The 72,089-nt window shown below is 45.0% G+C and overlaps 1 protein-coding gene across 1 annotated transcript; it reads right to left on the bottom strand.

The window, feature by feature from the left end:
• Positions 1-35,173: 35,173 nt before the first annotated feature.
• On the bottom strand, positions 35,174-61,901 carry cxxc4 (CXXC finger 4). The gene is made up of 3 exons (XM_070974023.1): positions 61,525-61,901; positions 58,583-59,521; positions 35,174-36,314 (listed from the first exon to the last, which is right to left on the bottom strand). Exons 2-3 carry the CDS (start codon positions 59,405-59,407, stop codon positions 36,270-36,272), a joined length of 870 nt encoding a protein of 289 aa, XP_070830124.1. The 5' UTR covers positions 59,408-59,521; positions 61,525-61,901; the 3' UTR covers positions 35,174-36,269.
• Between the last annotated feature and the right edge of the window lie 10,188 nt (positions 61,902-72,089).

Below are 72,089 nucleotides of genomic sequence, written 5' to 3'. Positions count from 1 at the left end.
ACCACCGGCCGCTGACCGAAGACCACAAACCTGCCCCATTATCACCGCATCATCAGCCCCTGTAGAGAAAAATTAATCCCACCAGTGACCTTAATTTTTCAAAGCTTTATCGTGTATATATATTCAAACTGGAGACAAATGGCAGCACAGATTGGTCACAGGAAGACAGCGCTCATTTGTCCCTCTGGTTTCAGTGTTTGCCTCTTCCTAATGCCACTCATTCAGAAACCTCCTCATCTCTTCACTCCTCGCTCGACCTGATGACTCTGAGCACCCATATGATGAGAATAATTACTATTCCCTCTCTGACATCTCCATCTTTCCTCAGCTCGGGCGTTACCTCGTCCTGGTGGAGCCACTTGATGCCAATCGTGAGGGTGGAAACGCAGCTCTGTCGCCTGTCATTTGGAGCGTGGCGGAGGTTTGATTCATTCATTGGTTTGTGAGTCCCGTGTTGAACCTGGACTCTTTGGATGGAGGTGTGAAGGTACAGCTTGGTTAGTGGTTGAAATCAGGAGAGTGAGAGGCCAAGCAGATGGAGAGAGGAGTGCAGTACTGTGAAGACTGTGAGAAAGGGACTGAAAGGACCGAAGAAGGAGATGAATGAAATTTAAAGCTCCTCCTGCTTACAGAGGGGAGGCCCCAAAGTACTCTTTACGACCATGATACCTCCCTCATACACACACACACACACACACACACACACATGCTCAAACACACGATGCCCTCCTCCCTCATGCTGCTCATCTTGATAATTACCTCCCCCAGGTACTGGTACACAGGGATACACCACACACGTGCTGCCACCGGGGGCACTGCGCCAGGGACAGCAGACGGCAGCCATTCAGGGGGCAGTGAGGAGAAAAAGAGGTGGAGGAGTGATTGTGTGTGTGTGGGTGTGTGTGTGGGTGTGTGGGGGGGTTTGGTGGGTTTATGGTGGTTCAGGAAAACATCGGGGGGAATCGGCCGCTGAAAGACAGGCGTCATGGCAGGCGTACAGTCTCCTAATTACAGCGAGGTCTCCCACCACCATTAGGAGCTGTCAGTAACATGAGGGGACGCAACCAGCCGCTGAAGAACAGGAGCCCACCACAATCCACCGCAGACTGTGTGTGTGTGCATGTGTGTGTGTGTGTGTGGGTAAGCCTTTGCACGTGGGTTTGGCTTTGACCTGAGCTGACTTTTTTCTTTCGCTTGATTCAATGTTTAAACGCAGCAGGAAACGTATTTGCATGTGCAGACTGACAAGATTCTGTCATTAAGATTAAACCTCATGAAGACGCACTGCAGTGTGAGGTTTAAGCACTGCGGTTAACGAGCATGTTCATCTGGTTTTGCAGGTTTGTATATTCTGGTTAGTGCTTGGAAGCTTATTTTTTCATTATCACCCAAAGAGATGCACATCTAAACCTGTGAAAACAGCCAAGTAACCCAACCAAGTAAACCTCACTTACTTACTTAAAATACAGTTAAACTTGAACTCATATTAAGTGAAAATACTATCTTGGTCACTGGTGTCTAATTCCTGATCACTCCGTTCCCCCTGTGAGCATTCGTTGGGTATAACATCGTAAAACAGACGTGATCGTCAGTCTGGTGGGAAATCCGACACATTAGACGACACGCTTGCCTGCTCAGTCACTGGCAAAGATCCGACATCGACAGCGTTCAGTCTCCTGTTTAAAAATATGGAATATTATGTTTTACATCTTTTATTAAACCCTTAGACTGTGATATTGTTGCTGGAAGAGAAATGAAATTGTATTTTCCTGTGAAAAAAGGCAGATATTATTCTTTGTGTGGACGATGTGACGAGTAGTTGCGTAGCAGTTTGCAGCATTACTACAAAATTTACCATTACTGTCACGAACAGGCCCCCGGTTCAAACACGGCTCTCTCGTCTGGTACTGAGGTCAGCGTCCGTGTCGTGTCTGTCTGCATATGGTCCCCATGTGCCTGGCCTGTACTTGACTGGATGAGGGCTGTGGGTCTTTGTCCCCTCTGATGTTCTGTCACAGCTGGGATGAGGTGAAGTTCATCAGTGTGGCAACGCGCCAAGTGAGTTTCTAGGTCTGGTGCTACCGAAGCTGAGCATCTGCACCCGTGCATCTGTTCACCGAGTCCACAGACAAGCCCTGCAGAGGGAGCTGAGCGCAGAGCTGCAAGTCAGAGTGAGAAAAGACAACCTGAAACTTGGACACTGGAAAAACATACTTTCATTATGCAACACTGGACTGTACAGATCAATAAACTTTGCTGTTTTCAGTCAGCGCTGTCAGTGGAAACAGTGCGGTCACTTCAGTTATTGATCATCGAATAGAGCTTCCATTAACTTAAAGGGTAATTCTGGTATTTTTAAACCTGTCTTTTGCATATTTTGGGCGCTAAATGACTAAGAGGAACAAAACGTTTTGTCTCCTTAGCTGGCACCCGTGAATGTGGCAGCAGTGACAACAAAATCTTTCAAAATAAGTTCACTTAAAGTGACGACGATTGTTTCTCTAGCTGTCTCTGACGACATGATGGCAGAAGAAGACATACGTCCAAACTTACTGCAAATGTGAACACGGTGCCATTTAAACTATCCAGGTTTCTGCATACAAAGATGTAATCACATGTGCAGTAACGTTGGTTGCAGAGAGGGATACATGAAATACATTAACAGTCTGATATGTCGACTTGTAGGCGACCCTGTACAGCTTGCTCTTCTTCGAACGCGATTGGCTGAATGACTCCTGTATTACCACCGCCACTGTGAAGCAAACGGTATCAAAACAAATAACAAGCAAACGACAAGCAGCTATGCTCCAGATGCAGGCGAGCAGTGGAGGGTAGATGCGGGGACTCTTTGCATATTCATAGAGACGTCTGTGCTAAATAGCTGGTAAATGCTTGTTTCCCTCCACTATCGTTATGCGATTATTAGGAGTTGGTTCATCAAGACTGCAGTAGGTGGCGCCAATTCTGCAGTTGGAAAACCATCGTACCATCGCAGAATGCTGATCGAATGTCAAACAGGTTTAAAAAAAGCATAAAACACGATGGAAATATGACATTTCTGTTTGTTTCATGTGTGAATGTGAGGAAGATTTCATCAGATCTGTGTGGAGCGAGACATTTTAATCTGTGGTTAGCAGCTTCTTCTTCTTCTTCTTCTTCTTCTGGAGCAGAAACAGCTTAAAAAGGTGTTCCTGTCTCCCGTTAACCGCATTAACTTCTTTTAGAAAAAGCCAAAAAAAACCCCACATTCAAGCTTACGTTTCTTTTTTGAGGACATTTGTTTGAATTTTGCAGTTTCCATCAACCTTTAATACGAACCTTCAACGCGCTCATGAAACCATGTTTATGAAGCCAATTAAAGGCATGAGGCGATTTCCTACAGAAAACCTGATGTAATTCTTTTTAGAGGTTTGATCAATGACAGGAGCGTAGCTTTAAGCATAATGTGGGCCCTGGGTATGTTCCTAGTGCTGAAGGTTTACTGTCCAAACGACATAAGTTCGTCAACTGTCCACCAGCGAACGCGCAGCTGAACCCAGCAGAAACAGGCCCAGGCTCTGGGGAATGTCAAAAGGCATTCTGGAAAACGTAGGATATCATTAACCATAATAGACATAGATGAGGTGGGTTGTTGGTACAAGGAAATAAACATAAAATAACTGCTGGGATGCACTGCACATCACTGATTGATTACATACAGCAGGGAGAGAGAGAGTGTGTGTGGGTGGAATTTAATGAAAGAGCAGGAAAGCACATTGAGACAGGTGTGTGTGTTTGTAGGTGTTTGTGTGTTTAATAGGAAGAGGCTTTTATATGTGCCAATACACCTGCACATTCGGGCTATATTCTGTTCCTTTAACTCTTCTGCTTTCATAAAAAGAAAGTGCTGAAGAAACCAAGCTGAACACAGACGGCTCTCTGCGGATCTCCGGCACAGTGTGGCAGCAGGTATTAGACATCCGCTCTACGTCACACTGTGTTGTCTACCAGCCCATTGCAGCTGCTGTGGTGATAGCACGCCGCACCCCCGCACGCACACACACACACACACACACACACACACACACACACACACACACACACACACACACACACACACACACACACACACTCACAGATCTCTCTGTGCCTGTCCCTTGTGCCTTCCCCTTTAAAGAGACACACGGGTGGCTGCGCTCCACTTGACATGTGGGCCTGTATTCTCACCTTAGAGACGGAGGATGGGCATGGTTGCACGCTTTGATGGCTTAATTACCGCTGTGGAAACAGGAGTGGCTCGAGGAAGAGGGGGAGCGAGGCAGAGGGGGTTATGTGCAAGTGTTAGCAGCACTGATAAGCTTGTGAGGATCGTTAGCGTCGGGCTAAAATGGCACAGAGGTCCCAGAAGGTATCTTAAATGTATGTGCTTTGGGCAAAGGGAGCTCTGAGGCGTGTTTAGGCTCGTTGAATAAGGACGCATTTCTGACGGCTCGTGATCATATCAGAACTGTTCCCTGCTGAGATATTGTATTGATTTCTAATAAGATGATGCCTCCTGTAATTTTATCCGTTCTCTTACCCAGTGCACAACCACAGAGACCCATGAAAGCTTAAAGGATACAGCAAGATCCTATATTTTTCTTATTGTCAGAAAATCCAATGAAAAGACTAAAACCAACAGTGAAGGTTTAGTAACAAGCATTTTCTGTGTGACCGAAGTGTCCTGAGGCTGATTCCTCTGAGCCAAAGACCTCCAACGCTGTCCAAAAATGGTTAAAAACACCTTTAAACTGCACGACATTTTCTTTAGTTTGATGAAAGCGGACACTGGAGATTATTCTTAGTCACACACAGTGTCCTGCTGCTCTTAATACTCCCCAGAATACCGAATGTGTATTAATCTGCCGCTGAAAATAGTCCCCAATAAATGCATTATTCACTACTGTTTGAGTAACATTTGCTAAAAACCACAGTTCCCAGATATTTTAGCTGTTCCCAGCCTTTTTTTAAAAAAATGAAACCAAATACAAGTGACTCATTTTTTACATTTCATCTTCAGGAGTTAGTGCCAGAAACAATTAAGTCAAAATATTTGAACGTTAGCCAGTTGAAGAGATAATTTACATGTGAAGTCAGAGCGAGAGCAAAGATCCACACGTACATTAAGACACGGACCAAAACAGTAAAACTGGCGTCCCAGATGTTTGTTCTCATCTGGGCTTTTAAATCATTGTGCGAATGCATTAGACCTTTTTTAATGAGCATCACATGATTTGAATGACTATCACGTCTCCCTGATGTGACTGTAGAGTATGGCCCTCATGTCATATAAGGCAGGCTACGTTCTAAACACAATGATGGTAAACAGATATTAAATATTGATTCTGTTCACTTTTGATTTTTAAGGTTTATTCTTACTTTTATTTCAGTATTTACAAATATGGTGACTTACAAATATATGTTACTTAACTAAGATATTTGGAGTACTGGAGAAAAATTCCAGTAGAATTTTTTAGCATTAAAAAATATATTTTATACACAAAATTATGATCAGTGAGCATTTAGAAGTCAACAAATCTTAAAAACAAACACAAAGCAAAAGTGCACGCAGATCGTTTCTATCCACTGTACACACAACAAGTAAGGCCAAGAATGTGTCAGCGTGGCGATATTGAAGTCCAGTGGTAAAAAATGATAATGGTGCTCACACTTGCCATAAAGCATGGCAGCACCCGGGTTGCATGGCAGGGGAGTGGACCATTTATCTTGGGTAAGAGGAGCTGTGTGCTCCGAGGCCCATCTGTCTCGGGATGGGGGTAGGGGGTAGTGGGGTCGAGCTCGGTTTAATTGAAGATTATCTGCTTAATTACTCAAGCACAGCCAGCGTTAAACAGCCATGGATTAAGAAAGTGTCAGTGAGGCAGACCGTGGGGTCCGGCGCCGTGCTCAATTAACAGGAGGGCCCAGATACGGCTCTACCCTCCTCACCCATCGCTGCGCTGGAGCTGGAACTGCATGCTAAGAGACGGCCATGAAGATGATAAACACGCGGCCGAATAACTGTAAAGCACACAGAGAGTCAAAGGGCAGGCGTCGCCTCTGGATCGACCTGTGCTCCACGAGCTCCTGTGACTGCGTTCAAGCAGCTCAGTATTCCCATGAATTACGGCCATATTGGATGATTCTGTGCCAAATTCAGGGTCAATGTGGTGCAAAGTCTTTCGTATGGGAGACCAGAGTTCAATGGAAAGCTGTTGTATTACTTCAAATTAGCCGGCAGACGTGCTAATCGTCCACGTTTTCAGCATTGTAGCTCCAATGAGTGTGTACGCGTAGGTGACATGTTGGTTTCTGCACTTTGACCTTTGACCTGACCAACAAGGATCTTCCATTTCCTGTCCACAGCCTGCAATAGCCTGTGCTGCAAGAAAACGCCTTCGTTTGTGTAAAGATCGGGACAAATGGAACCGACTGTGCCAGTAATTTACAGCCAAAGCAAGAAATTTGGTGCAAATAAGGATATTGTACAAGGCTTGAAATGCTAAATAGAGTAATTTGCCTAAATATAACGATATATAGCCAAACAAGAATATAGACTAAATATAAACATAGGTGGCCTTTTTTTAAATGGCCTTTTGTTGGGGAACGCCCAGACATACTGTTAGAAAGACATGGAAAATATACATTTCTGTGGTGTTGTAATGATTTTTATTGAAGTAGGACTACGTCATGACGTCATGCTGCGGTCCCATGGCGTTTTCCAGCCAACAAGGCCCAAAACAACACCAACAAAAACAAATGAAAATTCAGTATCAGTGAAACAAGAAAAGGCATAAAAAGAGCCGAACATAAAGATCAGAAAATAAATAAAATAGAGCACGATAAAACAGCTTCCACAACATCTTTGTTTTAATGATTTTTTGAAAGAAAATCAGCTTTTCATCAGTCATCTGCTGGATGAAGACGCGGCTCCACCTCATGACCAGCGTTCACCTGATGTGACCAAAAGTAGTTTATGCTGGTTTCCACAGAGGAGGTGTGGGGTTCATTTCCAAATGATGTTTCCTGTGACGAACACAACGTCACCATCGCTCACTCACATCAGCGCAGACAGAACGATGAGCTTATCGTGTATTCTCCTGTTCGGTTTAGGTTCTCCTCTTCCTCCCGTCTTCCCCTTCTGACCACACAGCAGCATGATATTGATGAAGGCAGATGTCAAGAGCTGACCGCCCCCCTCTGTGCAGGCCAGATATCCCTCTTGGTAGATAGGTTATTTATATCAAGCACCTTGATGTTTGAAGGTTTAGCTTGACCTAAAAAAAAATCCATTCCCTCATCCGCAGCCTCTGCCACTCAGGTTTATCTGGCTACCGTCGGCTGTTGTTGTGTGTGTGCACGTGCGCTGTTACGTGCATGCCGACAGGTTCTTTTGTCTGCTGACTCCCCCCGCAGTGAGTTGAAGTAGGGGTCACGTGACATCGCGGTCTACACACCCTCCTCCTCCTCCTCCTCCTCCTCCTGCGTGGCCCCGCTCTTCATCTCCTCCATCTCTCCGTCATCCTTCTTAATCCCTTCATCCCTCCTCTTCCTCTCGTTTCAGAGATGCTTCCGCCCCGTACGTGCGTCCGTCGTGGCAGGGCTGCACACAGATGGTGGGGATCCTCGGCCCGTCAACGAGACAAACAAAGCTTCTCAGAGTGAGAGTGATCGCTGCTAAATGAGCAGCCTTTGACACGAAGGTCTCCACGAGACGGCTTGTTTTTATCAAAGCTGTCGAGTCTTTCAAACGACACGTTATTTACATGTTTTAATTATATGCTTTACGGCGTTCATTAGGACGAACACAAATGATGAATAAGCATATAAACAAGTTTGCTTCCCGCAGCTTTCGTCTGTCAGTCCGTATCCACAGTGACCAGCGCAGAGCCAGGACTTCAGGAGTGACATTTAGAGGTGAGTCATCCTCTCTTCAACTTAATTAACAGCCTCACCTGCACAACGACGTCTTCTGTCTGTCCTTCAGTCCTCCATCTATGACACTGAAGCAGCACGACGCGTGACAAAAAGCAGAAACACATTACTTTGCTGCAGTAACATGTAGAGTAATAGATTACAGTATAAAGTCCATTACAGTGTCCTCATTGGCAGTAATTTGAGGGTCCTCTTGTTCGCTGTCTCACCAGGTGTTAGAAGGAGGGTTAATGTCCGTCTGGTCTGTTTTCAGTGGAGAGTCTGGTCTGAGGTTATCTTGACACAGGAGCTGGAGGAGTGAGGAGGAGGAGAAACAAAAGTTCCAAAATGGTCTTACTCACATGGCGTGTGCTCTACAGTTGGCTCGTTCACGTCAGTAATTTTTTCACCTGTGCAGGTCTAACAGACCAACAGATGTCCTCCTCCACAACACAACCTCACAGCAGGTTGTGAAATAGCCACGGAGTTTAATCTATTCGTGTGCACGGACACAAATTTTCCATTTTTCGTGATTCTCGGCACAAATTTGCAACTAATGCATTTAAATAGGACGTGTCTTCTGAGTCCGCTCCTTCGGTCTCGTTGTAAAGAAGCAGAACATGAAGTGACGTTTCTGATTTGTAAAAGCACATCAGAGTTTGCTCTTTATCCAGCTTGTCTTCCGTTGGTGTTCTTTAGCTGTACATTTGCAGTATTTGTACTCCCTAAGCTACCTCGTGCCAAAACAAAAGAGGAGCTGTTGAACCTCGGACGATAAAAGGGGACGCAGCCGAACGTTTCTGTCTCAGTTAGACTTTAAAGACCACGTCGACAATCACTGACGCTCCTCTCACTCTGCCTCCTTTGTTACCTCTGCGAGGTAATCTTATGGAGTATCTGCCGCCTCCTTTTGTTTCACTGTGTAAATGAATGATGTCATAACTGCATTTCCTCTAAATTGCTTAAATGAGGAAACACACAGGTGGAAAGAAGACAAAAGCATCTTTAGTGGTATTGTCTCTAAGCTTGGATGCAGCATGAGATAGAGCTCAAAGGAAGCTCTGTTACTTTTACTAATGTAGGTATTGCAGGCTGCGTCGGTCTGTCAGCGCAAAACATTTAGAGGGGGAATATATGAGAGCAATGGAGGGAAAAAATGGAAAAGTTTCATGGGACTTTGTAGAGGATCAGATTTAATAAATCTCACTAAATCCATATTTTCTGCATAAGGAGAAGGAAGGGTGTGGCAGTGTAATCTGACCCCTGGGCTAAGGTGCCACTGCATCAAAAGTGAGCGGGGAAGAATTTAATGAACGGACTAACTTTCCTCCACTCACACGCCTCCTTTTCCAGCCTCTAGAAGCAAATATAAACCTCTCCTGCATTAGGAGCGTGGAGACGTGCGGCGAGGATTTACTGTAATTGATGGTCTTTACAGTACGGTACACAATCTAATGCACTATGTTCCAATATAAACTCTATTATCTCGTGGAAAAAAGGCTCCACCGAACATAATGCATGCAGTACACGCAGGAATTACATACAGAACTATCAAACAAAGCCACTGAATTTAAATACAGAGAAGCCAGATAGTACACATGCCGGTGTGGATAAAGGACAGGAAGTTGGAGGTATTTAGTGTTTTTATTTCCTCTGAGCTCAAACCTTTGCTGCTAAAGCGCACCACAAACTCACAGTGTTGGCATTTCTTTCCAAAACCGCACTTTAATCAATATCTGATGTAACGCCCTTATTGGAAGAACCACATCGTTTGTCAGTGCGGTCACACAAGGCTCACACAGAACGGCCGCTCTCTGGTCCACAGTTAAAGCTTGCTTAGGTTTCGGCTAAAACCCGCCTGGTTAAGTTGAGGAAATGAATGTGGTGAAAAGGAACTAACGCTGACAGGAACAGGAAACAAGCGGAGGTCTCCTGCGTCCACGCCACGCTTTGATGACCCGTCTATCCTCCCCGAACACCTCCTTACGGGGTTTTGCTGTGCTAACAACATCACGCTACTTCTGCCTTTGCTCCTGAGAGACATACAGTAGTTCAGTTTGCCAGTTTAGATCATACGGAGAGGCAAAGTGAAACCGGAACTTCTGGGTTCTGTTGAAGAAGTAAGAAAGTCCCACTGACAGTGAGAATAACTCAGAATACAGCCTCAAACAGAGCCTTATACCATGTGGCTTATTTCATATGTTCAGACAAGAACAGCAGCTTTTTAAAATCTAATCTTGTTATCTATTTAAACATACAACCAGGAGATATTAACTGGTTATGAAACAGCCTGATGCTTCTACATGACCTACAGCAGCAAACAAAAGCAGCACTGGGAAAACCGCCGATTTCCACATATTAATTATTCTTAATGCCAGTCACTGCGTCTGATTCACCGAGCAATCAGATGAAACTTTCTACAGCAAACAGACCTAAGGAGCCTCGCTTTAATTTTCCCAGCCAAGTTTCACAGTGAGAAATACGTTAGCCAGTTTAAAGCGGGAGGAGATTTTTATTCTGACAGTACATTTTGTGATACTGGGACAAGGTCATCAATGAGAAAAAGGAAACTGACAAATAAAAATGAATGAATGAAATGGACAGCGAAGGTGAAAACACTCAAAGCTGATCCTGAGGTAGCCTTCGTCCCCCGTTACTTGGCCTTGTTGGACTATCATTATATTAGTTATTAATCTTACACAAATAGACACATTATCTCATCGCTGGTCAAAGAATCAAAATAGTATTCAAAATGCACATACCAGCGTGACATGAGGTGGTAGAAACATTACCGCTTTTGTCCACAGGGGTCGCCAAATCAGCACAAGTCTCAGCTTTTACCTTTAACAAACACCATTTCCTGTGAACGCTTGACGTCCGCTGGCAAAGTGTCACGGCTCGACGAAAGAGGCGAGTACACGAGTGAGAGCAGCAGCACAGACAGGACTGAACGCTGGGGACCTTTTGAGACGGCTGAGATTACATGTAATAAATTGGGAAAATGACTTTAGAGGAGGGCGGCACGGTGGAGCAGCAGTGCGTGTGCCTCACAGCAGGAAGGTCGCCGGTTCGATCCCCGGGTCGGGCAAGGCCTTTCTGTGTGAAGTTTGCATGTTCTTCCCGTGCATGCGTGGGTTCTCTCCGGGCACTCCGGCTTCCTCCCACAGACCAAAAACATGCTCATTAGGTGAATTGGTGTCCTTAGGTGTGAGTGTGAGCGTGAATGGTTGTTTGTTTGTATATGTTGCCCTGTGATCGGCTGGCGACCGGCTCAGGGCGTACCCCGCCTCCCACCCGTTGACAGCTGGGATAGGCTCCAGCCCCCCGCGACCCCGGAAAGGGATAGTTGGGTATTGACAATGGACGGATGGACTTTAGAGGAGAGCTTTGGTGAATTTCACAGATGAAACAAAGTGACTGTTAAAAATCACAAAGCTCTCAGTTTCTTATAGCAAGAGCTGCTGGATTCATGTCTGAGCTTCATTTTCTCAGAGAGACCGACGAAAGAAAAGCTGAATGAGAGATCGCATTGAGTTGCAGAAGCTGAACATGACGTCATGACTTCAGCTCGTACTCCTTTGAGGATAGGCTGTGATGCTTTGCTCTCCATATGTGCAATGGGCACCATAACAGCGTCCCAGAATAACAGTCTATACGTGCTCTGCAGCAAACTCTGACACGTTGTTCTCTCCCTATATTTGACATAAGAATAACAAGCTTTACCGCTGCAAAAATACACATAAACCTGTGTCCATGTGTTGATGCGTGAAGTGTCCTGAACAGTGTTGGCAGGTCTGCAGGTTTATGTTCACCTGCAGCACATTTCAGATTTTCTCTGGAGTTATTACCATCAGTGAGCTGCAGAGGCCCAAACTCCAGCACACATTCATGTTCCCAGTGCAGGATAGGAGGATTATTCTGTTCTCCATGGGTGCTGGTGGGAGAAGGTGAGAGATAGAGACAGTGGGAGAAAGAATGGAGCGCTGGGGAGGGAGAGAGAGTTTGGAGGAGGTGCAGCGGGAGGCAGGCAGGTGAAGATTCGGTTCAGCCTGAGTGCTTCGCTCATGCAGCGGAAACGCTGAGGAGGTCAGTCAGCAGCCACCCCACCCCCCTCTGCACATCCTTCATCCCTGCCTGTCATTCAGCCTCCCCTCCTCTCCTCCTCTCTCCTCTCCTCCTCGCCGCCTTATCTGTGCCAGTATTTCCTTTCCTCTCGAGCCACGTGCCATTTTGACAAACAGATTTATTGGTTACGTCATATTTCTTCCCTGTTTTAATCAAATGCCGGGGCGGCGGGGCTGACTCGTGCTCAGATTAATATCGCCATTGATCAGATTGGATGGAGGTGTCCTCGCACCCGCACTGTGCACCTCCCCTGCTCACCACCCCACCCCCCAGCACTCCCTCACTCTCTCATTGCTGGGAAAAGGCTTTACACTCTGAGGATTCCAGTAATGCACCTTTCCCCCGTGTGCCTGATTGGAGTCACCAATGCACGCTTCATATTACACGTGTGTGTGAAAGTGTTTGCGAGCTCGCCCGCGGGTGCTTCACCTCTTCGGGTGCTTCACCTCTTCTGGTGCTTCACCTCCTCGTCTTTGTTCACGAACGCTTCGTCCTGATTTGTGTCTCGCTGCTGCTTTTTGAAGTGTTGCATGTTGAAGCTCCTGCAGATGTGCAGCTGTGTTGGCGTCTGAACTTGGAGAATTTACGGTCATCTGCAGAGCCGTGTTTGTGCGAAGCAAGAGAAAGCGGCTGATAGCCAGACTCAGGTAGAGAGAGCATGAAGCTATAGAGGAGGAGGAGGAGGAGGAGGAGGAGGAGGAGGAGGAGGAGGAGGAGAGCAGGTGCAGCAGCGAGCCGGTGACAATGCCGCACGAGGAAGTCATTTTAACAAACACGCCGTGGCGGCCAGGGCCGGTGGCAGCCATCAGCGCTGCTCCTACCCCCGCCAGCCGCCCCCCCACACACACAGACACAGACACAGACACAGACACACACACACACACACACACACACACACACACACACACACACACACACACACCATCATTACCACCACTCTGACAGTGCTTTCAGCCACCCTGCCCCAGCGCCGTCGTCTCCCAGGCCTGCCAGTCACTGCCCACCCGTCTCCCCCACGTTGATCATGCGTGACATGGGGGTCAGCGGCGAGCAGCAGCGAGGCAAAGAGCCCTCCCCCTCCCCTCCATCGCCACCCCCCGGGGTGTGACCAGGCCGGCGGTCCGCCGCACGCGCGAGGAAATTACCACACATCTTTTGTTGCTAAGTGCACGGGTGAGCGATGAACAGGAGCGGCCTTTGGCAGACGCTAACTGCAGGGGTGTAGAAAGAGGTGTGCGTGGGGGGGTTGGGGGGGAGGAAAAATGTAGAGAGAGAGAGAAAAAGGAAGAGGGAGAGAGCGCTGGGAGCAAAGTGGCGGCTGGTGGTGAAAGGATAGGAGGAGGGGGGATGGGGCGGATGGGGTGATGAGGAGGATGGAGGGAGGAGGTGGAGGAGCGCGGGGAGCCGCAGCCTTCTGATTAAGGGCGAAAGACTGCCGGCTGAGGTGGTGGGGGCGGAGGAGGTGGAGGAGGGGGAGGAGGGATGCCGAGAACAGAGTGAGTGAGAAAGGGAGAGAGACAGGGAGAGGAGATAGAGAGAAAGAGAGAAAGGAGACGGAGAGGTGTGGGGGAGGGGCGGGAGGGACGATTTAACGAAGCTCAAAGCCTCCGCCGCCTCTGAAAGGCGAAGAGGAGGCAGACATGGAGGAGATCGGGCCGGGCGCAGGCTGCTGTTAACAGCCTGTTAGTTCTGCCCTTCCTCCTCTTCCTCTCCTGCGTCTTTGTTTGTGATTTGGTGTTTAGAAAAATGCGGATTACGCCGAGCTTTTGAAAGAAACTTTGAAAATCTGCTTTCAGAAATACTTGTGGGCCGCTGGTTTCCGTGAAGCCGTCGTGGCTCTAGAACTTGTTGATTATCCAGTTTTCAGCCCACACTAAAAAAAAAAACAAAAACAAAAACAAAACTCTGATCAGCTCAGTTTGATCTGTTCAGGCCCAAAAAGTGAAAAACAAATCGACCTGTTTCCAGAACAAATGAACTTGTTTTGATAATTTTCTGCTGATCTGCCTTTTTTGGTACTTTTAACACAGATTTATTTTTTCCACTTGTTAATAAACTTAAAGGTTTTAATGAGAACAGACAAATTAGCTCAACATGATGGAGATTTTTCATACAGCCATTATAATGATTATTATTCTTTTTTGGGGGATGTCACAAAACTATTAAAAGTAAAAGTAAAAAAACAACACAAGCTCAATGCTCAGTGTGAAAGAAGAGAAACCAGATGAGGATGTTCTGAATAATCAAGGTGCAACCTTTAAATGAGAGCAACACATTCATGCTGAACTTAGAACAAGTGCCATTTAGCATTATTGAGGAGAGGATAAAAACCCCACGAACACTGGATGAGAGAGAGAGGGGGGCAGAGAGAGGGAGGGGGGAGGGAGATAGAGAGAGAGAGAGAGGGAGGGAGAGAGAGAGGGGGAGAGAGGGGGAAGAGAGAGAGAGAGGGGGAGAGGGAGAGAGAGAGAGGGGGGAGAGAGAGGGAGGGGAGGGGAAACAGAGAGGGGGAGAGGAGGAGAGAGAGAGACACAGGGGGAGAGGGGGGAGGGGGAGAGGGAGAGGGAGGCGGAGAGGGAGAGAAAGAGGACGGGGGAAGAGGCTAGAGTGATAGAGAGGGGGGAGAGGGAGAGAGAGAGGGAGAGAGAGAGGGAGAGGGAAAGGGAGGCAGAGGGAGAGAAAGAGGAGGGAGAGAGAGAGAGAAAGGGAGAGAGAGGGACAGAGGCAGAGAGAGAGAGAGAGAGCACCTGTGTCATTGTTATGCCTGTTGCCTGGTAACAACATTCTTCACTGTGCATGCATGAAGAAAACCTTCGTCTTTGAAAAAAAAAAAAGAGTAAAGAAGAATTCATATTTCACGGAGCTTTTTGAAGATGGCGCTTCTGCTCCGATCCGTCTCCTCTGTGCGGACTTCAGCACAAACAGGTGTTGACAATGAAATTAAGCTGAAGTCGGCGCCGTGTCTCGGTTGGTGGAGGCATTTCAAACGACTCCTCTCACCTGTTTGTGAACACACACAGTTTTTTGATCTGCCGGCGGAGCGCACACACGCACCTGCGCCGTGCTCAGGTGTGGACCCTCATCACACGAGCGTACTGCGGCTGCGCTGGGGGGGGCCGAACTTTCCAACATGGCTGTCTTTGATTTTAAAAGCAGAAACTGTCTTGTCACAGGGCTGCTGGGTGTGGACACTCAGCTCAGCAGACTTTTTATGTCGTAACTGGTCATTTTGAGGTTAAAATCTGTTTATTTCTTCAACATTTTGCTAAATATGCTCATTAGCTTTGAGAGTGAGACAAGGCATCGATACCATTTAAGCTTCTTTGTGCATTAGCACAACCTCTAAAATTCACTGATTAGCTACGTGTCATGGAGGAACAGTGGGCCCTGAGGATGAATCCTAACGACTTTGGTGACCCCCCTGACTTTTCCTCTAGCGCCACCAAAAGGTCCACATTTGTGGTTTTGTATCAAACTATGTGATGGAATGACCCTTGACCTTTCCTGCTGAGCCGCAATCAGATTAAAACCCTTGAAAAACTAATGACATCCACTGCTAGCAACTTAGCCAATGTTAGCATGTTAATGCTCAACTAATTTGACAAACATTACGTGATAAACATTAGCGTGTTAGCATTGTCAGTGTGGGTGTGTTAGCTGTCGTTAGCATGTAGCTCAACTTGCTGCTGTGCAAAAGTACAGCCTATCAGAGCCGTTAGCATGGCTAGCAGAGCCGTTAGCGTGGCTGTAGACTCTTCTCTGTTTTCTTTCGGAATAAAGAAATGTATTAACAGAGCTGTTAGCATGGCTAACAGAGCCGTTAGCATGGCTGCAGACTCTTTTCTGTTTTCTTCCGAAATAAAAAAATGTATTAACAGAGCTGTTAGCATGGCTAACAGAGCCGTTAGCATGGCTGCAGACTCTTTTCTGTTTTCTTCCGAAATAAAAAAATGTATTAACAGAACTGTTAGCATGGCTGCAGACTCTTTTCTGTTTTCTTCTGAAATAAAAAAATGTATTAACAGAGCCGTTAGCATGGCTGCAGACTCTTTTCTGTTTTCTTCCGAAATAAAAAAATGTATTAACAGAGCTGTTAGCATGGCCAACAGAGCCGTTAACATGGCTGCAGACTCTTTTCTGTTTTCTTTCGAAATAAAAAAATGTCTTAATTTCTGAGCATCAGAGGTATTTTTAGGGCTATCTTTGAACTTTGGAGCGAGCCGGGCCAGTCATTCCTGCTCCCAGTCTAAAGTAAGCCACTCATCTCCGGGCTTTAGCTCCATGCTTAGAGTAAAGCGCAAACATGACGGTGGCTCGTGCTTCTCATGTAACTGAGGAAGAAAGTGAATGATATTTCCAGAAGGAGCATGTCCCTGCATGTTTATGGGCTGCTGGCCGCCCAACCTTTTTTCACCGAAGCTTCTCATTGGACAAAATAAAGAGAAGTTTATTAACCAAAACTTTATTTAGCAGTGGAATAGACATCAAATGTGATAAATTAAACATATGAAATACATAAAAGTGGGTAGAGGACTTTTTGCTGTTTCATATTTTACCAGTCTGATATTTCCTTGACAATATACTTTTAATTCATTTTTGTTTAGGATGGCTGCACACCAAGATTGAATTGGCATACCGCCCTGGGGCAATCATTTTGACAAAACTATAATAAAATTTACTCATAGAATCTCAAATGATTTGGGCTGCTCGCTCTTTATTTCTGCCTATAAAATGGCAAAGATCTCTGGAAAGAAGTTTCCCCGTGTGTCAGACGGTAAACTTCTCTGACAGGCCAGCTTCTGGTTGCATTGCTCTCACCACAAAACACAGACGTCATGGACAGAACTTGGAAGCTTTGTGCAAACATTTATGCGTCTGCAGCTCTTAAATAACATCTGAACTGTCGTGGAATCGTGTCTTTTCCTCTCCACATTTCCCCAACGGTTACATGCATATTACTGATGACCACAAAGGCCTTTAGGAAGCCCACAACACTGTTTGCAATTGTACACGTTTACGGCTGCATGCTCGCTCACTGTGAGCCACACCGGGCAGCGCGAGCTGTGAGGCCTTATATATTCCCCCAGCGTTCCCTGCGCAGCCCGTCCACTGAAACGACACCTGTTGACAGGATGAGGAAGGAGCCTGTTGCTTTGAATAACACGGGAGGAAAGTTGGCCGTGCAATCTGGCTCTGCAAATCATCTTTAAAAGACGGAGCAGCTCAGCGAGCGCGGCCTGCGTGCACGGTGCATCTGTTAAACCCAGCACATTTGCATGTTTGCCCTGTTGGCGCCTTCACTTCTGATGGTCCAATAAAAACTGGAGCATAATAAATGTTCAGCTGTGTGCTCATCGCCTAGTTGTGGAGAGTCATCAGGTTGCTTTAAATACCTTTTCTCTTGTTTGTATCGGACCAATCAGCTGCTTTCGACGTCATTTCCTCCAACTTTCGTGATGCAGCGTTTGAGTCTGTGTTTGACGTGTTTGCAATTTGTTAGTTTCCGCATATATTTTCAGTTTTAAAGTTTAAAGTTTGTGCTGAAATTCACTGAATTTTAATGCGTTTGAGTTTTAAAAGCCCTGTGCACAACGTTAACACCGCTGTTAATGAAAACTCAGTGTTCATTTTACATTTGTGTCTAATGTGTATCACGTGCAGTTTTCAGTCAGCATGCTTTGTGTGATTTGCAGGAAAAAGACGTATAAATTAACTAATCTAGATGTCTGGATGTCTTTTTACCTGCAAAACAAATATAGATTTACTGTGATGGACTGAAGCCTTTAAGTCAAACTCAACTGCCTGAAATGCCTCAAATTTCACTGCTGCTCTGTCATAAATCTCACATGTCCATTCAGCGGAATACAGAGTATATCTGATGCAGCCTTTGCAACAAGGATTAATGATTGTCCCCACAAATGTGTTTCATTTCACATTAAAAACAAATGTGAAAATATTCACTTTTACTCCAGTCAGAGTGCAGTAAACAATCAGCGCTGTCGGTTCACGGACACGTTTCGGCATAAACAAGTGAAAGAGGAAAAAAATTAAAAAAAGGATTTGATCACTCCACGTGTTTTTCAGCTGTCACACTTGACTCCATCATTGTAAAAAGTAAAGAGGAGGTCAAGGATGTTTTTACACGAGTGAAACAGAACAAACTGTGGAAGAAATCAGCTTTTTGTCAATTAAACAGACTTTTCCCACATCTGCTGCTGTCAGTGTGGAGGGAAAATGTCCGTCTTTGCAGCGCTGGTCCTCGGGGTGGGGTGGGGGGTGCTCACCGTGTCAGGTCTTGCCCGTGAACTACGAAAGCCGCCCCTCACCGCAGCTCTTTTGCTCGCATGAAGCACCTTGATCTTTGATGGCTGCTTGTGGCAGAGATCCCTCCCCACCCCCACCTCCTCAGCACACTGCTGCGTTGAAATCTCAGCGCTCAGTCAGTCAGCGGAAAGCCCATTTTGATTTCTGGGGATAAAGAGGATGAGGTTATTTACTGCGAACGCACCAGCTCATCTCAGCCTCAGAGTTAGGATTATTTAAAATTTACTGGTACTTGTTTGCTTCCCTAATCTATGATTTAGTCCAATATTTTTTCTTCCGTCTGTCTTCAACCTTACTTACCGCTTGTCCACCTCTACGAAGCTCGGATTAGTCTCCCATGAATGCACCTTTTCTTTTATCACACTGTTTCTCTATCATGTGATTTTTTTAAGATTCATTTTTAGCCTCTTGGCGTTATTGGACAGCTTACAGTGTCGTGTCAAACCGCTGATGTTACCCTCACGGTCTGCATTTGAACCACAAGGCTGCCAGACACAACGTCACTTTGGCAGAACTTGGAGAAACGATGCTGCACCAAATTACACCAATTGACCCAAAGGTGACATTTACAATTGCAGGTCTGGAGGTGACATATTTGTCACTAATTGGCCTTGAAGATGACCGCGTCGCTGGAGGGTAACGTGGTTGTAGTTGCTTGAAAAACAACAAAACAAAAACAACAGATGAATAGCAGAATGCGCCATGTGATCTGTATGAAAGGTGGCACCGGGAGCCCTCCTGTCACCCCACCTGCTGAATGAAACGCTCCGGGGAGGAGGTGGTGGGTGACACACGGGCTGAGAGTTCTGCCTGCGTGGACCAGGGTTCACGTTTCCTCCCTTGGCTCAGGTTTCACATGTTCTCCACCAGCTGCTGGATGCTGCAGCGCCGCTCGGCTGTCTGACGGACGCTCGCTGAGGCGCTGAGGAAAGTCGGCTCGATGGAAGACTTTTGGGGTTCAAGACGAAACCTACAGGAAAAAAAAAGTAGCTATATCATCACATTAGTATGCCACTCCAGCATCAATGGATGTCTGGTAGAAGTATCTGTTGACTGTTTCTATTGGCTGGAAAATGGTGACTTAATCAAGCAATAACGCTGGAAACAAAATGATTTTCAGCTAATCTTCTGGCCAATCATGAGCAAAGGTAACGGCCTGGAAGCTGGCAAATGAGCCACTGCCTTGAACGCATCCGGGCTAATGACATGATTATTTGCTCATCAGGGCGATGTGAGCGAGGCCGTGTGGATGTGTGTGCGTGAGAGTCTACATGTGTGCCGGCTGGGGGGGGGGCGTTAGCGGTTGCGGCGGCGGTGGCGAGCGGGGGTGCCGGTCACATCTCAGCATGGTAATAAAAGCCGGAGCTGTTGTCACAAAACTCAGCCCCTGCGCCCGGCTTTTAAGTGCTGCCTCTATTCTCAGGGAGCGGCAGACACATTACAGAGAGGGGAGCGAGGAAAACAGGAAGAAAGGCTCGGGGAAAGAGAGAGGGGGACAGAGGAGCGAGGGGGGTTCGAGGCCTGTGGCTGAAGGATTGATTTTAAATGTTCTGCAAAGGCAGTGTTTACTATCCTCTCTGGCTGGCCCCCTGACAGCGCCAGCATCAAAACAAGATTCCCCCCTCCCCCACCCGACAGAAAGAGGGGAAGGAAGCAGGAGAGGCGATGGTTGCTTCAAATGACGGCTCTGCTCCCTCGCCAAATGCTCCGTTTTCCCCCCAAAAAGTGGTGCCTGCCATGGAAAGTCTCTGCCATCTCTGCTTCCCTTTCTGTCTGATAGAACTGGATCCAAATGTCAATAAGCAGCATCAGCACTCGTCCAGCACAAAATGTGTTACCTCGACAGATTTGTGCGGTTTTGTAAGATTTGTTCCAACGCTGAGTCGCTGTGAAGGACAAAAACGGTCTTGATGTGTTCTAATGGGCAGCCATAACTCATCAGCAGTCATTATTTATGGGTGTGACATTAATGAGTCGAAGCCCGGTGCTTGTTCTCAGGCTCAGTTCTTACCACAGTCATGGGAGCAGATAAGCTTCTACCTCAGCCTGCATTAATGAGGAAACTGACAGTTTATCTGAGGTGGGTTACACACGGTGGTGATTGTTTGTATAATGCAGCATTGTGAAAGAGGAGTTAGATTTAAGGGCTGCTGTTCTTCTGCTTTTCTTCCCGTCAGCAAATCCCACGAAAAGACCAAAACCAGCAGTCTGTCTCTCAGCACTCCAAGCCTGTTGGGTTCACACGTAAACCTTCAAAAACTGCTTTCATTTTTGAACAGGTGTGAATAATTTGCTAAAACTAGCAAATATTACTCAAACTGGAGCAAACGGCTCATTTGTTTGGGAGCACAGCTCCGGAGTAAGACCCATTTAGCGCTTTGGTCGAGTATTTACGGCGGTGGGACGTGCTCACGGGATTGACTCGCACTGAACTGCGGCGCCTGTGTTCGCGGTAATGAAGGAACGTGTCAACCAGGCCAACAGCACGGCTCACTGATCTGTTTTTCATAGCGACAGTGGAGGCCCGTGGCACAGAGAAATGAGCTGTATTTAGCTTTGGACACACTCGTCACTGTGTTTCTTCCCTTTTCCATCAGACAACATTAAAACTTTCAGTTCAGAAAAGATTTCTGGACAGTGCTGAGAGAATTTTTGCCTCCCTCTGTTGTAGCTCTGTTTCTAATAACAGTCTGTTAATCTGCTCACAGTTTACCAATATCGTTCAAATTTCTACAACTGGAACGTCTCCTTTCCAAGGAAAAACCAGCGCTGCATATTACGACAAACGTTCTGAGCACTGGCGAGAAATCAGGCTAAATGCTTAACTCGATTTGAAGGAGAAAATTCCCTTTCGTGCCACGCGGCCACACTCATAATTATCCGATTGTTGCCGACCATTAGGATTTTGATTTATTGTTCTTTGGCAGGCTGGATGGAGGTTTCTCACCCCCGCCTTGGACGTGTGTGAAATGCACAAGTCTGGAGGGCTGAGGAGAATATGGGGAAGCGAGAGCCATATGTCTGCGCTGTCAGAGAGCCACTTGTTAGAGGAAGTTTAGCCTCCCTGTGCCTCCAGCCAAAGCCTTAATTATTAACAACACGTCTCCCCTCTGAAGAGCTGTGTGAGGGCGGCTCGTGAAAAAGGTGCTTTGGAGTGTGGGCCGGGTGCCGACTATCCTCTGGATGCTGAGAGGGATTCAGCTCAGGGAGTCTTTTGGGAAAGTTGTTGGTTTGTAGATATTTATCCTCCCTTTTCCTCTCATGTGAGACTTTGTAATTGAAACTCACTCGTAAACACAAAACCAGAGTGACTCAGTTTCTCTCACATTTCAATCAAGGCAATCATCATCAAGTCAGTCTGTGCCCGGTGAAAGACGTGGAAACGACTGCTTCCGGTGGTTTGTGCCCGTGTTTTTTCCTCGTGTAGAAAGCCGTAAGAAGAACCGCGTTGATTGGCTCTTGGACAGAAAGTCCTGATTTTCTGATTTGCTGAAGGTATCTGAGCGACTCGACAGTGTAGTATATGTAATTTGATAAATTGTAAATGTTGCATAAATAATTTAATTGCTGCTGTTAGGAGGGATTAATTTCATCTCCTTAACCGGGGCCAAAACAAATTCCTAACTTTAAAGCTTCAGAGACCCCTCTGGAAGCTACACTCTCAAAAACACATTTCTCAAAGGCTGAATGACTTAATTATTATAGTTTATTCCACGAACAAAACAAAAACTCTTCCATATTAACAAATCCACAATCGCTACACAAAAGAAAGGGAATTTAATGTAAATAAATGCATTTTTTCTGACTAATAATAAAACGTTTGGAGTCCATAACACGGCACATTAGGGACCTAACGGCAACTTCAAAACCTCAGACTCACAAATAAACAGCGGTTGCTTTGGCTTCATGGAAGGAAACAGAACTCCAAACAGCATCTAATCAATAAGTGTCTGTTTTCATTTCAGCTGCATCGTAATTATCCAACAATCAGTCAACTGTAATCATCAATTACAACATTGAGGTGGCTTGATAATTTGCGAATCAGATCACGTTTACCCCGGGCATTAAAACCAGAATTAGGTCAAGATTTGCTGGGCTCTCGTCGGCGGCAGCGGTCCCATAGATCGTTATGTCTGGACGCCCAGAGGACGTCCTGCAGGTGTGAGAACACGTCACCTGTGGTGATGTCAACCAACAGAATCTGCATGTTTATCCTCATTCCAGCCAAAGAGAGATAATCGCTGAGGATGTAAACTGCTGCGTTCAGCTTATATTTTATTTAAATATTAAAATATTGTATATTATATGATGTATGTGTTCATTTTTCAGCATTGCAGCTGGATTTATTGAACTGAAAGCACATTTCCCTTCTGATTTTCCCGTCAGTTGCATTAAGACAATGTCACTCTTTGACCTTTTCGTGACTCTCTTATTTTCTGTCTTTGTGCCCAAATCTGCCTGAGGGATGTTAAAAAACCCAAAGCTCAGATCAGCACTCACCATCCCCCACACGCCCAGATCATAACGGCATTAAATCAACATGTGAGGAGTTATTGTTCCTTGTTAAACTGAAAGACCTCTTTTTAACATATTGCAAACTTGAATTTCTTCTGTGCTGAAAAATAAAATCAAATTAAATCATTTCCATATTACTGTTTTTTATTTCTAATATAATGTACTGTAATACTGATATTAGCAGCGGTAGTACTCGGACAGCTCATTGTTTTAAAATGCTGTTTGGTAGCATCTTGCTTTATCGAGTAGCTCAAATATATTTAGCATCACAGAGTGACACTTCGCCTCATTTCTAACATCTTTGTTCATCTTTGAATTAACCTGCTTCCACATAACTCATTGATCAGCATGTTGTTTTGGTTTGTTTCCATCCAAGTAAATCTGTCAGTCAGTGTTGTCATGGTTTTATATTATGGGATGGTGTCACCAAATGGCAAATATCTTTTCATCAGAAAACAAACCTTTGGTGATTTATATCCTCAGCGTGCATCGTGAATGGCAGACGGGTGGAAACAAATGTAAATAAAATGTGATTTTATTACGTAATCCAAGTTTGCTGCAAAACGGGTGTTTGACGTCTGACTGGGAATAGATACTCCCAGTAAACAGCGGTGAAGTAATCTTTGTGCTTCTGCGCTCGTCAGATCTGCTGCTCAGGACCAAGCTGGCATCCTGCAGGGCTGAGAGAAAGAAGCCAACACAGAAAACTGCAGTTCCTCAAATGGCCACTCGAGGGTTGCTTCAAAAGCGAGTCAGTCCCCATAGACCCCCACATTAAAATGGCCAATTTAAGAGTTCACACTGCCCTCTTAACGCTCTTCTGCTCATCGATGAAGATGAGGAGCAACAGCTGTTTGCATGGAAAAGAGGTGTGAACGTGTGTGCCAGCTCACAAAGAAAGGACACTAACGTCCAGGTCATTGTCCTTCACATTTGCGTCCAACAATGTTCTGGTTACCTGACGCCAATATATGAGACAAACAGGGGGCCGAAGCGAGCACTCACTCTCCTATAAACCAATAAAATCCATGAAAGCCTCACTGATACGGACAAGAGACACTTTAACTGAATGAAAAACAATACAAGCATTAATAATTGATGTAATATTCAAAATAGCGCTTTGAGACGCCTAATTAATCCCGTTTATTGAAGCTGCCATCGCTGCAAAAGAGGGGCTAAGGGGCTAAAATGAGAATTTATTAAACGATTTGGCCAAATCTAATCCTGCTTCTTGTTTGGTGAGTGAGTTATAACCTTCCCCTGCGTCTTGTTCTGTGAGATCCTTCCTCAGTCAGGCCATACCGACTGTGACCATGTGATTTTTCTCATCTCATCCTTTCCATCCACAAAAGCCTGACGCCTGTGCACATATGCAAAAGCACACACACACACACACACACACACACACACACACACACACACACACACACACACACACACACACACACACACACACACACACACACACACACACACACACACCAGGCCCAATGCAGCGGAACAGCCATCAGTCAAAGTGTGTTGGCGTGCAGGTCCGGGGGCATTTACATAGATAGATGATGGAGAGATTATGGGGCACCGGGGTTATTAATCATGCTGCTGAGAAGGAGAAGAGGGACTCCTTGGTGTCACTCTTCTCTCCAGGGATAGCTCTTTACCCTGGATATGTCTTTTGTGCCATTTCCCATGTTCTATTCGCTGCCTAGCTAAACCACAGCGGGATCATGAGCGCCTTGGCATTCAGTGTTGCTGCAGGGTGAAAGTACGGTGGAGCTACATAAATCCACCCTCTGCCTCTCACTCCAGGGCCACAGTCCACAATCTCCTGCTGAAATGTTGAAAGAACTTTGCTTTTTTCCATCACCTCCTCATCATCATAATTTCATATTGAAGGCAAAGCGCACAACTGCTGCTGAACCGATGCGTCAGGATGGATTATTCAGTCAGCTGACGGAAAATGAGCAGCTGTTTTGACTTCGTTAAAGGAGAAAAATCAAACTTTTCCAGGTTCACAGGTCTTAAATGCTCTCTTTTCTCTCTCTGAATGTCTTTGTTGACCATTTACTATAAATAATAAACTGATTGATTTAAAACTCTCCATCTTTGTTTTATTGAAGAAATATGTCCAAGTGTAGGACATGAGAACGCAGTCTCACATTCAAGAAAAAGCAGGGGAATACAACAGGTAGCATCCACTACATGACGATAGAGGTGGTGATGGAAAATAAGAAAACAAAATGGTCAGACAGCTACACGAGGAGGGCCCACTGTGGGCGGGTGGAAACGTCCTTTGTGCTTTCAGGAATGTCAAAAGAATGTTTTTTAGCCATAATGAGACCGTAGGAAAGAAGACATTTATCTTTAAATTAGCATACGTCTGCGTTGGATCGAGCTTTTGATGCTAAGTGTTGCTGTGAGGAAAATAAATGTTCCTACCTGAGCTCTCTGTCTTTGTGTCGGACACAAACTCAGCGGCAGGATTCAGCTGACTGCTAGTTTCTCCCAGTTCTCACGTGAGACGCTGCTGACACCGAACCCGTCGGCCCAGCAGCATCATTTGTTCCAGCAGTGTCTTCTCGCTGCTGGAAAGCGTCCAAACCACTGATCAACAGTTTAAACAGTCTTCATGACTGTTTGTCCAACATGTGGTTCATTTTTTTTATCATTCTTTAGTGTGGGGCCAAAGAAGATGAGCCCACTGGAGGATCTGACCCATCTCGTTGATTTTTACTTTATTTTCTAATAAAACTTACCATTCTAGTAAAAATGAGCCCATCCATGGCAGAGCCAAAGTAAACTGGTGGCTGTTTGTGAACCATTGGGAGCACCTGCATGGTTTTGGTCTCTTTTCAAAGGAAACACTCTGAACTTTTATCCCCAGCAGACAGAATCACTGGAAGTGCTGCTGGAAATGAGTAATATAAGTATGAACACACTGAAGTAGAAGTTTTTTTTATGCAAATAGATGCCTGCAGATGACTTTATCTGGGCCTTACGAGCTGGAAAACACAATGGAACCACAGCATGAAGCCTCACACCAGCACTAGTTCAATAAAGACTGATAACAATACAACAAAAACGGAATATTTTCATGTTTTCTCTAGTTATATTTAGGCGTCCTCCATAATAAAAAGGCAATTTTATTTATTTGTATATTTATATTCATGACTTAAAAATGTTGTCCATCTATATTCATATTGAGTGTATTTACACCTATATTTTGTCTGTATATCTTTACATTGAGGCCATTAACTGCCAGGGCTGTAAAGCATCCACTGAAGAGGCAGATCAGAGAGCTCAGAGTTTCACTGGCCACTCGAAGCGTCAGTCATCTTCAAAACTGAGGAGGGAAGGCGGACCTTCACTCAGCTCAGACTGTTATTGGCTTCTCTGGCTGCTGGGCGTCATGTGCTGACTGTGATTGGTCGAGGTGTCTTTTCAAACCTGAGAAACAGGAAGTGCTTATGTTTGTGGAAGCTTCAAGGTGGAAAACCTTGAAGATGAGAGGAAGACGAGCTCATGTCCTGAGAGGAAACGTCTTCATGTTGACTGTTTTCATGTTTTGGACTAAATATTCTTACTGCAGCAGATCATCAGGGCTGAGATGTCAGCGGTGAGTTTCTTCATTTTAAAAACGCTTGTTTGTCTGCTGTTGGCGTTCATTGAGCCTTGTGTTGTGATCATGTCTTGAAGTGGTTTGCATTAGTTGATTCAGTAAAAGTGAACGTAGCATTTGTGTCAATAGACATAAGAAGAAAAAAAAAACAGATTGAAATGTTTGGGCGGCCGCCGCCGGGTCGTCGGAAAGGTGAAGGAGATGAGTTGGTTAGATTTTGTTCTTTCGTCTCTAACAAACATTAAGTCTGCCGGTGACACCGTTAACATCCAGTCTGCTGAGATTTGGAGTCTTTGCCTGCGACGTTTGAAGCAGAAACCTGTTTTCACCAGCAGCTTGAACTGGTTAGACGATTAAATAAACACACTGGAGACTTTCTCACATGTGTTTCCTTATAAAAGATGATTGTTGACTTTTCTCTTGACCCCATTTGAGGACATTAAAATGTCATACCTGGCCTACCTGAAATGAAATGGAAATTACAGGGTGACAAATGATTAGAAAACGCGCTGAGCAGCTTGTTAGTGACACAGTTCAGAGGTTTCATCTCAAGAATCTGAATTTCTCGAGATTTCCACAGCACCTGATTGTGACTGAAGTGCGTCTTCTGGACTCTCATGGCCTGCCGCCATCCTGCTCAATTCTGTCTTATTTTATTTTAAACCAGAGAAGAATAAAAAGAAAACTCATTGCGACATGAATGGTGAACACACTTGTTTGGAGGACTGTACATATTTATTTTTTTGCACCTGTCTCATATTAAAGCCTTCCTGCATGACATGAGGAGCTCTTAAAAAAAGGCTTTGTGCATCATTTTAACACAAAGCGTGACTCCTCCGTTGCTCCTGGTGGCCAAAAAGTCATCTCCTTTGTTCAAGTGGTTTCACAAACGAAGCAGCCCGCTCCAACTATCTCGAAGCCTCTTTTAAAATTTGAGCCCTGCTGCAGTTTAACATTTCATAGCACCCAGCATTCTGCATGTTGCATGAATTTTGAATAGTGAGTGGTTGGACTGGGACACAGTGGGACTGGCGGATGTGATAATGGAGTAATCCACAGCGACAGGTGAAGCACTCTGCTCCTCTGGGCTGTTTGCTTTGGTAAATGTAGCCGACATCTTCTGACCCCAATGGGACCTGACACTTGGACCCTCCCTGTCCTTCCCCGTCGCCCCTGCGCCTCCTCTTCCTCACGTTCAGGCCGTGCGCCGACGTGCTTGTGGCGTCGCCACACTTTGATGCAGCACCACGAGTCTTCGGTTAACGAAGCTAAGTGGTGTTTTTGTTTCCACGGGAGAAAGTAATGGGTTGATTGAATCACCAGGCGAGACTCGGTGGGTGGATGTATGGGTGGGTTAATGCAGCAGCTGATAGATGGATGGACAGATGATGAATAGAGGTGTCGACGCATGGATGAACAGACAGGTGGATAAATTGAAGGATGAGTGATACCTTGAGAGATAAGTGAATGAAAGCCTCTTAGCAGATACAGCACGTACATCACTAATTTCCTTTTATCTTGATAACACGCTTCTTCTTCTGCGCTTTCTATAACGTTTTAATGTCACCCCACATACAACACAGCTGGACTGTTCAGACAGTCTATCAAAAATCATGAATCTAGTATTTATCTAATTGATATTTGATGGGTGGGGAATGGTGCAGCTGGTGGAGGAAGGGAAGGATTTCAGTTAAAAGAACGTGAAGAGGAAAAACTCCTCGAGCCAGGAGCTTTTTCTTTCTCTCCATTCTGAAACACTGGCAGGACAAATCTGGAAAGGTTGTGAGAGATTGTTATGAATCATACATAGTTTGCACCACATTTTGACATTTGATTAATGTAAATATGGCATTTTGTCACACTGCCAGTTTCTCAATTAACTGAGAACTAAAACTTTGTGCTGCTGAATCCCTTTCTCCTCACTGGCAGCGAGACAATGCCAGAGCTCTTAAAGATTGAACTGGTGATGGATTATTTTGAGACTGGCTTTCACTTTCACTGAAGGGAGGAATAAATGGATTGAAGACACTTTGGGGCTTATATGCTATTCATTTGCTTTGCCAAATATGTTGGAGGAAGTGTAATTAATTCCTGGATTACGTTAGGTAGCGATGCGTCCTCCAATCCAGGAAGTGCGAAATCCCTGTACTGTGCATGTGGAGGTGAAGGGGGTACTTTAGCGTGTAAGTCGCACAAAACATACGTCACTGGAGACGAGGGTCTGCGACCTACCTCCCTCTTGCTGCTACCTTTAAGATACTGCAACAGATTGCAGTATCCCTAACCCTAACCCTAACCCTATCTAAACCTAACCCTACAGGAGGCAGATATGGGCAGTGGAAGAACGATTTTAGGTGCTTTAATTAATTAAAAACTGCTGTACGTCATTTAAAAATACTGTGTTATGAGTAAAAGTCTTGGCAGTACTTAAGTAAAAGTACATAAGCTGTAACTACTTATTATACTGCTTGGTAGCTTAATGAGTAGTGAGCATCGTATAATTCCTTCTATGTGCGCACATACTTGGCCAATAAAGCTGATTCTGATATTTTGTAAGGGTACCATGTAATCTGTATGAAGTCCTCCCACGCAGGTGTTTTCACTTGCCTGATTGGTCTGTGCTTGATTGACATCTCCTCGCCCTTCTGTTGATTTCAGGGACCTTCGGGGTGGAGCAACACACCCGGTAATCATTCTTAGTGCATATAGTAGTTTGGTAAAATCACATAATTCCCAAAGCTCCACCCAGCATACACCTGAAAACAGAGCCTATAATTTGCAGAATAACATAAATGCAGTGGAGTTAGAAGTACAATAGTTCAGTATAAAGTAGCATAAAATGGAAATACTCAAGTGAAGTACAAGTACCTCAAGTTGTGCTTGAATTAATGTGCTTAGTTGCTTTCCAGCACTGGATAATGTGATGAGAGGACGCAGGGACGTTTCTGCTGCTTTCTCAAAAAGAACACATGATGAACAGACTCTGTCTCATGCTTCACGTCAGCTTTGTCTGTTTTTGATATTTAACTTTAACAATCCAATGATAAAATGTTCTGCAGATGATGTTCATTTGGAAACTTTACAAATGTCTGTATCTATAATGTTTTCGCCAATGCAAATTCATCGCATGTAAACATGGTCTTTAGAGGACAGAGTTGACAAAAAGGGACATTTGCAGGTTTTTGAAATGGGTTCAGACTGTTGCATGGGCACCCTGCATCCCAGCTCGGCTTCCTTTGATTACCTAATTCCTCAGAGATCACTCTGGGACCCTTGCTGCCGGCGACGTTGACGTGATGTGGAGAAATGTTGCCAGCCGTCATGAAACCCGCCGCCCCAATCAATCAATCAGCATGCTCACGCCTCTCCGTGTGCGTTTGAATGTGCGTGTGTGTGTGTGCATAAGTGTGTGTGTCTGAGCATGGAGTTTACACATTTGCTCTCTTGGGTCAGCATGTGAGAAGGAGAGGCAGGGGGACCCTAAATGCACCATCTTCCACATTCATCAGCTGCTGCACCCGGGAAGGCTGCGCCTGTCAGGGCGAGCAGATGGTGTGTGTGCATGCGTGCATGTACGTAACCTGAACTATACTTTATATGTGTGTGTGAGGGTAAGACAGGGTGAGGGTGTTTGTACGTATGTGAGTGATGGAGAAAGACATAGATGGAATCGATAGAGATGTACAGATGTGTGAGGGAGATATGTACAGTTGTGTTACACCAGGAAGAAGTCGGGGGAAGGAGCTGGCGTGCTCAGCCGTCTTGCTGCGCCTGGTGATGGCTGCAGGATAACTAATCAATCCACACCTGCCTCGGAGAGAGAGAGGAACAGTCAGACAAGATTAGTGGAGAGAGATCATGTCAGCCAGGTGCTTTGCTGGCTTCTCTGCAGACCCTGTTCGTCTGTGTCCTGCTCTCCATGCTGCACAAACGCAGGCTGAAGTGAAGCAGGTCTCTCACGCTTATGCTCAGATGAGTCAGACTTTATTTGACTGGATTTCTTCAGGAAATAAACCTAAATGTCTGCCTTTATCCTTGTTGCCTGTGGGGATTTTCTCCATCTCTAAAAATCAGGACATTACCCTCATTTCTAGAAGCCGGCATGTAAATTCCAAATTAAAGAGGTGGAAGAGCAGAGCGCTTTGCGAACAGACGGGCAGCTAATGTAGCTGGTTGGATGGCCTTCTATAGAGATGTATCACAACAAGCAAACCGTCCGCTGTCTTGCCACAGATTTCAGAGATGAGCTCAGACAAAACAGCCCTCGAATCCGATTTTCTTCCCCCAAACTTTCAGAACTTTGCAAATCCACTTTCCACCCAAACGTCGCTTGTGCAAATCTTGCCACTTCCTTCAGTGGAGAGATGTTTTTCTTCTCCCTCTTGCTCTTAACTGTGTACCAGCGGTTCTAGGGGCTGTCATATTGCATCAGCGCTCTGCTGATTACTTCCACCTTGTCTCCCTCGTCAGGAAATGATTCTGACACGCACTCACACCCTGCTTTCTCTGCATCAATATGCGTGCGATGGAAAAACTGCAGACAGTAAATAAATAATGAAAGACGAGGTAGGGAGGAGGGGAGGGGAGGGGAGGAAGGAGGGAGGCTTTACGTGCCGTTCTCTCTCGGTCTCATTCTCTGTCCTCTGTGTGTGCCGGTGACTCAGTGTGGGAAAGTGTTATTTGCGTTGTGTGAGGGTATGTAAGTATGTGCTCCGCCGGTATCTGCAAGTATACAGCTGGCACAGGAAGAGAGAAATTGGGATTTATTACACGGCAATTTAAACTTACTGAAGGGGCTGATAAGATGACAAACGTTTTTAAGATGGCGCTAACCTTGAAATTAGAACATAAGGTGCTTTCATTTTGGTTTAATTAAAGTGACTTGAGTTGTTCACTAATTAGAGGACCCTCTCCTCCTGTTGTTCCTTCAGCGTCACATTAGCTGTCCATATCCTGTCTCCTTGCAGGAAGGTGTGTGGATTTTTCCTCTGCTCAGAAGTGTGCCAGTAGAGTGAGGGTGCATTCAGTCAAAATCCCTGAAGGGATTATCACAGGGACTCTGCATTTTTGTGGAGGACACAGGGAGGGTAAGCGCGTCTGACTGGCCCACTAACCCCTGGCGCCCAGTAGCATGACTGGCGTCACTGCGGCCCGTATTCATTTTGCTGTTTACTTGAGTGACAGCTGATATTTGGCCACTCTTAGTTTTATAGACAGGCTCTTGGGGGGTCATTACGAAGCACTGCGATAAACAGATATCTGTGCTTCCTGCTCGAAAGCGTCTATTAGCAGAATGTGGCGCCTCTTTGTTGTGTCAGCTGGATGAGCACAGTTTTACATTACAGTCCTGTGACACATTCATAGTAATGACGTGAAGACACACAGACTAATTAATGATTAGTTTGTCTTTCTGTCATTCCGGGGTCCTGCTCTCCAGTCCAGCCAACGATTTTATCTCCACCAATAGCTGCGCTGTTTGGCTTGCCGTGCATTTGTGTGTATGTGAAAACAGTTGGGTTCAAACTGAGTTCACAGCAACAAAAAAAATCTTATTTCAGCAAACAAGTACGGTTTTATTTGTCATATGATATTTCTCAAACAGGATTACATCATATCTCACCAGTATGGGTCAACAAGAGGTTTGATGGTGGATCCACTTTAAAGCATCCTGGAGAGCAGCACCGACAAGTTCAGAGGCACGAAAACACCAAAATAAATGCGTCACGTAAATGACAAAAATCCATTTTAGCGTTCTGTAATGTGAAAGGTGCTCAGCGTTGGTGATTTTAGCTCATTATTTTGCTTCTCCGTGCTCAGATGCAGGGTTTATTTAGTCCTGCCTGTTTCATTTGTCTGGTCTAAGTTTGCTGAATCTGCCCATGCGACCAAAAACAGTGAAGACAGAACAGTTTTTATTTTTCTGACGGGTTGGTGGAGATCAAAACGGAGCTAAAAACAGTGAGAATGTTGGACTGAGATTTGGGGAAAATGACGCTTTGTACCTGATTGATGTTTAAAAGAAAACAGCTTGGTCATAGTGATGTTTTTCTACTGTAGACTGATGGTTTAACAGGTGTGTCAGCTGGTTTTTATAAACTTAAAGTAGAATTAAACACTTTAAATTACTATCTCTGTTTTACATTTACAACAAACAGGATAAGGTTTGCATATGTAAGTTAGCTTTCTGCATTCTTCTTGAAGCACGATTCTGGTTTATTACAAACTACATTTTATTTCTGTAGTTTTTGCTGTTGGTTCAAGGAATTTAATAATCAGCCATTCACTGATGAGATTTGGAAATTTGGCAAAGCGAAACGATCAGACAGGTTTTAAACAAATCGCCGTTAGCGAACAACAGTTAGCCAACATCCATCACAGTCTACAGACTTCCAGTCGTCCTGGTTTAACTTTGTCCCACTGTACTCACCGTAGTTGCTCATGCACAGTTTTCCTGGGCTGTGAGGGATTACCAGCGTCTGATCATGTTCCTCGCCCTGTCAGACTCAGAAATGTGGCCTCGGTCCAAAGTTAACTTGATGAATGGCGCATCGCAGCAGGTAGAAATGAGCCAAAGCCGCGACAATGCGACCCAGGTTGGAATAAACAAGGCTCGTCGCATCCAGCAGATATAAACCTCACATTTCTGTCGTGCTCTACTCGAGGACATCTGGTTCTTTTCTGTGACAGGTCAAAGTGGTAGAACTTGTGTAGCATGTGATGCTTTCAGGAGCGAGGAACTGATGGGTTTTTTTTGTTGCTGCTGCTGTGGCAGAGATGATGCTTTCAGCAGTTACATATGAGGCTGCGAGGTCCGCTCTGTCGCTGTAAGATGTCTGAAAAAACCTCGCTGCAGAGCATGAACTCAAACTCCACGAGTGGAAAATGAAGCCTCAGCTTTGTGTGATTTAAGACGTAAACCTTTAAAACCTGTCAGTCACAATTAACTAAATGTTCGTCTCATAAACCTAAAATGACATTTTTCAAGGAATTATTTAACGTTTTGGAAAATATGCATGCTTGCTTTCTTTCCAAGAGTTAGATGGTAGCAGCCTCATGGTTGTGCATTATGAATGTTAGATGCTGCAGTCAGGAAGCCATTAGCCTAGCATAGCATAAAGACTTGACCCATCCAAACACTCTCACCTCCCCCCAAATGCTCCAAAGGCTTTCTCGCTCTTTGTACTTCATCTTTTGATGCAGTGGAAGTGAAAGTAAGCGGTCTATAGAAGTCTGTCGGACCAGCCTGCATGTTGAGAAATGACATTGCCTGTCAAGGGTCCTGACTGAGTGAGAATGGGTTGACTTTGGAGTGAGGCTAGCTAGTTTCCCCATCCTTGCTAAACTAAGCTAGTTGCTGCCATATTGTAGCTCCATTCTTAACGCACAGGCAGGGCGGTAATCAGTCTTTTTAACTGTTGGGAACAAAGCACGTTTCTCAAAAATGTTACAGCATTTCTCTGAGAGTTCTTGGAGTAATGGAGTTTAACAATTTGCTTTTGGAAAATTGGTCTGAGAACAGGTTAAGAAACAGGTTAACGTCTGCATGCAATGCTTGTAATCTCTAAAAAGTCCATCTTAATAGGAGGCTGATGTGAAGCACATTGGCCCGGACCTTTGGACCCATGAGGACATGTCATAGATATTCCAACCATGCTGCTAACTTGGTAATGTGGCCCCGCTCCGTCCTCAGCCTCTGTCTCTGCCTGTCTGAAGCAGGAAACTGAACATTACCACTGGGGCCTGAGGACTTTAAATCCCAGTTCCAGAGCACAGAGTGGGAGGTGGGGGGGGGGGGGGGGGATTAGAGAGAGCTGTCTCTGATGTTATTTAATCTCACCGGCCAGGGAGCGAGCGAGCCGGCGCACCCTGATGCACGTTATCAACCTCTGATGACCAGCGAGGGGGATTGGCCGCCTCAGACGCCAACGCCGCCACTACAGAGCACATCAAGTCGTCTTCCCGGCCGCCCTAACCAGCCAGCAGCTCAATTTGGGTGATGGCAAGCGTGCTCAGTCAGGGGAGAAGTCGGTCCCGGATGATTTCCTCCTCCTCTGCTCGTTCTCCTCAGCGCCGTCGCCCCCTCCCCACATCAGCCAGCACCCAAATGTGCTTCTGTCCTCTCTTCCCCTCCCCCCTGCTCCCCCCCCAGTCTTCCCATAACTACTCCCACCCCCCACCCCTGAAACCAAAAGACCCAGCAATCGCTCAGTTGCTCAAGCTATCTCAGGAGCCTGTCTCGCTTCACCCCCCCCACCCCACCCCCCGCCAACCCGCCATCCCCTCTTCCCTTGCTTCCCCTCGTCCCCCCCATCTCCCTGTGCTCCCCCCCAAAGTGCATTCCAGCATGACAAACCACATGGGATTTCACTAGTCCTTTAAAGTCTGCTGCCTCTGGGAACCACTCTTCTCCATGCAACATTTTAGTATTCAAGGGAATACGTGACTGGGGAGGCAACCAATGCTGTTAAATTCCTCCCGTCTCCTCCTGGTTGTTATTTAAGTTGATGCTTTGCGGGTGGAAAAAAAAAAAAAAGGAAGTCACTTTTTATCATGTGATCACAATCGATCACTGATTATTATTTCCTTTTTTTTTTTAATAAACATCAGCGGATTTATTTCCCCGTCTTTGGTCATCAAACATTTACTGTCAAGATGTCTTTTACCGAAGTCATTTTTTTTTTTATTTTAGCACATAAAAGCATCACAACAACGATATACAAATTCTTAGTAATCTTTAAAACCGAAACACATTTACACATGCAACAATAGGGTTGAAGACAATGAGTAACTTATTGAATAATTTGGTTTTTGGAATGTGTTGACGTTACTTTGCAGGAGAAACTTCTCCTTCTCCAGAACAACATCTGATATGTCGAACATGTAGACTGTCCTGGAATTAACTGTAAATTTAATATTTCCAACATAACATACAGTTCCTTTACTGGCATTACTCTCTACCTTTTAGACAGTTACAACCTTTAGAGATCCAAACCGAAGGAAAAGAAAAGGTTTGATGGTTTTGTTAAAAACACGCACTTCAGTCAGAATGTGACCTCCAGACGGCGGTCTGACTCATAAACGTCTGCCGCTGTCACAATCAAACGACGCCCAATTAGATTTCGAGGAAATGCAACTCACCACACAAGACAATGTGCCCTGTTCTGCGGCGAGTCCATCGAAGGAGGAACAGACGCGCTGCTGCCGTCCTCCATGTCACCGCTCCCAACCTTAGCGTGGCGCGTGAAAACGCGCTTTTCAGATGGAACAAAGGACAAAACTAGAAGATGACTCAGGCGGTAAAATAATGCAAGAGTCGACCGAAATGAAAGATTGAAGAATAATCAACATAATAGATTATTGCTCCAGAGTAAAGTGTGTGTTATATCATCAATCCTTGTGGCCTCTTCTGTTTGACGGATTCATTATGATTGTATGATTGTCTGTTTGAGTCCTTTACATAGGATTGGCTGTAAACCCACAGCCACGACACTGAAAACACATTCATAGACACCAAAAATATACATTATGATACTGTCAAAAGGTACAATAATTACACAGGAAAGGAAATTACAGTTTAGAGTTAAAACAACACCATTATGTTTTCATTTATGTTTTAGTCTGTCCACTCTTCTTCTCTTGTCCTCCACAAGCGCGTTGGGCGCGCTGGGTTCTGTGAACCCATCAAGTGCTCCCGGCAGAGAGTCAAGAGTCCCACCTGTCCTCCTGCTGCTGGACGGGGCGGCCATGTCTCTCCTCTCTAGAAGAACCACCGAAAAGCTTCGCCGTTGTTGACCGGCGTCCTCTGAGGGAGACAAAATGTGAAGGACACATTTTAATTTGTGGTTTCGAGGTCACGCCATTGTCACGTCCCCGCTCCAGCAAAAAAAAAAAAAGGAAACGTACGTTCAGAAACACATTTGGAGGCCAATAATCAATAATATCAGGACCGCTGGTGGATAACAGCAGTTTGAAATAGGACGGACATTAATTTAAGTAAAAACCCAGAAGGACACTTAAAACGGCTATAAAGCACAACCACCAAACCAAGTATTTCATCAAAGCGCCAGCCAAGGTGATTACATCCACATCCCACCCACACCCAAATAATCATTACGCTGGATGAAATATTCAATACAAATTCCCAAGAAGCAACAATGAGGCATTTAATTACTGTGAGCTCCAGCCGCAGTGAGGGGGAACAGTGCATCATTTCAATTTGAGCCCGCGCCAGCAGCCCCCCCCCCCACCCACCAACTGCCCCCCCCCCCCCCAAAAAAAACCTCTACGCCGGAGTGACAGCCTCTCCTTTCCGAAACTCATTTGGAAGTCAAAGACATGAAATACTGAAGTCTCCCACCAATCCCCATGACCAATTAGCACATTTTTTGATTATTTTTTTCTGCTGTTGACAGGGGGGAAATAGTGCATAATCACAACTAAAATCACTTTAGTCTGAGTGGAGGCAATTTGACATTTTAATAACAAGTGTCATCTGTGGCTTCTTAAAGGCCTGATGAGCGCTTCAGCGCCACGCAGGCGCCTACGCACACGCTTCCCCGGCAGAGCGGCCACACGTAAACGTGACGCACCGCTCTCGTATGTGATCACGTCATCTTATTCTCTTACAGAAATCAGCTTTATTTTGTTTTAGGCGTCTGATGCACAACCGAAGAGCTAAAACAACCGATTTTACTGAACTTCAATTGGTAGAGAATCCACAAGCAACAATTTGATGACTTTTAGGTCATTTTTCAAGCAATAATGCCTCTCAAATGTGCAGATTTTCTGCTTTTTGTGGTTTTATGCAGGAAACTGAACGTCTTCAGGTTCAGATCTCTGCTGACAGACGAAGCATTTTGATCACCTGTGAACACGTGATGACGTTTTTCACTATTTTCTGACACGTTATAGAATAAAAAGTCCATAATCTGTAAAGAAAATAATAAGATGAAGCCCAACAGTTCAACAAATGCATCTGTTTAGCCTGTTTTTACATTTTTACTGACTGATATTACAGATTGTAGAACAGCCTAAACAGACCATAGCGGATGCATTCAGTGATACAAGCTAACTGAGTACAAGTACTGTATTTAAGTACAATCTTGAGGTGCTTGTTCTTTACCTGAGTATTTCAATTTTCTGCTACTTTATTCTTCTCCTTCACTGCAGTTCAGAGGAAACGACTGTCCTTTTTACTCCACTACATTTATTCCACAGCTTTAGTTACTGGTTACTGCGCAGACTTAGTTTAATAATACAGAATATAATCAACAGATGAATTATGGTGCAATATTACAGATGAAGATGAAACTTTATTGATCCCCAAGTGGAAATTCACAAGCGACCCAGCAGATAAAATATCTCAAATAGTTAAAGCACCTTTACCAGTTTTAACATTAAAGTGATGAACACTTTAATAATTACAGTCCAATAACAGAATTGACATTATTCTGCATATTGAGTACTTTCACTTTTGGTGCTTTAAGTATGTTTTGATGCTAATACTTTTGTACTTGCAGCAGAGTATTTATACAATATGGTAGTGTTACCTTTAAGTAGGAGAGTACTTCTTCCAGCACTGGGAGGATGTTTCAGTCTAACACATGTGAATTCAGCCAATGACAGAGGCTTTACGTAACTGACCAATGAAAAACCTGCTTTACTTTACGGCGTCGCCTTAGCAAACAGCCGCGATGACAATCAATGTGGAATTAATAAACGACCTCCAACAACAACAACAGGCCGTCTTTCAGCCTGCAGTCGCACCTGTACCTGCACAGCTGATCAGTGTTCAGTCATTGGGTGTAAAACAAAAGGTGATGTCTCCATGGTAACATTTGAGGACACTGCCCTTCATCTCTGTTTGTAGAGATGCTGAGTCTCAGGTGCTGTCCCTGCTTTCGGACACATATACATTCCTTCCTGTGCGTATAGCAACCGTTTACTCACACCACATTAAACATGTGCTGTTATCCCTCCGAGTGAATGACGGAGGCACCGGAGCAGCAGCATGCCGCCGTCACCAATTTAACATCGGGATGAAATGTTTCCGAGGGTCACGACGCTCTCACAGGTCTGATGTTTTTTTGTTTTTTTTTTGCTTAATTGCTCACTGTGTCACCGTACCTCCACTGTGTTTCATCATGTTAGGGTGCGTGTTAATAAAATATATTCCTCCAGAATGAGGCCGTGAACACGTCTGTGAGCTGAACGTGGACGATTTCAGACAACTTTGGTTGTTTTCTTTCATATTTGTCTTGTGGAGGGAAAAAAACACAATTATACAAGTGCTGAACAGCAATAAAATAAAATAAGAGTGGAGATTTCAAGGGAAGAGTATTGTATTAATTGTAATGAAGTTACACCTGGTTGCCAGTTTATTAGGAACACCTAGCAAACACTAAAGTCCTGCCATAAAGCCCACCTGTACTGCACCATACAGGGAGGTGTTTTTGTTATTTAGCCTACCCTCATTGGTATAAATGGGGTGGACAAAATAATAGAAACGTCGGTCAGTGTAACACAATACAGTTCAACATCACCACAGGCTGCAGCCTCCAAGATGACCATGTGGTTGAAGTAACAGTCAATAACAATGTGGGATTCGTTGCTGGTCTGTTGAATACGATTGCATTAGTTTTAGCTTGGGGTTTCTAATAAACTGGCCACTGAGTGTTCGTCTCTGGTAAAATAAGCAGTGAGGGGTTACGCGGCTTTGAGGTTTCCTCCGGAGCTTCAGGTTCCTCCCAGGTTAATTGGTGACTCTAAACTGCCTAAATTAGGTGCTTCTGTGTGAGCGTGAATGGTTGTTTCTGTGTGTCAGGTCTGTGATGAACTGTCCGTGTCCCCCGCCTCTCACCTAATGCATCAGCCCCAGCCCCCCGCGGCCCTGCACAGGATATGCGGTTGTAGATAATGGATGGATGAGTGGATGGATGGATGGATGGATGGATGGATGGATGGATGGATGGGTGGGCAAGGCAACCATCAGCAGCAACAAAGATTGAGCTAAATACACAAAACCTGTAAGATAATGGTACTAATCTGCATTTTAACATGTTCCAAGGTTCCTTATGAAGCCAAGCTAGTGAATCTCACCAAACACTTTCCTTAAACAAGAGAACAATGATCTTGAAGATCTTCCTATAAAACACAGCAACGCATCTGTCAGAGCACCGTGACAAATTCTCCTAATAAGGCAAAGGAAGGAGAGAGCAACAAGCGTGTATACTTCAAATGCTGTCGACGTCAAATGCACATCCGCATTGGATACAACTCGTCCACGCTCTCAGTCTTGTGTTCTATAGATCTGAGGCAAAGAGGAGGTGAGAATGTTTATCTTGATCCATATTCTCACATTGATCAGTCCCTGGTGGAAGAGCGGCTCACCAGAGACAATAATGACCCTGATCTGGGCACTCGGCATGTCTCTGTTTTGTTAAGTTCCTGCGTTATCGATCCGGCGGGGCTCTTGAGTGCTGCTTGGATTCACTCCCGGGCCTCCTCGCCTCGGCACACTGCAGTGACCAGGCACAAAGAAGGCTCAATTAGCACAGCCCCGCGTTGTGTGCTCCCCCACCTGCATACGCCTTCAGAATCACTCCATCAACCGCCGGGAAGAGTGAGGGAGGAGAGACACAAGAATACGGAAACAACAGGGAGAGAGAGGGAGCGACGGAGGGGGACAGAAGCAGAGGGGAGAGGGGTGGGGAGACGGCAGGGGTTGATAGTGTTACACCAGGGACACGAGAGCAACACCGAGGTTTCACCTCAAATCAGGACGCCGTGGCAGCGGCTCAGCCTCACGTCAACACCGCTGCCTCTGCAGCAGAGCATACATAACAATCCAGCTCCAACGACACACAGAGGGAAAGACAATTTCCCGCTCTGGCAATGAATGCACACGGCCGAGTATTGAACTGACTGAAGGAGGAGGAAGAGATTTCTGCAGACCTCAAATTAACCCCACCACACCACCGCAGTCGGCAGTGTATTGTAAGTGTCTGCCGGTGGCTTTCGGTGATAACGGCACAGTAAAACTGACATGTGGCGGAATAATTCTCCGCTGATTCTGGCGAGGCGGTGTGAGGTCTCTGGGCAGCCATGACACCCTGTGATCCTAACTCAACCTGGCAGGTGCAGTTAATGCTGAAGCCACGTCGTCGGCTGATTGAGACGAGGCGGTAGCGAGACTAGAAAGGGACGCTGAATCACAATCAGACCGACAGGACCGAAGCGGCGTCTTTGAAGGCTGCTCCAGCCTCTGCAGGGGCATGTGCACGCGCACGCCACATAAACCTCCAACTGCAATCTTAAACATCCAGGTTAAGGCCAATCCTCCCTTTATCTTTTCCACACAAATAATAAAAGCACGTGAGCGGTCCTCAACCCCCGGCCCACCCCTGCCCCTCCCCTCCCCTCCCCTGCAGCCTTGGCGTCACACTGTGCCGGGGCCAGAGATAAACCACTCAAGACGATGAGGATGATAATAGCAGACGCCGCAGCGCCTCAAAATTCAATCAGCACCGGGACGTCAATGCGGATGAGTGTAAAAGTGAAATATGCTCGGCGGCGTGTGTTAAAAGACGCCACACAGGGCTCGCAGAAACAACAACAGGCGATGAAGAGGACGATGAGGGGAAAAAGCGAGAGAGCGAAAAAAACAAGAAGGGGAGAGAAAAATGAAAATAATGTGTCTCTACTACTCTGCTTCCCGGCGCCATCCCACTGGCATTCTGAGCAGCCCTACTTTAACCACAGACTGTGAATAAATTACCCTTTTGAACTCGGGGTGATTGCAAATGTGCCCCGGTTTCTCTTGAGACATGTCTGGCACTAACCCTCAGCTCTATGCTCCCAGCCAGCCTTGTCACAGAACCCCATCCCCTCCCTCCCACCAGCACACACACACACACACACACACACACACACACACACACACACACACACAAGCATGCACAACATCATAAAACTTTTAATTCACTGTAATTATGGGTGGAATATTTTTTCAGCCAGCTACAAACTCTCCCTCTCCCCTGCCTCTCTTTTTCTGTCTAGGAATTCTCTCGGATCTCCTCAGATAGAGAAAAAAATTCTTAGAGATGAGAAAGTATTCTGGATAAAATGTAGCAGTGGCAGAAAAATCAGAGGAGCGATGGGGACGGATAGAGGCAGATACGGGGGAGACGGAGGGAGGAATGTGAGGGAGGCACCGGGCAGGTTGAACGGCAGCCTGTGGGATGTGTTTCAGACGGCTCGTTATAACACACGGCCCATACGTTTCCCTGACAATACCCATAATTTATGAACTTACAGACCGGGATGCAGACCACTTTTCACAACCGCAGCTCTGACAGGCTGCAAATAAAAATATATAGAAATGAATACGAGCATCAGCTTCACTTTCTTGACACAAACTGTGGCTGCTTCAGCTGTCTGGACACTGGCTTTTAAAAAAACAAAAAAACCCAAAGCATAATTACAAACACCTTTCTCACAACATCACAACTGCAAGTGAAATTATTGCGTGCAGGTCGGACAGTTTGTTCTCTTTTTAGCACCTTGCAAGCCCAAATAAATCTGAACACCTCAGAGCTGAAGTCAGAGAAGTAAAATCTGCGATCGCTTCGATGTGAAATGACGGCACGCAGGCGAAGGACTCTGATCAGTTTCTTATAGGAAAACTGGTGGCGAGGAAGACAAAAGTAGGAGGAGAGAGGGAAGAGCGAAGGAAGGAGGACTTTGGGAGTCAGCCAAACATTCAGGGCTGATCTCCAGGTCTAAAGAAGAGGGGAGGGGGGAGTTTCAGCAGTGCAGTCAGCCTTAACTGATGTGTTATATATTGCCTGTCACTTTATTCTGCAGGAATATTGGGGCGTTGCCAAGCTCAAACCTGGAAGGTATAGCAATCCATCACCTGCAATGTTACCGGCGTTGGTGGGTGGGGGCTGAAATCTCATCTTGAAGCTGGTAGCCAATATTCCAGCCACCCAATGCCGTTTATAAAAGGTACCTCTCCAAGGCCGCCATCACGGACAGACCAGCCATCCAGTTATCCACACGCCGCTGCCCGCACCACAGCGCCGAAACGCAAACACACTCTGCTCTGTGCAAAAGCGTAAACCTCGAATACTGCGAGCACGGACAAACGAGAATCATCAGTACCATTAATCAATAAGTAAATAAATAAGCTGATGATGATGATGGGATACAACACTGCAAGCGTGCAAGTGATTCATAGTTATTGGCCATGAAATGTTTCGTTTTTTAAAGGTACAGTACGAAGCACACGTACACATGCTGTAAATCACAATACGCAAAGCAAACTTATATTCAAATATTATAGATCAATTAACATTTTCGTTGATCAGCTCCAGCTTGAGAGTTGCTTGTGTTTAACTCCTGAGTACAGAAACCTCTGAGGCCGAATAATGAAGCCAAAAGCTGCAGTTCCTCGAACGACCACTTGGCTCCAAAAGCGAGTCAGTCCCCATAGACCCCCGTATTAAAATACCTGACTTCACAGCAGAAATGTTTACAGCCTGGTGCAAAACTATTAAGTGTTTTAACTAAATGTTTTGGTCTCCATAACACTCCATCGCCCACTTTTGGATGCGGTTCATGACGGCGCCTATGAAGCCTGTGGGAGACGGCACGGAGAGTACGGCCATGTTTTATTCTGTCGATGACGTCGACTCAAGTACAAATATTACAACCCAGATTACAAAAGAGTTGAGATGCTGTGTAAAACATAAAAAATATTTAAAACTGGCTAAATATTTTTTTACATAAACTGACCTGAAAACAGCTCAAAGTCAATATATTTAATGTTTTTCCTCATCAGCTTCATTAATTTCTGTAAATATCTGCTGATTGTGAATCTGATGCAGCAGCACGTTTCACAGACTGGGAAAGATGTGGAACGCTCCAAAAACACCTGTTTGGATCATTCCACAGGTAAACAGGTTGATTGGTAACAGGTGAGAGGATCAGCCGTTCATAGAGCATGGAGCGAGGTGAGCGACTGGATGAAGGAGATGAACACATGGACTCGCCTCAGAAAACTGCTTTTATTTTGCTTTTTCAGAATCGGGTTTTATTTGTACTTTACTTGCATATTTCCATTTTTTGCAATTATATAATTCCACCCCACAACAATTCAGATATTCTAGTTTTTACTCGACTGCATTTATTTGACAGCTTTTTGGACTAAATTTTACCTTTAGGGGAAGTTTGGCTCTGGGTTTATGTCCATGCCAGAAAACCAAACATTTGACTGATATTTGTAGTGATCCCACGAAGTGCTCACAGCCAAAAGTGTTTTCATTTAGCTCTGTCCTCTGGCCCTTCGCCATAGTTCCCTCAGATTATAACTTTCAGAATGTGATAATAACAATACGAAGCATAGAAATATCAATCATAAGGCAAAAAAAGATGTTTAGAGGTGCAAATCGAACTGCTCTCAGATGGTTGCAGTTATTTTGTCGCTGTGCTGTTACTGTGACTGGACTTCTCTTTGGCATTTTGACGGATTTAAATTGAACAAACGTGCTCAATTTCTCACAGTTTGGCCAAATATCCATGTTGTTTTTACTGTTGCCATAAGTAAAGTAAGTAAATCAGAGTTGTGATTTTACAGTTAACCTTATCTGCGAGTGAGAATATTGTCCAATTAATGATGATTTTAAATAAAACAGTGAGGTGTAGGATTTATAAGTACTTATCAATCTAATGTGTATATCTGCATTTTACTCCCTTAAGAATCAATGTGAGAGCAAAATCTGCGTGGCCTGATGTTTTAGGTTTTATTAATTGTCAGCATATGTGGAGGACTTTAAATCTGATGCACTGATATGTACAAATGAAGTGGAAGACTAAGTATAAACTGTTTCTTTGCACCCATATTTCCTCTAAATAGCTCATATATTCAGATAACCATTGCACTTGAATATGCTCATGATATTAATACACAGACAAAGAACCCAAGTACAGCAGTTATGATCACATTCCAACACTGAAATACAGCAACAATCTTTTAATTCAAGGTCCAGGCTACTCCATCCGTTTGAGCAAATCAAGCTAAGTGTATTGCGGATGTTTGTGAGTAATGAGGAATTTGGGAGTTTTTTGCTGACGAGGCATGTATGAAGTGGGGGTGGGGGGGTGGGGTGGGGGGGGGGGGGTGTCTATGATGGTGTGCTTAAGAGCTGTGCCTGGGAGAGGAGGGGTGGTCACAGGGGGGAGATTAGGCTGAGGGGCAGCGAAGGAAAACCAAATCCATCTCCATCTCAGAAACATCCTAAAGCAGATTACTTACTTCAGAGAGAGAGAGAGAGAGAGAGAGAGAGAGAGAGAGAGAGAGAGAGAGAGAGAGAGAGAGAGAGAGAGAGAGAGAGAGAGAGAGAGAGAGAGAGAGAGAGAGAGAGAGAGAGAGAGAGAGAAGAGGAGCGTGAGATGGATGAGGGAGCAGAGGAGGAGAGAGAGAGCAATTAGCATAGATGCAATTCTGGCACAGTCCTCTGACTTGATATTTGACCTTCTGCAAGAGTCTTGCCAAATATCGCCTGAGAAGCTCAGACGGACCATATGGCAAAATGCTGCTGGAGGCTGAAGCGTCCGTATGCTAATGGAGGAATGTAATTACAGAGCAGCATTCCTGCAGGACGTATATTTTAGCAGCCCTCCATAGGAGAGGGCTTCCAGCGAGACAGGCCGAGCCTCAGCGGCTTCACAAAATACACTTTTTATCAAACAGCCGGCGAGATAGTGAGTGGACAGAGAGATGGAACAGACCCGGGATGAGCAGGGCGGCCTGCAGTGTGTCACTTCATTACGAGGAAAACGTTGACGTGAGGCGGAAACACCTCCAGTCACGTCTGAAAACTGCGCGTCCACACCGAGTCACATACGGCAGCAGCTGCTCCGCTGCAATCTGCTGCTCTCCTCTGGACACGCCCCAATCCGTGATGTCACAGCAGATGTTTTCCATCAGCTGCCCACAGCGAAACACCTGCCCGGCCAGTGACATCACCGCGTGGGGCGTGGCCTAAATTACAAGATGCTTGACAGTGACGGTAGAGCAGCACTTATGTAAAATCAGTATGAATTTACCCGTTAAATACTGGGATGTTAACCAGAGAAATAATAATAATCTGTGAACAGGCATTCAAAATACGTACAAGGGCTTGACTCGTTTCACGCCGTCCACTTTAGAAAATCTGTGTGATCTTACATTTATTGGATATTGACAGTTGAGATTAAATTAAAGTGGGAATGCTGTGGTCATAAAGTACACATCTTAACCGCTGTGCCACATGATGCCGAGTCAGGTGGTGCAAACATGTGGAGTCACTACGAGAAGCCATCGCTGGCTTTTAATGGTGGATGAAAGCACACAAATATCCAGGCAGCACTTTAATTGGCCACATGAGTAGTTGTAGTTGTTGACAAATGTACTAATAAACACTTCTATCTGCTAATAAGTACATCATTATGTGTTATAAACCTGCTTATAGATGCTAAATACAGGGACTACAGTGTTGCCAAAATTAAAAAAAAAATGTTCATATGTGAATAATTAGCATGTTCTGTAGTTTACATACAGCTGCAAATTAGGTTTTTTACAACCTTGATTCCCCAAAAAGTTGGACGCCATGTAAAACGTAAACAAAAGCAGAATGGAAGTGTTCCCGAGCACATGTAGAAATATCCTTTATACACTACTCTACCTGTTACCAATGAGCCTGTTCACCTGTGGAATGTTCCAAACAGGTGTTTTTGGAGCTTTCCACTACTTACTACCACTACTACTACTACTACTACTACTACTACTACTACTAGTCACTACTGCAAAATGTCTACAGTCAACATATCTTAAGTGTTTTCCCTTCAATAGCTGCTCCTGATAATTAACACTAAAATGTGAGCTGGAGCACATCGACATTTACTATTTAGCCAAAACCACAACCTGCTCTTCACCGAGTAGCCTAAGGCCCCGTTTACACCACAACGCTCGCGGGTGAAAACGACCAAGTATTTTATCGGATGTGCCTTTCCTTTAGATGGCGACGGCGTTTTTGGGGCTTAAAAAATGCAAAAAAAGTGAAACCCTCCTCCAGAGTGGAAATCTGAAAAAACCTCCACTGTCACGTTCCCGTCTAAAGGGCAAAAACACGAAAGTGTAGAATTCCATTAGACATTGATTGCACACACTTTTGCGTCACCGCATGCGTGCAGATTTGCCCCAAAAACACTCATCTAAACGCAGAATAAAAAGTGAGAACGCAACGCCACTTTTGCGTTTTCTGTTCAGATCGTTTCCTTGTAAACGTCGCCTCAATCTAAACGTCTCCAGTCAACCTCCTCCCAGATCAAAGATGTCATATAAAAAAAAAGGCAGGTGAACACTATCTTGACTCTGTTTCCTCCAAATATATATATTTATATTATATATATTTCACATGTAGGAATATCGAAATAAAGAGCAATGGCAGAACTAAAGTAACTTCCTCACCGTCCACACGATGCTCCACCACAGTGAGCCAGATCTAGGCTACAAAGGGAGCAACTTTGTGCTGCTGAAGCGGCGCTCAGACGCCGTGCCTTTTCCATTTATCATGCATGGAAAATCCCTGCCCACACAGACGAGGCTGAGCCGGCCCTCGTAGGAAGAACCCGAGGCAGCGCCCTTGGGCCAGAGGCTGCAGTCTGGAGCCGGGATCGCCTACCTGCAGCTAAGTACAACAGCGCCGGCCTCCATTTCAATTAGCTTCATCTAAGCTTCCTTGTCCAAGTGAAACAATTTGACACAGGGCGGCTACAAGGCGTACGCTCCTCTGGGAGCAAGCCCTGCATGGGAGACGGCGGCGAGGCTTACAGGTGCCGCCGAGGTTTCGGGAAAACAAAACAAAGAGATGCAGCGGCGAGGTCAATTGAGCTCCGAGACGGGAAATCAGAGCGGTGTGAGCAGGGAGACGGGCAGGCGCTGTAGGATGGGAGCGGGGGAGGAGGAGGAAGATGAGCAGGACACGCGTTTGAGTGTGTAGATACCTGAGGGATCTGGTATGGAAATCCCCAATTTCTCAGCCAAGTTGCAGCCCTTTGAACAGTGGAAGACGTCAGCAAGCACGGCGAGAAGCCATGTGGGTGTAACGAAGCGAGGGCTAAGCGAGGCAACATGCTGCCAGTTCTCTGAAATGTTAAATTGAAATGCAAAGTAGGAGCAGGCCTTCTTGTTTTGAGCAGATTTCTCAGCATCTGTGTGGGAGCCCTTAAACTCAGAGGGTCTATATGCAGAGCTCTGCATATTTACTGTAAATCAACATAATATTTAGGTTAGACTTAGAAAATACACACAGCCCAAGTCGAATCTTTAATTGCGCTCACGTAATGGAGACTTGAGTCAAATCTATGTGTGCGTCAAAGTCAGCTCAGTAAATAAAGATTTCGAGTACATACAGCCAGTTTGCACCTACAGTGCCTTTACACTATATTGTTCTGCTTATACCTTCGTGCTGCTTATTATACAAAAAGTCATTACAGGCTTCAGAAGTGGATACTAATGCAGGCCTGGAAAATTCCCATTCATGTTTTCCTGGCACGTTGTTAGTCACCTCTCGTTGGAGCATCTCTGCAGCCTGGACGAGTAACAAAGTCAGATCCTCCCCCGTCGCTTCCAGGTGTGAACGGATGTGACTGTGTGAGTGTTTTCCTGCAGCAGACAGCTGAACTAACAGAACATTTCTGGTTCTTTCATAAAAAGACTCAAAGGTACAAGACTGTGCGCATAAAAATGAAAGACGAGGAGTAAACTACGATTCCCAGGGTGCATTTCGTTAAGACTCGTCCAATCACAGAGCTCAGAGCTGTATCTCGCGCACTGCTAACGATACGGGGAAGCTAAAGATTACGCCTAACCGGCTTCACACTCTGCAGTTTGAGTGAATTCAGTTTCAGGTTTTGGGTCATTTTTCAGATGAATTCCTTAAACGTGGTTCTGCGATTTGCTCACAACTTCAAGGACAAAGTGTTCTGATTTTACAAACGCCTCTAATTCTTTTAGCTGGCTTCTTCTCGAGAGCAATGGCTCATGGGTATCGTAGTATTTCGAGCCAGACGCGATTTCTCTGCAACAAAGCTGGAATAATTCTGTTTTTCTTAGCTCAAACATAAACCTCAAGAACGCAAAATTATCCTGGAGGCGAGCAGCGTAGCAGCAGTGGAAGGTAACTTACATGAGCCATAGAAACTTACTGGTTCGTCATTTAAATAAAGCACAAACGCCACAAACAGACGTTGCTTTGAAGCAGGAATTACGCTTCTCCAGGCTAATGTTTCACGCTTGGATGCGGCGGCGGGGCTGCTTCTGCTAAACTTGTACGTCGACCATTTACATCTATTTTCATTTCCTGACAGGAATGAAAGTAGTTGACGTGCCGCTGACATTTGAGAGGTGTGCACGTCATCTCCTCTGAGAGACCTAACACCATAACACCCACGTATAAGCGTCGTTCTAGTTTGAGTCACAGGCCAAAAAGGTTGGAAACCACTGTACTGATGCAGCTCTATTTACTGTATTGGAAAACCCAAGAGTCTTTTATTTTATTGAATTTATCTGACGTACACACACAACCGCACTGTAAAACAAAACCCTCGGTAACTAAGAAGAAAGAAAAACAAGGATTAATGTCATCTAGTTAGATTCATGAGACTAATATTCCACCTGAAGCAACCTAAAAGGAGGAATTACATAAGTAGGCTTTGGTTAAACTGGAAGGTGAAACTTGACAAAGATGAAAACAAGAGCGCTATCGTTAGGAGAAAGCCAGTGGGCAATGTAATATGCTAAAGGCAGCATTTAAGACAGAGCTAATCCGAGCAGACTCCCCCCTGCTTAGTCACTGCAGCTCCACGCTGATCAGACGGGGAAACCGGTCACAGTTTGTCAAAACACAGCTTGCACTCTGAGCAGATTGAAATCATTTCTCTACTCAACAGAACGCCACAGACGAAACAGATCTTTTTAGGGGTGACAACAAACCGAGAGCAGCTCAATGGTTTATCAGCGGTGGAGGACAAAGGGGCCCTCCGCTCACGAATGAAAATATCCACCTGATGTCATCAACCGGCGCATCATAAATCCCATCCTTTGCCTGCGGGCCACAGACTGACTTCACGCCTCTGTGACACTCTCTAACCCCAGGGTTTCTATCAGAAAAAAACCTTGAAATATCTTTCTGGGCTTGGTGTCAGATGCTTGCCATGAAATATTCATAATCTGGGAGCGAAGCCACAATAGAGGTGGTGGCAGCATGCGAGGATTTGACTTGCAGAAACTGAGACGCTTAAACCACGTTGACCGATTTCTCCCATCAGTTGTCACTCACAAATTGACTTTCACATTAGTTTTCTTGGGTGAATGGCACAAAGCCATCTGTCATTTAAGCCTTTTAACCTATAGATATAAACTCATTAGTGCATCTGCAGAACTGCAGTTTGTGGCTCTGTATATTACATTTAATCTGTTTTGCCAACTACAATGAGGTTAACATAGATTGAATACCGAGTTTTATTTTTCTTTCGCGGCTCAATTCTGGAGGCTGAATCAAGGAACTTTGCAATTTAAGCGGTTAAAGGAGCAGTCTGATCTTTCTTCTATGCTTTCATATGCACAAATCTTAAACACGTGTCCAGTTTGTGTGGGGAAATCTGAAATGTAAGAGTTTGCTACCAAAGAAAAACCTTTTAAAAACTGCAATCTGTGATCCAAACAAGAGGAGGAGAGGAGCCGCCTCAAAGGGCAAACCTAAAGCATGCGTGTCTTCTGATGCTCGTAAACACAGACTTTTATTTTTAATTACGATTTCATAATAAGGTCAACATTTACAAGAATGGCCATAAATATTCCTGATTTGACCTGTGATGCAAAAAAACTACCAAACCCAGTTCTTCTCATGACATCCACGTTTACTGACTGTTTGTTTCCTGGTTTGCTTTTACTGTTTTTTGGCTGCTGATCCTCAAAGTTTGGATAGCAGAGATTTCGGTAAGTGCTCGCACCTACAAGGAAGACTTCCTGTTTACAACTGCATTATCATCCACTGATAGTCACTTCAACAAAAGCAAACCAGACGTTCTGCTGTGATGGATTATCTGTTTCAAACCGGTTTCTGCAAAGTCGCTGCAATCGATGAAAAAGCAGCTTCTTAGAAACGAAGAGATCAATCCAAAGACGTATGACAGTGATGGGAAACACAGAATAATTGTAATTAATTACAATAATGTTAAAAATGCTTTAGCGCTTCCATTTTTGGAAGCATGCAGTAAAATCAAAAAGAGGTGATTTTTGATTAAATAAACAGTCTTAATGAACTGCTGAAGCACTGACTTTGTGCAGAATGAATACTGCAATTATTCGTCTGCATGCGTCCACGACTGAAGCGACAGTTTGATGTAAAATCGTCTCTGCAGTGGACCCTGAAACTCCCCGGTGTGCAGACAGTGAACCCCCAGCATCAGGGCAGGAAGTGAGCGCTATGAGCAGTTTGAGGAAAATCCATAGACGAACTGCTCTTTAGTTGTCTGTCAAAGAGATCAGCGCTCGAGTGCGAGAGTACGAGACGCAGACGGAAAGACGGAAAGCGAGGGCGGACGCTGAAGCACAAATCATCACACGGATCATCTGCTCGACCTCAGAATTATTTTAACCCTGTGTTATGAATTAGTGGTGACTTCTTGTCCTCTTAGAAATCAATTCCATTATTCTTGATTACAGGCAGACTAAGACATGATTGCAGAGAGTGTGCGAGTGCATTAACTCCTCATATGTTGGATTCACAGCCAGAAGAAAACAACTAAATTACATGATTGTGCCCACGCTGTCCTGTTGAATCTCCAGCTCAACAGGACGTTGTCAACACTAAACGCTGGCGACTCGGTGTAGCACATAAAATTAAAACGAAATGCTTTGTAATTAGAAATCTGAGTCTTGCATGACTAGAAACCACCAGGCACTGTATTCACCAAAAATTTGACCAAAAGTCTGGCATGAGCGGCTGAACGACGACGTTCAGCTGAGTATGAAGATCTGAAGCGTGGAGCGTTTTAAGGCGGCTCCCCTTTGTTCAACTTCCAACACCGTATTTTCTCTTCCTGGTTTGCCCACTTCTCGTGCCAAAGAAGAAGAAAGAGCGAGCTTTCATCTATGTCATTTGTGCTGGAAGTCTATGGCCAAAGTTTTTTTTTTTTCCTGTTGGATGCAGTTCTGTGGTTGACCACTGGAGCGAACTGGCACCAGGACGACTCTGCTCCCATCCCACTGGTCTAAAGCCGTGATGCTGGACAACACTGTCCTCAACCAGCTTACCAACACCAACTCTTTGAGCGTGTCGCTTTGGCGCTTAGAGCTTGAAATGCGGTGACATGATGTTTTCAGCACAAATATTTGGCCGGCTCTTCATCACACATGCTCGTCATAGGCTCTGCTGTTTAATATTAAGCCAGCTCACGTTTATGTCACGTGACGTCAGGAAATGCTGTCACCATTATCACTGTAAGTCATAAATAAATAATACTGCAGAGGTATTCAGGTCGTATGTGCAGTTTATGTGCATTATGGGATATTCTTCTTGTCTTAGCAGGTAGCTAATGTGCTGCATCTTCTACTGTTCTCAGTCCACAAATGAGAGCTGCTTAGCAATCATAGCCCGCAAATGGAAAGACACTGATGTTATATCTGTGTTGAAGAGCTGGTCTGGGATGGAAATGAACCAACAGCAGGATCAGGCGTGGCTCTCCTGTGTAGTTTACTCTATGGTTTACTGTTTTTAAAGACAATATAATACCACAGCTAATGCCTTTTAACATCTATGATGCAGTCACAAAGGCAGCAGCAGTTTCCTGTTGGGGGAATTTGGTAATGGCTGATTGAAATGTCATTTTTCTACTCTGGCTCGTGCATCAGTTCAGTCACTCTTTTGCCATTTGCTGACTTTGTTGCACTTAACTCAATCAGGACGATATTTCTTGAATGGAAAGCTTAAAGTGCAAAAAGTGCTCCCGATGTTGAATTGAGCCAAAACATAAAATATGAGCAGAAACCGAAACAAGTCAAGATCACATCGTTTTTCATGGAGAACAAAAAAAAAACAAAAAACACCACCTTGCTGCAATGCTGTGCGCTCACTGCAGTCCCATGATGCACCCGCTGAAGACTTCCCTCTCACACTTTTTCATACAGACTCTCAGTAATGACGAGATACCTTTTAACTTCTCAGCCGGAGTCAGCATCAATAATTTATTCTCATCTGTTTAAAATTTAAAGTGCCACACATTAACGTCCTCCCGCACCTGCTCTTTCACGCTGTCCACCCTCCACTGGGCTGCTTTCTACCCCCGTCCCCGTCGCTCTCGCTCTCCTCGCGCTATAATAAAGACAATGAGTTCTCTTTCACCACTGAACCAGGGATGTTAAATCAAACGGGGGCAGAGGAGGCGGCAGACCACATAATGTAAGGGCATCGTCCAGACGCCTCCGATTACGCTCTGGCCTTAATTGGTGGCAGTGGCAAAAACGATGAATTCTTTAACAGTGCCGTGCAGTTGTGCCTTCACGAGCACAGCAAAGGCCCGAGGAGGACAGCTACTCGCTGCAAATGGAAGCTGACAGAAAAACCGCACGGCACGGCCAATCTGGGGGAAAAAGGGCACGACAATGAATAAGGGGGCCCGCGCTCTTAAGTAGCCGAGGGTAGCTTGCAGGGAAGATGTGTATAATTAAGCGGTCTGCTTCGTGGTTCAGATGGCAAAATCCTATTGTCTTGACAGGAGCTTAAGGTTGCCCTTTAGGTTGAGATGCTCGGCGGCGTACGGCCTCATTTTTCTTTTTTTCTTTTTTCACACTCCCCCAGACCTCTGCGACCAAATTAATCTGCAGTTTTAAAGCTTGAATAAATCCAGTAAGTTAGAGATCTGCAGATCTAAAGGCCGTCTGTCCCTCAGGCTTTCCCTTCCTCGTTTTTTTTTTTTTTTTTTTATTATTTCTTTACCCCCTCTCCTTTACCCACGGAGATTGGCTGGCAGCACTCAGTGTTATCTCCAGGGAGGCAAAGGTTGGGGGGAGGGGGTGAAGGCCACAGATTTGTCCTTATCTATTCTGAGCACACCTAAAACAAATTAGACCTGGCTGCCGTTGCTTATTTGGCTCCCGCGCTCTCATTAAGGGGCTGAATCCAAGCTATTTTCCTCAAGGTCCTGCTTCCTACCATTTTGGGCCTTGTCTTTTATCACAATAGTAAAGGTTTCTCGGCAGCCATGCCACCTTTTCATCTCACCCATTTCATGTAGTCATATCAACACGGCACAAAGAGCAGAAGGAGCGAGGGGGAGGAAGAGCATCCCCTTACTCCAGGATGCTGTTTTGCTGTTCGTGACTTGATGATGCCCTTTGACATTTGTTAATTGAAAGGAGGAATCGGTTCAATTGGATTTTTGTTTTGCCCTTTTCATGCTTTTCCTGCGCCGTGTTATGCTACTAATCAAATAGGAGTCTGTTTGGATGTTGTTCTTTTAAGGGTTTCGCTTTGTCTTTGCGGCGTTATGATCATAAAATGCGGCACCGTTTAAGTCAGAGTGTTCCTGTCAACAACCCATTGAGCTGGCACTTGAAATCCTATGATTATGAGGATGCTATGTTTCCATCAAGTTGTATAGTTAGAGAGGATGTTGTTTTAGATATCTGTCTGCTGTCATTAAGCTCCTGATGGAGACATATGCATTATTGAGAATCATTCACAAGAAAAACCTTGAGAGAAAAGAAAGAAATTATACAAGGCGAGAACACAGCTCGAATCCACATGTTGGAAATGTTTGTGTGCTCGATGTTGGATTTGACTGGAAGGCCACAGAAAACTTCATATTTTCATTGGACTGATTCGATGAACTGACAACATGGTGGAAAACAGACACTAACGTTCAACAAACACTGAACTCAAGCTCGGAAACGTCTTTTATAACCCTGACAACATATACTATTAACTTCAAAATCTTTATTATAATAATATTTCTTATGTCCGAACATTAACATTAACACTGCAGCTCTACTTGTGACACTGTGGTGAATTATAAACTGTGTTCATTTCTTAATATTTCTCAACGAAAAGTTCTTCTAAGAATATTTGTAACGTTAAACCACTTGTGAGACTTCAAGCTGTTAATGAACTCTAACATTAGCTTGACCCACAAATAAAGCAACGTCAAACGTCCCTGTTAAATTCAGTTCAGTTCAAATAAAACCTGCTGAAATGTAAATTAACTTACATTAGAAACTTAGAGAAATCTATCTATCTATCTATCTATCTATCTATCTATCTATCTATCTATCTATCTATCTATCTATCTATCTATCTATCTATCTATCTATCTATCTATCTATCTATCTATCTATCTATCTATCTATCTATCTGAATGTTCTTCAGTCTCTACCAGTCTCTGCCTTTATTTGTCCACCCTTTTGATGTCCTTGTTCTGCATGTCTGCCTATGTGTGTCTTTGAGAGAAATGAGGAACCACAGTCAAATCCCTTGTATGCGAACACATGCTTCAATAAAGCTGATTCTGATTTTAAAGATTAGGATGTTACCGTGGAGCCACTTGTTGGATGCTGAAATCCAAAATTCCTTAGAACAAGTGGTTCCTAACCAGGGGGCCGGGACCCCCTAATGGGCCCAAAGATAAATCTGAGGGGGTCACAAGATGTTTAACACCAAATGATTTTTTCAGACTAGTCTCTCGTTTTTGCTGCCTTCTTGTGAAGCGCTATCACCACTTCAGGCATATGAAAATCCTTCAAATGAAATAATTTGAGAAGCAAAATCAAACTGCTCCCAGATCACGTCCACAGACTCCACACCAAGGCCACAAGGCGTGATGAGGAGTCCAAACTAGACGCTGCATCATTTTAAGGGGCCGCAAGCCAAAAAGACTGAAAAAGCTGCCTGAGACAGAGAGAAATGACATATAGATGTCCTCACGTGTGCATTTCAGTGCCACAGTAAATCCATTAGCAACGCAAGCTCACAAACCTCTAAATGCACAGAATTTAGGCAAAGGCAGAGGCTCTTTATGCGAGAGTCTCTGCAGAAGCAGAAGTAAAGTCGAGGTAAACAGGTGAGGTAAACAGAGGTGAAGACACAGCTTGCCCACATGCGAGTATTATTGCATTTGAAAGTTAATGAAGGACCTTTGGGCCACAGGAGCTCAAGCTACGCAAAGGTAACTGCTCGGGAAATGTTAGGTTAGATGAGATTCCTTTGCCAGACTAATCCATCCTGGAGCCTGAGAGCAGCACAGAGACGGAGAGAGAGGCAGATAGAGAGAGCCGAATGTGCTGCAGAACAGCACAGCAGTGACACAGGGCAATTCTCTAGGGCCTTGCATTAGCGCGCTAAATTAAAGGGGGTATTAGATTAAATTGGCTCTCCGATTTCAGGGGTGTGAGTAAAATTCTGATTTGCATTTTCCACCGCTGCTTAAGATATAATTAGTTCAGGGTGATTCCCATGTGGAAAACACTGACAGCCAAATCTAACTGGCTGCCAGTAGCTTATCGTCTCTTCCAAGGCAAAAGGTACGCTCGGCTCATGTCTGGTGCGTGCGTTTGTTTGTTTGTGTGGCTGCAGGTGCGTTTGTGTGGATCTTTGTGTGCGTGAGACAAAGAGACAGGCGGCGTGTGCGCACGTGCGACTGGTCACATGTGGATTGGCTCCCTCTGAACCCACTTCAGCACCTGATTCGTCGCACTTCTCAATCAAATCAGACAGAACGGGGAGCGACCATTAGCACCATCGACAAGGTGGAGGAAAAAAACAAAAAAACAAGCACCCCCCGATCGTACAAAAGTTGGCCAAAGCACGAGCGCGACTTCACACCTCTGAGGTGCCTTTAAACTCAAACCCATTTCCGCAGCAGAAGGTGCACCTGTAATTACAGATGTGAGTCAAAAATAACAATTACTGCTGGAGAAGTCCATAATATGAATTACTGAACTCAGCGGAGGAGCGTTTAGAAGCAAGTGTGGATTTGTTTGGGGGCTTTTCACACCCTTGGTAATTCTAACTGTCTTTGCAAATGGATGTTTTCCAAAAGCGTGTCTACCCATGCATTATGAATGCCAGGCCTGCTTCCTGGACACCTGTTTGGGACACCTGTTAGCACACGTTATATGGAGTCGACATTAAATGAACTTCCGATTGCAACTTCTGCGGTTCACAAACCTACAAACCCACCACTGACCCCCTCCGCTTCACCTCTCAGACCCTGGCTTTACCATAATACCCCCACAAGAAGCATGAGAGTCTTCCACAGTCTATGATCTGTCAGCTCGTTCCAACACTCGATTTAAGCAAATCTACAAGGATGAAATGAAACACTCAACCCCCCCAACGCCGTGGTTTTCATGGCTGCACCAAATGGAAATAATCTCTTTCTTATTAGGTCGTTTTTTTTAAGTCATTTAATTTGACTTCTTCTTAAAGCAACTACAATGTGAGATGAAGCTCTGTAGGTGTGAGCAATAACTGACCTGCTGAATGAGGCTAAAGAGGTTCAAAACACACCTAATTTCAAAGCTTTTGATGTTCGGGACTCCTGTCAAAATCATCAAGTTAGCAAAATTTTAATCAGGCACATATTAGGTGCGGGTGGCGTGCTGTCAGGCCACGATTGCATTAATGGAAAACCTCCATGTTGCACTACACTGTAGAGCACATGAGACATAAATGATGAGACTCGTATGAATAAATAATAACATGTTATGTCACATTGAGCCTGCGCTACTCGCTCAACAGCGAGCTTCAACGTTTGCATGCAGGTGCAGCCTCAGCCTGCTTTGAAACCTTCCCTGATTGCACTGGAAAGAGGCAGACCCAGTCAAAGGTGACGTCTGCATTATAAAACACAAGAAACTCCTTCACCGACAAACAGGATCATCTTCTAATGTGAACATTAGAAAAGAACAAAGCGATGGCACAAATTCACAGTCGACAATGTGACGCATACACTTTGTTTTTCCATGAGTCGATTAGGTAATATTTTATAATTAACCTCCTTTTCCTCTCCGTGTAATGACATAATTAATGAGCAAATCATGTGGCCCTCAGGTTGTATTTGTTGGTGACTCATCCATACAAGCTCGCGTTAAGACAGTGAGCAGGTTCAAACTCTCAGGCTAAAGAGAGCCATATTTACAAATTGAACATTCATATTCTGCCTTTGCCTGTGATAACCAAATGTCAGCCAGGATATTATCAATTAAATTGAACCTTTAAAAACAACGCTGGCCTCTGATTGCCTCTTGATGCTTGTCAATTAAGCCACTGCTTAATATGTTTTTCTCTTTCGTATACATGACGATGTTTTTTCTGCCTCTGCGCCCTCTTGATGTACATCACGCTTCACACTCGTCCATAATTGACCATAACGATGCAAATATAATATGAAATGATTTCATCTCAGCCCTACTGTATGTGCACAATCAATTCATACAGGATCAGTGGGAGAGGATGAGTCTGGGTGCTTCGCTCCCCTCCCCACACAAAACTTGGGGGATGTTTTGAGAAACACCATCAGCAGCCCTGCCATCACTCTCACCATCTCTTGGTGGTCGGAGGCTGAGGCTTTGTGGGATATTGATTCTCCCCATCCAGAGACGGTTTCCATAATTGGTTAAAATGACCGGGTGCAGAGAGGGATGGCTCTCTGCTGAAAACCATTTCCCAGCCCTGCTTGGAGCTGAGCCAAGCTCGGGGTTGTTCGGATGCGTTCCAGCCCCAGCCTGACTGGCAGCAATTAGGGGTGTCTGAGCCAAGCTCAGCTTGCGCTCCACACAAACACCCCTAATTACTGCCAATTAGGCTAGGCGGGTAGGCAGATTTGAGAAGCCGGGGGGATGTTCAGGCATGGGTGGGCATGGAAACAATTTTCAAGGGCTTAGAACGTGACTGGATGAAAAGGTTAATGCTTTGGAGTGCAAGGGGATAATAACAAAAGAAGGGGAAGCAGAGCCCCGGTTCTCACCTCCAGCGACGAGCCTGGCTTCTTCTTCAGCTCCTCGCATTTCCTAAATTTGCAGATCTGGTGGCCCGTTTTGCGGTTCCGACAACTGCTGCAGACACCACAGTTGATTAGCCGCCTGCAGGGTGCACAGACCCCACACCTTTTCCTTTTCTTCTTCGCTGGGTTTCCACTGGATACCGAGGAATTATTCTGTGGGCAGTCTGCCAGATTGGCAATTTGAAACGCACTGTCTGTAACGGCTGCTGAGGCTGCGGGGGAGTGAAGGGCTGTCATGACGATGACCCCGGGAGGTAATGAGATGCCCCCTAAAGCCGGGATAGCGGAAAAAGTTCCAACGCGTTCTGGGAGATTCATTATCTCTGCTTCAGCAGCGCCGCATTTCAGCTTGTTCATGCATTCTCCTGCTAAAGGTCTGCAGTGTTCGGGGGATAAGGTAGAGAGGAAATTATTATTTGCCATTTGCAGCGTCTCTGGCGGCACGCCAGGCTTCCCCGGCCTCTGGGAGTCATTTCTATGCATGCTGGTCCTATTAGGGTTTATTGCCGCTGATTTCCTTCCCCAGAGCATGGCGTTATCGCAGTTCCAAGGGGACATGCCAATTCTAGCACTGGGAAAAATGGGCGTTGTGATGCGGGCAATCTTAGCAGTCTGTGGAAATGCCCCATTGGTTTTATAAAAGTTTGCAAAAGACCTGTACCTTTCCATTTCAGCGTTATAATCCAAAAGCTGGCTTAATCCACCATCCTGAAGATTATCCTTTTGTAAGAGAGACACATCTGCGTTCTGTCCGTTTTCAATGCAAAGCGCATTGTTTATGTTAGACATGGCTGAGGAATGGCTGTCAGTGTTTGGGAGAAGAGAGCGAGGTTACAGCGGCCTTTGTGGAACTGAAGCTGCTTACGAACAGCGTGCGACCATCCTGGTTCGTCTCCTCCGGTGCTAAAAGCAAAAGACAACAAAAAAACAACAACAGTTACACATAAAAGAGGCGAATGTTTTCATTCTAATCAGATTTCATTTCTCCGCTTCGACTTTCCTCTGAAGATAACAGCTGAACATTTGAAGGATCTTCTGGCTCGTTGTTTACGCTCGGTGTTTTAGCGTGGAACTATCACAAATAGTCACAGCTGATGTTCGTCTGGTGACAATAACGTGACGGCTGTGACAGACTATCATGTCAGGTTTATAATGGGGAGGAGAATTAGCATCCTTCAAAAAAAAAAAAAAAACCCCACACACTTTCAACACTGTTTGGACGTCTTGTCAAAGTATTCTTACATATTTTTAAAGAAAGTCCAATCAGCCACTTCACAGAATGAATAAATGCATTTTAATACACGAGGGTACATTTCATCAAAAATGATTCAATTCAAAATATCACTATTTTGAAAAGTTGGAGGAGCGCCTCAGTGGAATTCAGATTATGACAGCAGAGCTACAAACACAAAGATTTTTTTTTTTTTACCTTAGGCCTGCAATATAAGCTCTTAAATATAATCTGCTTTGGGTGCCAGGAGCAACATCGTTAAATATTTTCAATCTTTTTTCATCTCGTCCAACAGCAGAGGTGGCCGTCCATGTAAACAGCAGCCCGTCCGGCCTCTTAAGAGCACCTGGTATTCATTCATGGCCGGCTCTATTAGATTTACTCAATAACAGCACAGATATCCACCGGAGGATTTACATCCAGATCATGAACCAGACCAAGTACAGTGTCAGCTGCCTCAGGATGGGATGTGTGTGTCCGAGTGTGTGTATAGGTGTACGTGTGTGCGGGTGTGTTGGGGGGGGTTGGGTGGGGGGGTGCTCCATTTCCTCTCTCTCTCTCCACCAGTCTGTCTGGATTTGGTTTCCACAGATAAAAGCCCATTAGACACATCTCCCCCTACTTCCATTACCTTTTTCTGGGCTTTCTCTCTTAATTGCCAAAGCTGATCCATTGCTGGAACACTAAAGCATTTCAAATCACTTCCATAGCAGCTGTCTCAAAAAAATAAAAATATACATATGCACACATGGAGCTGGAGGGATCCACTGGGTGGCATTATTAAAGTCCTGTGAATGCTGAAGTGCATCCTCTTCTAAACATGTCCGAGCAGGTAAACCCCATTTTTCAGACTATGATCTCAACACTGTCTCTGTCTACAGCCTATTTTCACATTAAGACTAAACACGCTTTCTAACATAAACTAAATTATCCAGCATTATTTCTTTTAAAGTATTATTATTACTTTAAGTCTGATGTGAAACCAAGAGTCCTATGCACCATCCAGTCCAGATCTGGATGTCCAATGTCAGTGTGGCATCCAAAACAACCCGCAGCCACCAGTAAACAAAACCTCCTTGGCTTAATGATCAGCCCTCCTCAGGGTCATTATTACTTAATCAATTCACCCCTGGAGCGAAATACGCAGCCCAAAGGCAATCAAGTCACGGCCATTGATTTTCAGCCTGTAAACAAAGTTTAGAGAGACAGAAATGTTCAATAGCTACTTGGAGCTGGTGAGAGACACGGAGAGAGGAGGGAGAGAGAAAGCACAGAGAGGGAGAGATAAAGGTGGAGAGTGCGGGAAGGAGATTCAGGAGAGAAAAGTGAAAAAAAAGAAAAGCCACGTCCGATGGCGAACCATTGTGCCGCCGCTGCACCACGATGCCGTTAATTACACTCAGCGCGCGCGGTGGCAGACATTCAGATCAAAGGTCATGCATAGATAATCCGGAGAGGCGAGCGCGGTGCAATAGTGCAAATAAAATCCTATAAAAATTAATCTGACATTGCCCGGCTCACTTGGCAGCCGCACGGACACAAATCGGGACAGGAGAAAGCGGCTAAAACGCATGCAAGTGGACGGCAAAACATGGACGGACACACACACACACACGGCGAGAGAGAGAGCGAGAGAGAGGGGAGAGAGAGGGGAGAGAGGGTGAGCATCACCTACCAGGTTCCTGTTGAGAAGAGCTCCCAAGATGCTACCAGCCTGCGACCGCGTAACGGCACATCACCGCGAAGCGATACGTGCGGGGGAAATAACGCAAAGATGCGAGGAGACGCACAGACACGGGCTGCCGGAGGAGAGAGGGCGAGAGCGTGCGTGCGCGCGTGCGTGCGTGTGCGTTCAGAGCGCTCAAAACAAAAGGAGCATTTTTATCGACTTTCTTGTCACGTTAGAAAAAGGTCGCAAAGTGCATAAACGAGCCAAAAGGAGAAAAAAGAGGGGGGCAGCTCGCGGAGGGGCTGAGGTGTTCCCTCTGCTCCTGATCCGGGTCTGGTATTGTGCGTCTGCCTGGGCTCTGCTCAGTCCGTGTCTCCTGTCGCTGTGTGTGGCTGATTGGTGCTGAGGTGAGGAAGCAGGGATGTGGACACCTACTGATCATTGGCTGGAAATTACTATAGAAACACTCGGGAGGTGGGAGGGATGGATGGCTCAGGGCGCCCTACAGGGAGAAAAATATCAGCTGGAAAATATCTGCGTCTTCCAGCCTAATTGTGGCATCTTTTTTTTTTTTTTTTTTTACCCCCCCCCCCCAACCCCCCCTCTCTTTCATAAAATATTTTTTAATACATTTCTTTCATGACGAGGCATTTAGAGAGGAGGAGGGGGCTGTCATTTACCAGATTCGTCTTTTAATAAGGATTGGGGAAACTTGTCAAATTAATTTGAATGGAGCTGAGCTGTGATTAAGATAAAATGCCTCCGCCGGGTTGTTTTTCCCCCCTCTCCCACTCCGTCCAGCGACAGCCATAATTACTAAGACCTCCGGGATTCATCACCATTATAAATCCCGCCTGCTGGCCACCCATGCCTGCAGCTCCCACAGGCTGACAACACGGGCACGCATGGCACATTTATCCCAGAGCCTCCGTGTGTGACACCGCACGATCATTCATGCTGGAGCCTTTAAGCTTTGAGTTAAAATAATTATGACAATCAGCGTCCCGGATTAAATTTCTCCACATCAGCATTTATCTGTGAGCCTCAGGGTGCAGTTTAGGAAAGAAGTTACCATGGGACCGTCACCTCTGGAGCTCCACACTGAGGCCATCACTAATGAATCACCTCATGAAACAAGTTTTAGCAGCTCTGAACCTCTTTAGAGAGATGTTAGAGAAATATTCTCTAATGCTGATGGGCTGTAGCATCACTTTATGTACTTTTACCACGAGAAAGTATACAGTCAAACACAGCAAAGTTAAAAAAAAAAAAAAAAAAGGTGTACGGTCATTAAAACCAATTAGCAGCACAAACACATCTATTTTAAATTAGGACAGACTTTTTGGTACCACGGGAGGTTTTAAATCAGGGCTTTATTAATGATTAATAAATCATTTAGTCACACTTTACAGATCAGGTACAAGACAGAAGAACCAAGAGCCAATCTGCAGTTAAACATGTTAATAAGCCATTAATAAAGACTTTAATCCTTTAGATCTGTTGTTTTAAATTTTACTAAATGTATTTTGTCCAGATCGTCTGCAGCTCTGAAGAACACACGCTGTGAGTGATGCTGTCAAAGACATTGCTCTCATCAAAGGTTTATAATAAAGCCTGTGGTTGCATCTCATAGACCCTTCATGCGACACCTTTTTCATTCATTATCAGTGAAATAATTGCGGTGGTGGCTGTAACTCAGGCGGAAGAGCAGGTCCCCTCCTGATCACAGGGTTGGTGGTTTGATCCTCACCTCCTCCTGTCAAAGTGTTCCTGGACAAGGAACTGGACCCCGGGTCCCCCTCAGCCACTGGGGATGCCGAGTTTCTGGTCCCGAGCCTCGCTTTCCAACGAGGTGGACGCAGATGATCCGCTGTGGTGACACCTGATGAGGAGGCAGCTGAAAGATCAGTCGCATCATTATCATTCAGACTGAAACTAAAGAAGAATTTTATTAGTGATTTAGTTTCACAAAATTTTCTGGAAGAATCAGAAAATGAGGGAAAAAAATGGCCCTTACAGGAGCCCAAAGCTCACAGTGAAGCCTAAACTGATGTCAGGTTCCAGCTTTTGTTGGACCAGCTGCACAAAACCCAGCAGTCTCATAAGATAGAAGACCAAAAAAACCCCATCAGATGTTCATATTCAGGGCTGGAGGAGAAGCTGTAAGCAGTGAATCTTTGCTTTTTTAAAAAACAGACATAATCTGATCAGAACTGTCGCAGATGAATTTTCCGTCAATGAATCGCTTAATCACGTCAGCGCCATGTGACACATCAGTTAAAACGACATCATGTCGCAGAGGAGTAAACAATCCCTGCATTGCTTCTGCTTTCAGACAGGTTCGGGTGTGAGTAAACAAAGTGACAGCTACTCTGACACATTCAAGTCATACAGGCCCTCCAGGTGAGCGGTGTGACACAGGCCCATAGGCTGCTGAAGGCGACGCTTTAATGGATTTATTGAGAGCTGGCAATGGATGGGACAGAGAAGAAGCAGGGACGTTAAATTACGTTACACTTCACAATTATTTGCAAATATGTGTTTGGACCTGACTCTGTTTAGAACTGAAATTTGGTTCATCAGAAATGGTCAAATCCACCGATGCTGTCCTGACATTAGTCCCACCGTCGGTGCAAAGACGTGATTCAAGGAATAAAACGCTTTCGCTGCTAAATCAGCCGCACACCACTTGATCGTGATCAGACCGAGCAGCAGTTAACACACTCAGACTTCAGTGTCTGCGGCGTGTAAACGCTTTGGTCAGACGGATTCTGTTTTTGGTTTCAGGTGCCGACATGAAATGAGAGATAATGAGAGAAAGCGCCTTCTTTCATTTCTTTTCGTCGTTCTCCAGAGAGGCCGCCTTCAAACCATCAACGCACTGATGTAAACTAAACAAAATATTTCCTTCAACTCATTATTCCAGGTAATCAGAGTACTTGAAACATGAAAATAAATGTGGCGTCTCGATGTTCATCTGAGGATGAAACATCTGCTGCCTTTCGTTTTACGACCTTTAACCTCCTCTAGCTGTTGGACTTTCCAACATTTCCTGCTCATAAACTCTTCGACTGGAAGCCAAAACATCATTCTGGTTCATCTTATTTCTTGTCCAGTTGGTGTTTTTCTCGTCTTCTTTTGATCATTTTGTTGTGGCCCTTTCACATCACAACAAAAGCACGAGTCCCTTTGACACAAAAACCACCTTTGACAAATTTTCCTTTTGTCTCCAAAGTCTCCATGAATCAGAACTTATTGTTCTTAGATTGAGAGTTACAGTAAAAAAGAAAAGAAGCACCGTCGAAGCGTTATTTTCTTCAGTAGCAGACCGTGTTCATCTGTGTGTGTGTGGAAGCTCCTCTGTCTGAAAATCATTTTATCTTCCGGCCGATAATGGCCCCCGGGGGAAATCTGCCTAGGTGGTCCTAACCTCTGTCTGCAGAGCCCCAGCAGCATGCGAGTCTCTAGCAGTGGGAGGCATGAACCCTCGTGGCAGGCCTTTGTTCCTGTCTGCGTGCTCCGCCGTCTCTCCTCGCGCATTTACTCCCCCCCGCCCGCTCGTTTCCCCGGGCTTTCAACTGAACTCGCAGGAGTAATTAATAACCACGACCCCAGATTTAAACGTAGGCCGCATTTAGTCGATGGAAATGGAATCAGGGAGGAGTGAAGTCATAAGACATGGGTGTTTGAGGGGTGATGGTGTGAATCCATTGATTCATCTGTCTCAATTTGATCCGAGCGCCGTGCTCACATCTGTCAGGAGAGGAACAGCGAAGACAGGAGGATCATTCAGACATCAGGCTGCTTTTCTCTCCACGCAACCCCAAAATGAACAGCTCGCTCGACCGAACGGAAAATGAAAGGAGAATCATTTAAATCTTTAGTGCGCAAGGTGGAAGCTGTGGGTTAGCTGGAGGGTGTTTGAAGGCCTCACACAGGAGCCGACTCAGGAGGAAACCACAGCAGAGTCACAGCTGATTCTCAGCAGAATTAAGGAAAAAAACCCAAATATCTGACCAGGAAATGGGAGGAGCTCGACTGCGTCTCCTGGAGGTGTTTCAGATGAGCTCGCACAGACTGTTGTGGTAAACATCATTCCTCTGAGGCCTTTAAAGCATGAAGAGAAAGACAGAGACGGAGAGAGGGAGAGAGAGAGGGAGCAACTTGGAAAATAAACAGTATGAGATTATGGGTTTGGCAGTGATGCGCCACAGTGCAGCAGCAACCTTGGCAGTATTTATTTAGAAACCTGCCTCATTTCCTCCTGCAGGCGGTAATGCATGGTGCCCTCACCTTGCACACATTAGCCTTTTGCTGCGATTTGATGTGTATCACCCGGTTTTACGCCGCTTTCCTCGGATACAGTCGAGCGATCCCTCCTCCCTTCGCCATCGCCTGCTAATTGGAGTGTATAGAGCACCCTTAATTATCCAGTTAGTAGCTTTGCTGAAAGAAAGCCGACTCCTGGCACACAGTCTGTTACAGATGACAGCTCCTACACACAATCACCTCCACGCAAAACCTCAAGTTAACGTGGATAGAAAGCGTCTGCATGTAGGCTACATGCAGCAGAGTTCACCAGCATATTCTGTAGCGTAGCACCAACCGAGGGGAGATTTGCATTCCCCGCTCGGATTAATGCATCACTCTATACGAGTGCATTACATAAATGGCCTTTTTAGGTGTGTTTTCTTCAAGCTTGGAATCTCCAGCATACAGACAAAGGCAGGAAAGAGCCCCTCGGAGCAGCCGGGGCAATAACACACCAAATCATTATGCATTTATTGAATGCGTTCAGCCCATTGATCAGCTGCAGATGCAGAACACAGCGACAGAGGAGGAAGCACTCAGTTCCTTTTCTAACGCAAGAGCAGCAAAACCACAACGTCAGATAAGTGCAAGAAAGAAGAAGAACAGGCAAAATGTGCTTAAAGTATGAAAAGCACTCCTTATGCAGACACATTGCACACGTGAGAGTTATTTTATTATATATGGTCATTTTGAATTGTTAATACTAACGTACACCATGTCAGCAGCATGGGGGGAATGTGTTCAGGCATTATTCCAAGATGTCCCCCCTCTTTGTAGTCACACCAGGTACAAACAAACCAACAGGCCTTTTTTGAACTCATCTTCATCATTTTTTTCAACTCGGCCGCTCCTAATTAAGGTTTGAACGATTTGACGTGAGTGGCATTTTATTGTGCTAGCTGGCCGACGTGGAGCTGATTTTATCTACATGATATCCTGTTTGGTGGTTTAATCTGTAATAAAGTATCAAACTTAAATTCATCATTTGTTTCGCATTAAATCTTAATTTGCAAATAGAATCATTACTATAATTATCAAATTAAGTACAATATTTTGCTCTGAAATTTTAGTTTGTTTTATTTTTTACTGTTTGCATGATGTAACATGATGTTTTCCACACAGATTTGACACAACATGTTTTTTTTGGTAGCCTAGTATCACATATTTTTTCTACTTCTACCCGTGTACAATATGTCCAAATCAAAGTATTTTTTAGGAGCTAACATTATGCATAATGGTGATTTATAGACTGCTGCCACAGCAAAGCACATGATTTGTGAAGGTCACATAGAGTAAAAACATAACTTTTACTTCCTCTAACTAAATGTGCACAGCCTGAAAATTAATCGTTTTGATTTGTAAAGTACTTCTTTCCTGAAGCTGTTAGTTGCTGTCACATTATAGGCACGTGAGGACCAGGTGTTTAGCTGGTTCAGGTGCACATCTGCCCTGATTGGCTCCTCACAGACAGGATGTAAGATCAGCAGGGTGACGAAGGTCATCAGCTGTAATTAAAAGCGACTGTGCGGCCCACGATCAATATTTGCCCTCACCTGTCGCAGAGCTGTCTTGCTGCATGAACGTAAACACGCAGACAATAATGATCGTTCTTGGATGTCAGTGGGTATTAAACTGACCGGAGACGATAAACAGGCTGCGGGTGAAGACGAAGGTGTCTCTAAAATGTTAAAGCATGCTTCTCTGGAAACGAATGTCAAACTGTGCCCCCTCTCAGCTGTAATCGGAGTCTCACTGAGACAAATGAGAGTCCCTGAACACAACAGGAAGGTTTCTCAGTTTCTTCTGGCCTCTGACCTCTTTATTAGCTCCCTAAAAATTCTCATGTTTTTGTCTTGTGGGTTTGAATTTGTCTTTGTGTTTTCACACATGTAAATTTCTTAAATTATATAAATGTGTCACAAATTCATGAAGAGTCGAAAAGCCAAAAACTGCAGTTCCCCAAATGGCCACTTGAGGCTGCCTCCAAAAGCCATTCAATGCCCATAGAGCCCCCATCTTAAACTGCCAAACTTCACATCAGAAATAACATCCTGGTACAAAAGACTTTGGTCTCTTTAGATAATTTCCTCATTTAGGTGAATCTACAACTCATTGGTTTACACTATATTAGTGCTTAAAGTTATGAACAATCATGGGCACGGCTGCTTAAAGTGCCAGCTAGCTACTAGGTTTCCGCAACCAGGCTTCATTTGGCCGCCTCAGCTCCACCATTTATTGGATTAACCATTGGATTAGCTGGGAGTTTGACAGAGTCAGATGCCGCCATCTGACACCGAGCTTCACGATGGCTCTTCAGAAACCTGTGAGACTGCGTCCATGTTTTATACAGTCTGTGGAAACTCAGCCCTTTGTCCTTTGAGACGTTGAGGCAGCTTCCCAAACAACAAACTGTTCTATAGACCAAACCCTAAATTTATCAAACAGTGATTAAACTTCAGTGTTCCTCTTCATGAACTTGGTTTGGAGACACTTTTGTCTTTGCGCTAATATGTGCAAACACAGTCGCCGTGCTTATCTGCGTGTGCGGGTGGGCAAACAGCTTCAGCAAACACAAACATCTTGGAGGCACCCGGTTAAGTCCATGAGTCACATTCAGGATGTGACTCAGTTCTGAGCAGTTCACACCACATTGTGCTTGCACTCAGACTTGTCAGACTTCAATGTTTACATGTGGACGTGACACCATCTCTGCTCCCCTGCTAACACAAGCCGCAGTGCTAACTTTACTTTAACAACAGCAGCTGTTGATTTTGTTTTGTTTGGAATTAAACGTCGATATCTTCCATCTAACAGTCGGATTAATTCATATCAGGGGCCCGTTTACACCTGGTGTTAACATGTGATCTGAATCTGGATAGGTTATCTATATCACGGCATCTGATCACAAGCCAGTGCGTTTACACCTGGCATTAATAAGCCTCCTCGTTATCTGGATGCAGCCCACATAATCAGAACATGTCAGAGCTTGATATGCAAATGAAGCAGGTGGGGACTTATCGACAAACATGTCCCAGGTCAGGGGAAGTGATGCCGCTGCTCAGGCTCTGCTTTGCATTTGCTGAGCTGTAGTTGTTTGCCAGTGGATTCAGTATTTCTGATTGTGTCCATGTTATTGCCGGCTCACTGGGGGAGGAGCTGGACGACCTTTCAGCTCTTTGGGCAGGTTTCTTCTCTGGGAATGGGGCAAAAAATGTGCAGATTGATTTTACTGACTACACTCTGATTACAATGTGTTCTGTGTTTGTTTACACTTTGCATTAAGATGCATTTCCTTCATCCAGATACAGATTGCATGTTAATACCAGGTGTGCATGGGATGACTTAAATATTGAGTTTTGTTGCCTGCTGGACAACCCTGTTTCCAAAAAAGACTCAGAAGCAGAACCTGATGATTTGCTGAATATTTCATTTTCAGGGCTGCACGGTGGAACAGCAGGTAGTGCGCGTGCCTCAAGAAGGTCGCAGGTTCGATTCCCAGGTCGGGCCTTTCTGTGTGAAGTTTGCAGGTTTTTCCCGTGCATGCGTGGGTTCTTTCCGGGTACTCCGGCTTCCTCCCACAGACCAAAAACATGCTCATTAGGTTGATTGGTGACTCTAAATTGTCCGTAGGTGTGAGTGTGAGTGTGAATGTTTGTTTGTCCTTGCATGTGGCCCTGCAATTGGCTGGCGACCGGTTCAGGGTGTACCCCGCCTCTCGCCCATTGTAGCTGGGATAGGCTCCAGCTCCCCACAACCCCGAAAGGGATAGGCGGTATAGATAATGGATGGATGGACTTGATTGAAGAAGTCGGTCGGGCTCATGTTTGGCTCTCTGCTGCATCACCTCTTCTCGTTCTCGCTCGATGTTCGATTTCAGCTGCTTGGTTCAGACTCTCCTTTGTCATATTTCACGTTTCATAATGCTCCAAACATTTTCACTGGGTGGGCTGATGACGAGCCGGATGGTCCCTCTCCTTTTCAGCCTGGAGGACGCGGCATGCGTGATTTCCAAAAAGAATCTCAAACTTTGACTCGTCAGACCACAGGACAGTTTTCCACTTCAGTCCATCTTCAATGAGCTCAGATCAGAGGGGGCGGCGGCGGATCTGGATCTGGTTTCTATTGGGTTTCCTCTTTGCATGGTGGCGACTCAGCTTCGTCTGTGGCTGCAGAGATGAACTGTGATCACAGACGATGGTTTCCGGAGGAGTTCCTGAGACCATGCAGTGACGTCCGCCACAGAATCGAGTTTCCAGCGCAGAGCCTCTGAGGCCTGAAGGTTTTCAGCCTTGTCCCAAAGACGTTTCTTCAGATTCTCTGAATCTTTTCTTGACATTTTGTTCTGTAGACGATGAAATCCACAGATTCTTTGCAGTTTTACCTTCATTCAAACATTCTTCTTAAAGTGTTGAACTGTTCTGCAGCTCAGTCTGTCACAGAGAGATGAAGCCTCCTCATCTTCACCTCAGACAGACTCCGCCTCTCTGGGAGCCTCTTTTCAGACCCATTCATGTGACTCACCTGTTGCCAGGTAACCTCATTAACTGTGAGATGTTCCACCAGCTCCTTTTAACATCTCACAGCTTTTCCAGTCTGTTGTTGCTACTGTCCCGACCTTTCAGAAACATCTGATACGTCGTCTTTCTGCTGTTTTCAATGAAATATGTTTTACGCGTTTCACGCAGCATTCCAGCTTTTTTGGAAAACAGGGTTGTATACAAATATAACAATTAACACATTTTAGCTTGTGGCTACAAAACAATAAATGTTTGCCCTTGAAGAACAAAACCTTTTAAAAGTGTTTGTGTTCTACTTGGTGTCTGTGATGAATGAACGAAGCCATGATGAGAAGAAATGCTCAAGCTTTCAGGTGGACCTCTCAAGGATGCACTGTTTGGTGTTGGTTAAGTCAGATCGAAAATTTACAGCACGTCTCTCTGCTCCTGTTGTGTTTATAGAGATTTTCTGCCATTCACAGTTTGCATTTTCCATTTTCTCCAACATTACGGTCCTCAGGGCTAACTGATGTCCAAGCATGCTGTAAGTGTCTGGATGAACTTTAGGATTTTAATCCACAAGATGTTTAAGCGGATGGATGTTAGAGATGCTGCACATGTTGTAACAACTATTAATGTGAGAGAGAGCGAAGCAGGCAGACACAGGCACACACTGACACTATCAAACCTACTTATCACAGTCATCATTCTATCAATATGAGGTGAAAGAAATACAACTTTTTATGCTTCTTTCACAGAACTGTCAAACAGAGCTAGCCTCTATTTATCTGCGCGTTGACTCAACCTCTGAGCCAAAGCCTTTGCTTTGACAAAGTCCACAATGGCAGAAGCCAAATCTGTCTGCAGCACAATAGCAGTGCAAAAATCAATGTAATAGACCAAAACAGTCTGAAGCAACTATGACAGTGGAGGAGCTCCACGATGCAGTAACACGATGCACGACTCATGAAAGTGTTCGTGGCACACTGTGCAGAAGTCAGCGTCTTTGATTGTGTTATCTTAAAAAGGGCTCTGTGTATAAACAGCTGCAATGTATTCTCAAGATGAGCTTTACTGTGACAGCAAGTACTTTTTTAGTGGTTGCTGTCAGGTGACATGGTACTGCATGTACTTTGTGAGTGATGCAAGATGCAGGATAACTGAGGACAGATCTCCCCAAACTTATTCAACTGATCGAAAGTATTAAACTCACCTGTTTTCACACTTGAACTGCCCTGGCTGGGTATAATTCATTGACCTTTGGGACACTGACCTTTCCATATGTCGGGCCTTCTAATACATTCGAACTGACAAACAGGTTTCGGTGTGTGGCAGCCTCCCCAGCACACAGCATCATAGATATAGGAGATGTTCTCCTCCTATATGTTCAGTTGTCCCAAAAGAATAGCAGTCTGCTACTCCACTTTGTTTTATTCTGAGTCTATACAGTAAGCAGCACTGCACTGTTTCTGCCTTTTGTATTGTGTTTGCTTGCTGTGTTGCAAATAAGAACAGGTGATGTTTATAGGAGAAGAATTAATGTTGGGAGGTAAAGTAGAGTTCTGCTCAGGGTCAAATAATCACTGAAAGCATATTTAAACCTGGAGAAACAATGAACGTGTTAGCAAACAGTTACACATGTAAATATCCAGCAGTTTCAGTCACCTGGAGTCGTGTCACCTGGAGAAATTAAGCCCCCCCCCCTTAACTTCAGGTGAACAATGAGCTGAAGCTCACCATAAAGCTCCATTCAGGTGAAAATGT

This window comes from Chaetodon trifascialis, chromosome 2, assembly GCF_039877785.1.
Source record: "Chaetodon trifascialis isolate fChaTrf1 chromosome 2, fChaTrf1.hap1, whole genome shotgun sequence".
NCBI classification, from domain to species: domain Eukaryota; kingdom Metazoa; phylum Chordata; class Actinopteri; order Chaetodontiformes; family Chaetodontidae; genus Chaetodon; species Chaetodon trifascialis.
Note: the sequence above shows the minus strand (reverse complement) of the source record. Positions and strands in the feature narration are given on the sequence as shown.

Bases quoted from the DNA above. Each gene is read 5' to 3' on its own strand.
- cxxc4 (XM_070974023.1), bottom strand. From the start codon at position 59,407: ATGTCTAACATAAACAATGCGCTTTGCATTGAAAACGGACAGAACGCA. The intron at 36,315-58,582 runs GTGAGAACCGGG...TGTCTCCCTCAG, and splicing joins AGCCAGGCTCGTCGCTGGAG to AGGACGCCGGTCAACAACGG.